The sequence below is a fragment of the Narcine bancroftii genome, chromosome 5 (genome assembly GCF_036971445.1).
Source record: "Narcine bancroftii isolate sNarBan1 chromosome 5, sNarBan1.hap1, whole genome shotgun sequence".
Taxonomy (NCBI): Eukaryota; Metazoa; Chordata; class Chondrichthyes; order Torpediniformes; family Narcinidae; genus Narcine; species Narcine bancroftii.
In genome coordinates this window covers 31,485,423-31,557,511 of record NC_091473.1, presented here as the reverse complement: position 1 = coordinate 31,557,511, position 72,089 = coordinate 31,485,423, and the positions used below count along the sequence as shown (strand labels likewise).

Genomic DNA, 72,089 nt, shown 5'->3' with positions numbered 1-72,089 from the left:
AGCATTAGAATATAAATATATTCAAGCCAGAGACCTTAAGAAATGAAATTTTGAGGCATCATTTAAAATTCAATCGTGGGTCCAATTGCATTATAAAATTTAATGAGATTCATTGATTTATTTTTTTTAATCATAAATCTGAAAATAGTTTACTCTTAAGCTTCACAAGTTTCTACAATTAGCGAGGTAGACAGCGTCTAGACAGATTCCTGCATGTATTGTTTCTACATGCTTGCTGAATCTATTAGGCATTTTAATACTTTATAAATCTCAATTTTTCCATGTTCAGATATGTTAAAAATTATTTTACGTTAAAACAGACATAAATTACATATTACAGACTGCTTCTTGCAAATTATCCAGGATGGGATTGTTATATGTTTGTTGGGAAGCTCATGTGTTTACTAAACATTTTCAAATATTAATATAATTGGTTCAGCATGGTTAAAAGAAAAATGGGCAAACAGAACAAAACTGAGTTCTTATAGAATGGATCTTATTGAAAATATTTGTCTTCAACAATTTTAACATTATTATCGCAGAGCAGAACAGAGACGAGCAATTGTGAAAAAGCTGGGCATATTTTTGACATTTTTCACAATTTTGTTAAACCAATTTGCACTGTTTCTATTTGCAACTCCAATCAACCTTGACTGCCACACTAATTAGGAGTGTAGTCCCCCATGTCATTGACTTATCACAGCAATCATAAAACACAGAGGCTTCTTCACAAACACTTCTGGAAGATAATTGTTCAGTGTTCTAAAGTCAAGCCAATTATCCTTTGTATCAATTATGATAAAATGCATAAATTTTCTTTAACAATATGTGGAATTTTAGCATCAAATGGAAGCCAACTTTAGTCTTAATTAGTGGCTAGAAATGCAAGTCAGCAAAGTCAGAATTATTGTATTTATTCATTGCGGTTACAAACTGAAGTAAATTCACGAGGTAGCCCAAAATAACCTCTAAAATCAAGCAGTTTAAATGCTTATATTATAGCATCATTTTTTTTTTCAGAAAAGGACAGTCATTGTTGTAAATACTGTCATGATAAGCTGGATTCTTTTTTTAAGATATAATATTCAGTGCTCCACCACCATTAGACTTAGAGGAGGAATGCTGATGGATTAGAGAATCTGCTGCCCCATCAATTGTTCCCTTGTTCCCTTGCAGCCACACCACACTGCAATATATTTCCCACCACTGTCTGTGGTAGTAGCACAGACATTGGTGTGGACAGGTGAGGTTTAGTGGGAGTCAGATGCAAAGCAGCAGCAACTCCAGAATAACTTCTGCGGACTGTGATCACCCAATTTGTTTGATTTCATGAATGCTGAAAATAAAACATATTGTAAACACCAAATGAGCACAAGATTTTAGAAATTCAAGTGAATTGTGGCTTCCCCTAGAAGGAATGTTTAGGTCCCTTGATGGTGGGAAGAGGTGAAAGGACAAATTTGGAGTTCACAGGATTTTATTGTCTATTAATTTGTGTGAAAATTGTGGCAGCTTTGTTTTCAATTTATAATACTTGGTGCTTGTTTCATTTCTGATCCATGGCACCAAGTCTGCCTTCCTTGTCACAGAAATAGTAGCATGATTGTTTGGATTCCAGGTCCCCTTTGTCAGAGACAGATGGAGGTAAGATCCTTAAATGGATGTGAACTTATTTTAAAAACACATTGCTTTCCTGCACCTTGTCAACAAGCTTGTATTTCTCCATTACACAGCAATTTTGCTTAGTAAATATAGGTTTTGCTCTGTAATGCTTGCACGTTGCTTTGTGCTTGACTTACCACTCAAGATTAATGTGCTCCATTTTTCATTTACTATCCAAATGTATGAAGTATGTAGCTCTTGTGTATGTCAAATTTTATAAATCAGAAAGCTAGGCCAATCCAGCCACAAGTTATTTGGTCTTCTAGAGTACTTAGAGTACCTCAATCTCTTGGTTATTTAAGGCACCAGATTGAATTTAAGAATGTAGATGAAACCCAAACACCATACTGTTTAATTTTCCATACAAATAAGTTGGTTGATTAATTAATTGGCCACTGTAAGTTGCCCATGGTGGGTGGGTAAGTGGTAGAATTTTGGGAGATGACAAAAAAAATGTGGAGAATAAAAAATGGGATAAATGTAGGATGCTTTATAGTCAGTGCAGATCCAGCCGAATGAAGGGCTTGCTTCCATGTTGTATGGCTTTATCTACTATATAGTCTGTGCACTTGGCTTTTCCTTCCCCCTCAGCATCTATTGGAATGTGCTCAAGACAAGCCCATGGATCATGCAGTCATTAAATGGACCAGCTTTGTAATGGAATTTGATTTGTGCTGTACAGTCTTGCTTGAACACTTTTTCTGAGTACATTTTGCAGAGCAGTCTTCTCAGTTTCTTATGTTTTACAGCAAGTTACATACAACAGGCCATCAATTCTTCAAGGCATAAATTTTGAGAGATACCAGGAAAGCCACAAGGCCACCACATGTAAAATCTGTTGTGGACAATCATGGTTCAATAGCAAAGTCCATGCAAGAAAACAAACTCCCCATTTCAACTAGTGTGGGAATGGGGTAGTTTAGACTTAAGTAGAGGATGGGGAATGGAACAAGCATCATGTGCTTCATTACATCATTGAGACAAGCACCCAGCATGTGGCTGCTGGTGATGGAGCTCCCAGCTCACATCAAGATGAGCTCAATAGTCATCTGGAAGAACTCAGATAGTTCCTCTGGTCAAATCAGGGATAGGTCCTTTTAAATTATATAGAAAGATTTTCATCCTTCATTTAAGGTTTATTCTTGCATCAAGGTCTAAAGTATGTGCAAAGCACATATTGACATTGTAATTTCAAACAGTGATGTTAATCAACCATGGTATAGTAACTGGCATAGCAGTAATGAAGGAAATGTTCTTCCTGTGTGAGCACCATCAAAGGCACAAAGGACCAGTACAGGCTTTCCCCAAGCACAAAGGTAATTGGCCTTTAAAGAAATTTCCATTTCATGGTGCATACTAAATCATTGTGCCACACAGAAGGATTTCTCATTCAATATTTTACAGCTGAAATAATATACAGTAAATGACAGAAGAACAGAAAATTAGCCATGGCTGAGAATTAAATCATACAATTCTAAAACAACGGCAACTGAACTCAGATGGGACCAATTTTGACCCAACTTCTGGGTATCTAAATGTCCATCAGGAAATTCGAATTGGTTCTAGCCCTTCCTTACTTATGATTCTTTCGATGACATCAAGGGTAATGCAACATGCCAAATCCACCTCCAACATAATGTTCATTCTCATGGGCCAAAAGAAAGAGATACACTAGTTCTTTCAGTATCATAGAACATACCTTTTTACTCACCACATTTCTCCAGAACTGGACTGTTAGCTAATATTCCAACAACCCTCATCAAAATCTGTGGCTTCTTATAAACTATTATATGCATTGGATTGCTTTGCCTGAAGCGGTCAAGGTTACTACCTGCTTCTTGAACTCAGGACCATTCCAAACTTTGATGATGGTTTCTGCTCCATCAAAGTTTTCAGCCCACTACAGCATTAGGAGTAGTTATGCAAACTATCACAAGAGCCTAGCTGTAGCTCTGGAGGATCTCTCTGGCCATCTTGAATGAAGAATTACCTCTTGCAGGCACCTCAAGTCAAGTCACCACTATTTATTGTTCATTCCATGCTTGCACGGTAAAGACAAAATATTGTTTTTCCAGGATCATGGAGCATATTTAGATAAATATAAGTTAGAACAGAAGTTAAACACATTTAAATATTAAAATATTAAGAGATATTCTGTAAAAGTCCACTGTTCTCAATGGCGTAGGTGATAAAACTGTTGCCCAATCTGGACGTAATGACCTGAGTACTACAATACCTCCTGTCAGATGGCAGAAGGGAAACAGTTTATGTGAGGGGTGTGTGGAGTCCTTCACAATGTTTATTGCCTTTCGCCTGCATCAAGTGTTGTAGATGACCTTCATGGAAGGACTTCACTATCCTTTGCAGGGTCTTGTGGTCCAAGGTAATACAGTTTCCAAACCAGCCAGTGATACAGTTGCACAGGATACTCTCAATACATTCTCTGTCAAATGTAGTGAGGATGGAAGGTGGGAGATGAATTTTCCTCACCCTTCGCAGGAAGTAGAGGGCTTTCTTGGCTATGGAGCTAGTGTTAAGGGACCAGGTGAGATTCTTCACCAAGTGCACTCCAAGGAACTTTTCCCCACACCAGCAGGAGCAAGAACCTTGGCCTACCAGGCAGGAGCGGCGACAGCAACCTCAGGGTCCTAAGTAGGAGCAGTTATAGTGGCACATAGCGGTGGGGAGGTGTTGGGGAGTGACGGCGCTGGCAGTGGGGAGGTGCTTCCAGCATCGACTTGTACACCAAATTGACATCAATTTGTTTTATTTTTCTCAGTGAATTTAAGTTCTCAAAAGTATATCTGGAGTATAAGTCGACCCCCACTTTTTGAGAATTTTTTTTAGGGCTTCACAACTCAACTAATACACCGAAATATACAGTAAGTCTTTTAGTTTCAAGCCAAGGCTTAAATATCTAATTGAATGAGATCCAAATAAAAAGCAACAAGGTCTTGATGGTTTGACTCAGATGAGCAGCAAATAGTCCAATGATTAATATTTTGTGATATATAATTGTTGGCCTTTTACATAGTATCTTCAACCAGTAGCATGAAGCCCTTCATAGCAGCAGCAAATTAGAACTCTGTCTCAATGTAATGATTTTCAGAGACCGTTAAAGGTTCTACCTGAACTATGTGGTACATTTAGAACTGTGGATCACTTATGAATTTCCAGACAGCTTCCACACTCCTCTATCTGAATCTTGCATGACAATTTAAAATGTTGTCAGAAGACCCCACTTACTGCTATCCTATCAGAACAATGTGCCATTTAGATGAACTCTTATGCAGCAATTATTAGCTCTGGTTTTGGTTGAAATATTAAGGTCAATTTTATTTACTTTGACTAACCAATTCCACCATCCATTCTGCCCTGTGCATATTTCCAATAATTAAAGTCTTACCCTGTGCACTTCCCATTTCCAAAAAAAGTCACCCTGGCTACATTCTTTGACATTTTCCAGCTTGATATGTGTCATTTCCTTAACTCTAACCACCATTAGTATATGCTTTGTGCCCAGTCAGGGAATATATTTGAATATGTGAATTCAGGCCATTGAATGGTGAGGCTGGAAGTTTGCATCCCCTCCAGTGCTATTTTGCCGGTTTATTGCTTCACATATATACCAACTGCACCTGTGGTCTCTGGAAAATGAAATAATGTCCTCAATGTCTATACATTCAAGGTAGTGACAGATTAATGGATTCATAATGTACTCCTGGAAGGCACTGTTCTGTAGAAAGTATGTATAGTCTTTGTAACAACTTTTTGTACCATGGCAAGTAAGCACATGGAAATTTCTGACCACACTACAAATTGAATGACTGATCGAGCCTCTCAGATGAAGTTTATGAAGAAGACACAACTAATTAATACTCTGATGTTGTTGTGTAGCATGGAGATGGAACTCTAAACTGAAAAGGTGTGCCTGTTATTGGTTCTCAAAGCAACATTTAAATAAACAGTCTGATAATGAGTAAATAATGCATTGCGGTGCTTCTGTACATATCACAGATTCGACATTTACTGTCCTCAGGAGCCACTTTAATAGGTCACACTGCCATGAACCAGATAATTTTCATCAAGTTCTATTACTTTATTGTCAGGAAAAAAATGTTTCAATGGTTATTTTATTATCACTCAGGGTAAAATAAAAAAGGGCATATGGACCATCACTCTTCCTACTGTTTGATCATAGCAAGTTCTAATTTCCTTGAATTATGGGGATTTTGTTTTGCATCTTTCACTTAGAGAACAATATCTTGTGAACAGGGAACTGTTAAGCTTGTTCTTTCAAGAAGAACGACTTTAAGTGGGTATTAAACCTATTAACTGTCTTTATTTTCCTTGAGCTGCTTCAACCAACTTCAAACAACAACCCGTCATATATCATTCCTGGTGTCCGCCCAATGGTGCACATTGCATGCTGGGAAATGTAGTTCTTTTTTACACGCATAATGACACATCTTTCCTCTTTGGAAAAAAAACAAAAACACAAACACAATACTATGTCGACATAACAAACATATCTACATTCTGTGGCCAGTCTCTCTCCACTCAGCAGCTTTCAGTCAGTCTCCAAGATGATTTAAGAGTCTTTTTTGGTCTGCTGGTTTGGAGAGCTTTGGAGAGTGCCCAAGAGACTTCACTAATGGATTGTTGTTTACAAAAAGGCAACAGATGAAAGATCTTGTCAGAGCAGCAGATTGTCTGGAGCTGTTCTAAGAGGGTCATGTCGTTTGTTGTTTCTGCTGGTGTATTACTTGCATTTGCTGCGTTAAACTTAATGTCTTTTTGTGGATTCTAAACCACATGTTCCTTTACTCCCTGTGCTGGATCCTTTTGCATACTGACAGGTGGCGGGTCGTAACTATGGGTTTGAGCTTGTCGTCATAGATCCACGCGGTTCCTTTTCAGAGGTGTCCCTCCCTCTGTCTGGCTCTGGTAGGAATGTGGATCTGTTTCCTCTTGCACATATCCTGGCAAGGCCCATGTGCCAGAATTGTGATCTCGGATTCGCACTGGAGCTCCAGGCTTTTCGCAGTCTTGTCATGATACTGTTTCTGTTTTATTTTCTCTTCTACTTTAGACTGTTTGACCTGGTGTGCTCCTTTGGGCGTCAACAGATTTTTATGCATTGGAAGTTTATCTATTCCTATGCGTCGACCCATCAGCATTTTGGCTGGAGAAAGGCTATTCTGTAGTGGCGCACTTCTGTAAATCATTAGATTCTGTAGAAATACTTTCATCCATCATGCACTTTCTTCATGAGGTTCTTCACCACATTTACAGAATACTCTGCTAGGCCATTAGACTTTTGGTGATATGGGGTTAAAGATACATGTCGAAAACCCCAGGTATTGGCAAATGACTCATATTCACTGCTCAAAAATTGTGGCCCATTGTCTGATACTACTTCACAAGGAGCTCCACACCTCACAAACACATTTTTCATGAAAGTGATAACTGCTTTGCTAGAGGTTGACTGCAGTGTTGTTACCTCTGGGTAATTGGAAAAATAGTCTGTTACCATTATATGACTCTTCCTCTCACAGTCAAACAAATCTACTCCAACTTTGAAGTATGGCCTGTTTGGTACAGGGTGTGGTGTAAGCGGTTCTGTTTGCTGCTTTGGTCTATAGGAAAGGCATATTTTGCATGAAGCAACGGTCTGGCTTATGTCTTGGTTCATTCTTGGCCAGTGCATCACCTCTTGAGCTCTACGTTTGCATTTTTCCTCACCAGGATGTCCTTTGTGTATCTTCTGGAGCATTTTCTTGCATAGCCACAATGGAATCACAAGCCTGTTCCCTTTGAAGACAAAATCTTTCACAACTCTCATTTCCTCTCTGCACGCCCAGTAATCCCGAATACCCATTGTACAATTATTCTTAGCTGCTGGCAATTATTTCTATATTGTTTCTTTGAGCTCTTTCATTGTTTCATCTGTCTCTGTTGCTTTATTGATGTGGTCTGTTCTATCCTGGAATACTGGAAGTGAGCTGATAATCATTTCAACATAGGCTTGTATCACCGCATTAACCTCTTGATCGCTCTTTCCTTTCTTGTCAATGCTCGAGACAGTGGATCAGCTGCAAACATGTATTTTCTTGGCATGTCGATCATTTTCACAACGTATTTCTGCAGCCTTATCAACAGATACTGTACTCTCATGGGACAGTAATTTGGTGGTGTGGACATCATTGAGATGAGTGGTTTATTGTTTGTCTCCACCTCAAAAGCGTCCAAAAATATATTGATTGAAAGTTTCACATGCATAAGTGCTGGAAAGAACCTTTTTCTCTCTCTGTACATAGTTGGCTTCAGTACTTGTTAAAGGCCTTGATGCACAGGCCACAGGTTGCCATGTGCCCTCATGCTGCTGCAGTAATACTGCTCCAAGGCCATGTCGGGATGCATCAGCCGAGATCCAGGTCTGTCTAACTGGATCGTAAAATTTTAGTACAGGCTCTTCTATAAGGAATTTTTTTTTGATAGCCTGGAGCACTCTTCTTGCTCATGCGACCAAATCCATTCATTTTTATGCTCAAGGAGACGATCTAAATGATGCTGACACAGTCAACAGTTAAGGGATGAACCTAGCCAGGTAAGATACCATCCCCAAGAAACATCTCACCTCTTTTTTGTTTTGGGACCTCACAAAATTATCAATGGCTGATGTCTCTCTTGGATCAGGCTTCACTCCCTGTTAAGATATGACATCTCTTACATCAGTGTCTTTATGCCAAACTCACATTTCTCTTTATTTAATTTCAAATTGATATTCCGTGTCATGTCAAGCATATACCTTCCGTCCCACCCCTCCCCCCTTCCACTGAAGACATCAAAAATATTATATATAATACATATAATTTATATATATAAACCCCACCTAGCCTACTGTGACAGAGTATATAGATATGTTTTTGGGAGATAAATTGGGAATGGTTTGTTAGAGTAGGTCATATACAAGCACTTTAAAACAAATCTTATTTGAAATAATGGAGCTCTGCTAATGCTAGACATATTGGCCTCAAAGCCTTTGCAAGAGCTTTGGAGAGTGCCCAAGATACTTCACTAATGGATTGTTGTTTACAAAAAGGCAACAGATGAAAGATCTTGTCGGAGCAGCAGATTGTCTGGAGCTGTTCTAAGAGGGTCATGTCGTTTGGCAAGCAGAGAGAGTCAAACAGACTTTCTCTCAGGGAGAGAGAGACAGAGATCAATTCTACAGTGTTACAGTCAGCAACAGCTGCTGGGACATGAACGGGACAAGCTGGCAAGCTTGTGAAAAACTCCATTTGGAAGATGGGTTGTAAGTGCTTTGTTCAGCCTGGTCAAAAGCCTTGTGGTTCATGCAATAGGGGAGGACTGGCTGTCTAATGTTTCAATTGGAATAAGAAAAACAAAAATGAACTATGTGCTGAACTGAAAGAAAGTGGTTATCATCTTGAGAACCCTGAAGGGGGAAAGTTATGTCAGCAAGACACTGGAGTGGAGGTATCAGTTGTGGATGTCCTGGAACAACAAATCTCCTTCTGAAAATCGACAAGAACCTTCCTGAGTGGTAACCATTTACCTTTCAAGCACCAAAGCCTGCTGAACTTTATAAATGTTGAATTCTGTGCACAGTATAAGAATTGCCTGCAACCAGTAAACTTGGAGGAATGAGAAGTGAGATTAAACTATGAATCAAAGAACGTTTCTGAACTTACACACACATTACATACACGTGTGCTTAGAATAAGAAAGGGGTTAAGTTAGGTTAGGTAAATCAATAGTGATGTTAAAGTGTGATACTGTTTTCATGTTTAAAGATAATTAAAAGCAACTTTTGTTTAAGTAACCATTGGTCTTGGTAAATATATATTGCTGCTGTGTTTTGGGGTCCTCTGGGCTCATAACACTACTCTATTAAAAAAAAACTAATCCAAAAAAATCTGAACATCTTATCCATAGGGTGAATGCATGTGTTTGCATCTCACTTCTGACGCCGTTATGTTTGTTCCTTGAAGAAGAATGACTTTACGTGGGTTTAACATTCAACTGACTTTATTTTCCTTTAACTGCTACAACCGACTTTCAACCGATTTCCAATGACAACCCCCGTAATATGTCACTTCTGGTTTGCATGCTGGGAAATGTGGTTCTTATTTACATGCATAATAACACAGGAACAATGACATATATATTTAAATATGCAGAAATCTATCCATGTATCTCATCAAGATGAAAAATAAAAGGTGAAAAATACTAGGTAGTTAAAACAAAGAGTAGGATGCAGAGGTTAATGGAGCAGAGAGAAACATTGAAAGTTAGTGGATTTAGAAATGACTGCATTATACAATTTTGCACATCTTATAGAATAGGAATGATCAAATATATATAACTGATGGGGAATTATATGGGCATCTGATAAATACAGAAATCTATTACTATTCTAAAAGGCTTCTGAAGCAAAGTACGAGGAAACATAATTTTTTTCACTTGCCCAACATAGAGAACACCTTCTTTCTCCTTTGAATTTGCCCAACAAAAAAAAAACCACAAGAATAGATTGCAACAGGCCAACATGGGGGATGGGATTCTAGTGCAAGCATCAATAAAGCTGTAGATTAACAAACCAAAACCTTGTAGTCCGAGCATTGTTAAGCTTCCTCCATTTAGACTAACTTAGGGTCTATCAGCACAAATAAAATACAAATGTGTAATTGTATTAAATATTTCAATCAGCTCAAAGAAAATTCTTCTGTTCTTTCTCTAAAAGTGCAGATACATGAAGGAAATGTGTCTGGATCAATAATCTGTGTGGCTCAAACTCAATTTGTGCTTGCATTTTGCCATGACTAATGAAGTTCAGAAAAACTAACTCTTTCTTAACAGAGACTCAAATAACTCTGCCCAAGCCATAGTCAAATTAGAACAAATCAAAACACACAAGTACAAACAACAATCTGGGTAAAAACATTTCTAACATCTCCCAATGAATGTCCATTAAAATTAAAGAGATTATAGCTTTATTGACAAAAAGTATTTTTTTTGTTCAGAACAGATACTGAAATAAGACAGAGAATACAGGGAAATGTGACTGAGAATGCTAAGAGAATCTTGGGCTGTTGTGTACACATATATTGACAGCAACACATTTTTGGAAATAAGCTTTTAAATAGTTCAACTATCCTATAATGCATTTTACATTGCATTATTTGAAACTTGGCTTTCGTTTCAAAAGATCAATTTATTCAGTTACTGAAATTGGATCCTGATGCTGAAAGATTCTCAGACTCAGTTGTACTTTGTTTAAAATACTTTTGATGGACCAAGATTAAAGCATAGCTTTTGAAAGGAGTTCCTAAGCCATAATGTTATTGCCATTGACAATATATTTCCAAAGTGCATTGTCAGAACTCAACTCATAGCAAAATCCTTCACATTTTAAGTTTAAGAGCTTTTTGTTTTAGAGCAGGCAGGGGAACAAATCACCACTGCACAATACTGCATATACAAGACTGGATTTGTACTCGTTCTCTCTTTTAAATGTGGTTTTGCTTCAACAGCTTCTTCTTTACTAGTCATAAAATCTACACACTCTGGAATGTGCTCCCAATAACTTTATTCTCTGATGTTCCATGGAATTAAGTCCTTACCTGTTCAATCTTTCCCCATGACTCACCTCATCTTGTCCCGTCAACATTCTTGTAAATTTTCTCTGCATTCATTCAACTTTCCTGAAGTTAGGTGACTGAAACTGCACACAATATTTCAAATCTGACTTCAACTATGTCTTATACCACTTCCACATAACATTCCAACTCCCTGTACTCAGTACTTTGATTTATGAGGGCTAATGTTCCAAATGTTTTCTTTAGAAATCTGTCTACCTGTGTTGCCACTTTCAAGGAATTATGTATCTGTATTCCCAGATCGCGAGTCCTATTCTAGTTTGTCCTCCCAAAATGCAAGACCTCACACTTGTCTGCATCAAATTTCATCTACCATTTTACAACCCATTTTTTTTCAGCTGGTCCAGATCCCACTGTAAACTTTGAAAACCTTTCTCACTATCCACTGCACCCCCAATCTTAGTGTCATCTGCATATTTCCTACATTATATACCACATATCATCCATATCATTGATATAGTTTGCATGTTCCTCTGGAAAAGAATATGAAAGAATACCACATAAACTAGTGGGCCTATCAAATTCACAATCATTTAATGGTACAACCTTGCATATTATTCACTCATCCCTGAATCATGTTAATTTCCTGAAGGAGGCAAAACAAGAGGAGAAGTTAATTACAGTCAATTGAAGGAAAACCTTAGGCAATTCCTTTGATGACCCATTAAATTAATCAAGCAAACTTAAGGAGATTGCTTAAACCCAAGACTTTTCTAATCACAACTAGTTATCTACTTATTGTTTTAATTAGGATGTTTCACAAAATTATGCTTTCTGTCAAAGACGAGCTGGCCTCTTTTTTACTAAATATGCAAAAAGCTCTGATTATGCCCATCAATGGAAGAGAAGAATGTGCAAAGAAAGAATTACCACCATATTTAACACTTCTGCAATACTGGGCTTTCCAAAAATATTCAAGGCTAGTTCCAAAAGGAGGTTATTAAATATCAACTATTATCAAATATTATATCAAGTTGAAATAAACTTGGGCTTCTTTATTCTGCCATCAGAATGCAACATTAACCAATTTTTATAACATGCCAACACAATGTAGTGTCAATTCAGATGCAGCTCTCATATACATGTTATCATAATCAGTAATGCTTGGTTTAAGTATTATTGTAGTGAGTATTTTGCAGCCAGTAAATCCACTCCAGTCAATGATGCTTTTTCAAATTGATTAAGTTTCTGAAATTTTTTTTTTAAAAACTGCAATTGCCTGTGCTAATTTAAAACCTCAAAGCAGTGTGTAGACTCCATGCAAGTGGAGCAGATTTATTTTGCCATTGAAATTAAATTCTAGTTTTCATGAATTGAGGGAGACAATGACATGGTAATTGATTAGATTAAACCAATGGATGCCTACGGCTGTTCTGCAGGCAGCTGACAGTACCAAGTTGATTTGCAAGATTATTTTTCTGCCTTTTTGTATGGTGGTAAAAAAGTCAAATTTTATTTAAAAATTGAAATGCAGTCCCATCAAGGCAAGTGTTCTACCTGAAATTTGAGATTTGTCAATTCTGCATATTTGCTATTGAAAAGACTTTGAAGTGTATTAATATTCCAGGTCATGAAACATTATTTAAATTTAGCTGCTCTTGTTAATTTTTTTAATATAAAGATACAGCATGTCAACAGGCCCTTCTGCCCTAACAGCCAGTATTGCCCAAATACATCGATGTGACCAAATAACCGACTAAACCTACACATGTGGGAGGAAACCCACGCAGTCACTGGGAGAATGTATAAATTTACAGACGTGGCAGATTCGAACCAGGGTCTCTGGCACTGTAATAATCCAATGCTAATCTCTACACTAACCATGCCTCCTTGGTGTTTCTTCTGTATTCTTTCTCATTAAACAGTGACAAATACAACTAATAATTTATTATTTAAATCATCATTTTCCACCACTGGCAATTCATCTGAATAAGTCTGTGGTTAAAATCTCTTTTCACCAATTACACTGCCAGAATTGAAAAGTAATCCAAGATGACACTTTAATGAGAAGTATTGTCATGTTGTTTGATATATTGGTTTGAGACTTTAAAGCAATGCTCTAACATTGCAGCAACTCAACTACCAAGATCATTACTCATGCCTATGACCTTTAATGTACCTTTTTTGTACAAAATAGATGGCACAAATATGTGCTTTGTGGATTCAGCTTGGCATGTAGATCAGATCACTGTTAACTGGTGCAGTACACTTTTTACATACAAAAAATATAAAGGTAAGTAAAAATAGCATTTCCTTGATGCCTTCTCAAAATTCATGTGTATACATCATAATGTATCTAAAAGCTTCAACAACATCCTGCAAGTAAATTTTATTATTTATGTAGAATTTAAAACCAGTGCCTTAGCTGACAAAGATTCAACCAGCTTTTTGAAAGCATAGGCAGCTAAAATGCCATTGAGAATTCCATCTAAAATGATAAGAGCAAACAAGCTTTTGATGGTCATTACCAAATTGTTGACAATAGGAGAAAATGGAATAAAGGGGGATTGAATCTAACATGAAATAACAAGGCAGACATTTAGTGTGTCTGTGGAGCACCACTATTCTCCATAGAGACGAGCAACCCTCTCTATATCGATATATTTAATAGCTTTAATTCTACAGTAATTATTTGCTTTCAATATATTTAGTGATTAATTAAACACCTATTAATCAATTTTTAAAGTATAAACCTGATAATTATTTATTGTGTCTGCTATCATGTCAGAAGCATTGTCTACTTCTAATGTAAACCTTCTAAAGAAGAAAAATAAAGGAAAACTATCTTTGTAAGTCACTATCAATTTGTAAAAGACATTCTAAATAGTTTGGCACTAATTAAAAGTAAACCTACACAGTTAAACTTTTCCCTATCAATCTCGAAGGAGGAATCGTAGGTTGAAAAAAAATACTCCAAGCCAGACATTGAAAAGGAAAAAAAAGGGACTAATATTAATTAAGCCACAAAAAATTTCCTGAACAAAACATTTTTTTAAAGTGATACAGTACAAACTACCTGTATTGGGGTTCATAAAGATACCCTGGCTTATCTAGAAATTTGAAGACTTAGATCGAAACAATTTAAGAGAGAATGAGCAGCCAAGCATGTTCAAATGCTAGTGCTTGATTTATTTGGAGGTCAGGAGAGTACAAATATGGTTTATTTCTTGGAATCCCTAAATTGTGCTGGACCAAAAACCATTTTAAGGAAAGGAAATTTAATTCTGAAGTTATTGCTAAATTTTCGTCAACACTTTTGTTTTCTTGAGATCAGCAACCTCTTCACTGCTGACTTTGCAAACCTCAAACTGATTTTTGTTTTGTCCGAAGGCCAAAGTATGAATTGTCCTTATGATAGCTTATCTGAATTTTACATAGTTGTCAGTATTTCCGATGGTGATATTTGAAAAATGTTGAACTCCCCATAATGTGTACAGTGTTGTTTATTTCAGACTTTGAATCTATTTTAACATAGGAAGAAATCCAAGATTGCAGTAACTATGTTAGAGAAAATCGTCCTCATCCTAAGTGCAACAGGCATTTGAAATTAATCCCTTTATGAACAGTACCGGTCAACAGGAATAAAATTTCACATGCACATTCTCCTAATACAATTAGGTATCGGTGCTCTCAATGCCTAGTAACTTAAAAGCCCCAGACATGCTAAGTGTAACAATCTTTAAGGTATACAGTTATCTGTCACTCTAAGTTTCACTAAGATGCTTTAGTCAAAAGCTGATGTGGTTCTGAACATTAACATTTTCCTGCCAATTATGTAAGGTTATCCTTGTATCAGTTCCCTCTTGACTCTCCTTTAGTACATAAAAGCTTTCTTGATGATGGCAGACTGACATGTGTTTCATTGTTTCTTTCCTGTATTTTTATAGAATAGTATTTCAAAATGAGATTTGAGATGTGATCAACTTATTGCATTCTGATTATCAATGATACAAAGAGCAAATTAATATATTCTTTAACCAAGTGTAATTTTGATTTGTCCAAATGATTCCTCGGGACTTATTGCAAAATGTGAAAAGCATTATTTTTCTATAACTAAAATGGGATCCATACTTAGTTTAAATTGTATACATTTTTTTTTCATTTGAAGCCTATGATGCATTATGTTTTTCAAATGATGATCACACACATCTCAGTTTTATGCCTTCAGAATTCAGAACAGGACTCATCTCTCAAACTGCTGCTCAGTTAAAATCTGCCCATATAATGGGAACTCCATTAATTCAACCATGTTATTGTCACAGTCTTGTGCAGCTGGCAATATAAATATGTACATAAGCAAAACCTATATTGAACTTGTGAAGTCAGGGATAAGATCGAACTTAGCTACGTAAACACATGGACCCCGTAGAGGATCAGAGAGTTCAATTTTGTGTGGAGCCACAAATAATGGGGGAGATTTTAAACAGTTTTTTTTGCATCATTATTTATTCAGGAAACTACTAATAGTGCATAAGGAAGGAAGGGAAAGAAACAGAAGGGTCGTGGAACATATGGAAATTAAGGAGGAAGAGATGCTTGGTGCCTTACAGCAAATAAAGGCAGACAAATCACCTGGGCCAGATATGATATTCCTTCGGACCTTGAGGGAGACCAGTGTAGAAATTGCTAGCACCCTGGTTGATATATTCAAAATGTCCTTAGGCATGGGTGAGGTGCCAGAGGATTGTTCCTGTTCATGTTGTTTCCATTGTTTTAAAAAAAAGGCTACAAAAATAAACCAGGTAATTATAGGCCAGTGAGCCTAACATCAGTAGTAGGTAAATTATTGGAAGGATTTCTGAGAGATAGGATATATAGATATTTGGACAGTCATGGGCTGATTAAGGACAGACAGCTTTGTGCATGGTAGTTTGTGTTTAACATATGTTGTAGAGATTTTTGAGAAGGCTTCCAAGAAGGTAGATGAAGGAAACGTTGTGGATGTTGTCTACATAGACTTTAGTAAAGCCTCTGACAAGAACCCACATGGAATGTTAGTTCAGAAGGTTTTGACAGTTGGTATCCATGGGAAGTGTAAACTGGATTCATAATTGGCTGAGTGGGAGAAAACAGAGAGTGGTAGTGAATGGTTGCTTCTCAGATACAAGCCTGTGACTAATGGTGTGCCTCAGGGATCTGTGTTAGGACTATTGTTGTTTGTTCCATATATCAATGATTTGGATAATAATATGGTAAATTGGATCAGCATGTTTCCTGTTGACACAAAGAAATGAGGCATTGTGGACAGCGAGGAAGAATTTAAAACTTGTAGGGAATCTGGACCAACTGCGAGAACAGGTCACAAAATGCAGATGGTGTTTAATGTAAACAAGTGTGAGGTGATGCATTTTGGAAAGGCAAACCAAGAAAGGACGCACACTGTAAATAGTAGGGCACTGTGGAGTGAGGAGGAGCAAAGAGATCTGTGGATACTGATACATTGTTCCTTAAAGGTGATGTTGCAAGTGGACAGGATTATAAAGAAAGTTTTTGGCATCTTAGCCTTTATATATGAAAGTATTGAGGATAGGAGTTGGGATGTAATGTTGAAGTTGTTTAAGACATTGGTAAGATCAAATTTGGAATATTGTGTGCAGTTCTGGTCATCTAACTACAGGAAGATTGAAAGAGTGTAGGATGTTGCCAGTCTTCAGGAGCTGAGTAACAGATTAGGACTTTATTCCTTGGAGTGAAGGGGAGATTTGATAGAAGTTTACAAGATTATGAGAGGTATAGACAGAGTGGATGCGAGTGGGCTTTTTTCCACTTAGATTGGGGGAGATAAATATGAGAGGCCATAGTTCTAAGCTGAAAGGGGAAAGGTTTAGGGGGAACATTAGGGGAAAACTCCTCACTCAGAGTGATGGGAGTGTGGAATGGGCTGCCATCTGATGTGGTGAATACAGGCTTGATCTTGGGTTTTAAGAATAAATTGGATAGATACATGGATAGGTCTGGACTAGCGAAACTGGTCGGTGCAGACTAGAAGGGCCGAATGGCCTGTTCTCTGGTTCTATAGTTCTATATCAGTGGTGCTCAACCTTTTTCTTTCCACTCACATACCACTCTAAGCATTCCCAATACCATAGGTGCTCTATAATTAGTAAGGAATTACTTAAGGTGGTATGTGAGTGGAAAGAAAAAAGTTGAGAACCACTGGTCTAAATAATTTCAAACAATACTTTAACACCTGAGATCAAAAAAGATTTTCTGACATTGCTGTTGTTGCAATGATATCTAGGAAAAAAGAACTAATTAGAGTAAGGCATGCTATTAATGACCACGTATTTTACAATGGCAAAATAGGGCAGCCACACTAAATGGAGGCAAAATGCCAGCCCATGCCCCTGCATGATCAATAAATTAAGCAGACTTAATGGGGTCCATGGACTGAAATTATAAAATACTCTTTTATGTTTTTAAGTGGTAGGAAGGAGATAAGAATGGAAGAAACCAATTAAACGACTGCTCTACAGGGAATGAAGACTATTCGTTTTGAGCAGAGTCTTAAGGGGGTCTAAAAGTTGAGAATGGCTGAAATAGGGTTCCAAAATCAATTAGCTGGTCTTTTCAGCATCTATAGGAGTCAGATATATTGCCAACATTTTGGGTCTGAGCCCTTCTTCAAGGAAAAATCAGAAAAGGCAGAAGCCGGATTTACCAGAAAGTCTCAGAATTCAAATAATGGGTAGAAATCCAGACGAACAAAAGGTGTTAATTGGATGTGATAAGGGACTAGGTAGAATTGATCATGTCTGTGCAAAAGGAGACAGGGAATAGAGAGATGACAAGGGAAGCAGGGGAGGGGGGAGAGTTTAACTAAAGTCAGAGGTCGATATTAATGCCATCCAGTTGGAGGGTGCCCAGTTGGAAGATGGGGTGTTGTTCCTCCAATTTACGGTGGTCTCAGTCTGGTAGTACATTACATGAGATCATGGACAGACATATTGGCAAGGGAATGAGATGGAGAATTAAAGTGCATGGCCACTAGGAAATCCATGCTATTGCACCAGATAGAACAGAAGTGCTCAAAGAAAGTGATCTCCCAGCTTGTGTCCAGTCTCTCTCTGATGTAGAGGAGACTACAGAGGGAGAATCTAATAAAGTAGATGACTCCTGCAGATTCAAAAGTGAAAAGTTGCTTCACTTGGAAGGACTGTTTGGGGCCCCAAATGGTGCTGAGGGAGGAGGTGTGAGCGCAAGTGTGCAAGATGGGTGTAGCAATGAGAAGTTTTCAGTCAGTGGTTTCCTCACTGCCGCCAGGCATCCCATATTTACAAGTCTGTGTCTGGCTGTGAGTCAGTGCTGTTCTTGAGATGGACAGGATTAATATGTAGGTGTTCATTGATAAATGGTGAGGTATTAGTTGTGTGGAGAGTGTTGACATTGGCACAGTTATGGATAAGTAGGAATGATGGGAAGGTGACAAATAAAACTGGTAGACCAACAGAGTGGTGAATAGCTTGGGAATGGTCTGGGTGAGGGCAGAGGAGCCTTGGTGGCAGTTAGAGAGATCGGAAGAATATAAAGATCTCAGAGGATTATGGGGATGAGGGGGTCTGGGCACAGCAGATCAGTGGATGGGTAAAAGTCAGGACACCCTACCCCTAATCCTAATTGACTTACTTGTCAGGGTTTCCTGTCCAGCCCTGGATTGGAAAGATCAAGTTGTCCTGGGAGTGTCCAACAGTAGTTGCTTCCAGTCCAAGAGTTCCAAAAGGAGCATAGATATCAGTCCATGTAAGTATCCAATCAAATTTGTAGAATGATACAGAACACCTTATCAATGCATGCTATCATGTTTCTCTCCAGCCGCATCATATTGAAAAAAAAGTTATACGATTGAATTTCCAGGCGTATATTTTACAATGTACATTGGTGGAAAGAGTATGCATGTTTTTGTTCCCTGGGAGTGAAAAACATTAAAATGCTTTGCAGATTAAAGTCATCAATTCTACTTCATATACATAGTATCACTGTAGCATATAAAAGGCATACTAATGCTGAAAATAAATGTTTTTTTGTTCCCTGGTATATATTCTTTAATGAATAGATATTGACAGCATTGTACTTAAACCATTTCATAGAAATTCATATCAATAATAAGAGAACTTTTCACTTTTATTCATATAAGTAAACATTCAATACAATTGTTATAAAGAGATGATAAACCTTTCATAGTCTTTTTATATTTCAGTTATGCTTTCTGTTTGTTGATCAATAAATTCATATTATGAGAGTAAATTCAGCTTTCTTAAAATTAATGAGACTTTATTAATGATTTGTTCACTATTTGTATGTGATATATATTTTATATTTGGGGTTAATAATATGTTTTTATCAGTTCTATTAGGGTGCAAGGCTTATGGAAACCCCTGCAGTTTCAGCTTGGCAATTGCTGTGCTTTGATATTAATGAATAGTAAGTTAAGTCATACCTGTGAACTATGCTTTCTACTGAAGATTAGCAACTCCTTTATTTGTTGGGTTTGAAGGCCTGGAAAAGGCCATTATTAATGCTCTTGACTCAATGAGAATATTTAGTCTTATTCACAATACCAAGCTGTGATAGTTACACTACAGGTACACGATCCTTTATCCGGACATCTAAAATCTGGAAAGCTCCAAAATCCGGTAAGTGGGGACCGGCGGTCGGGGGAGGTGGCCAAGGGATTGTCAGTTGGGGGAGACTGCTGGGTGGTCGGGGGAGGCAGCTGGGTGGTCGGAGGAGGCAGCCGGGGGAGACTGCTGGGTGGTCGGGAGAGGCAGCCAGGGGAGACTGCTGGGTGGTCGAGGGACTGGCAGTCGGGGGAGGCGGCTGAGGGACCGGCGGTCAGGGGAGGCAGCCGAGGGACTGGCGGTCAGGGGAGGCGGCCAAGGAACCGGTGGTCAGGGGAGGCAGCCGGGGGAGACTGCCGGGCAGTTGGGGGAGGCAGCCAGGCAACTGGGGCTGAGGGACCACGGTTGGGGGAGACGGCCGGGTGACTGGAAGGGGGCGGGGGTGGATATGGCAGCACAATCCGGGTGGGCTTTCCGAAATCCGGAAAAATCCAAAATTTGGAACACACTCTCCCCCAAGGATTCCAGTTAAAGGATCGTGTACTTGTACTATACATTAATGAGAATGTTACTGAAAACAACTTAAACAAGAGAATTTTTCAGCACTTATCCCAGGTGGTTGCAACAACTTCTTGGGATCTCCAAACTGTTGATCATTATAGACCCAAAACTCGCCCAAATTTTAATGTGATTTTTAAAAAGTTATACAGTATGTTTCTGATTAACCAAAAACTGATCAACCAAAATTCCGAATATCCAAAAGTTTTTTGGGTGAGACTTGACACAATTTGAAAAAAAGTTGAAAAAATTTACCCACTGTCCTCAAGTGGGGCTACAGGGAATCAATTTTATAAAGGAGACATTAATTCACAGTTGCACATTGAAGGATAGTACTGATTATTTATTTATAAATTGTCATTTTTTTTGCAATGAGTTACTGCAACATTGTGATAAATTACATTGTGGCATTCTCAGAATTTGAATTGGACACTGTGCTCTCTCCCCACTTGGCTGCCCAAGCTGCACTCTTTCCCTGCTTGCCCACCCGAGCCGTGATCTCTCCCCACTTGCCTGTCTGAGTCTCGCTGCCATTCTCTCCCTGCTCGCCTGGCCGAGCCATGCTCTCTCCCCATCCCCCAAGTCCCTACCCCTGTCAAATATCCTTTCAGTTGGGCTGTTGAAATTCTGCTGGAGAACAATCCCTGTGCTATCTCTTACCACTTAGAGATGAGGTGAGACCTTGGGCTCTGAGCAGGAGCGGGGACCTTGGGCTCCTGGGTAGGATTGGCGATGGAGGTGGGGAGGTGTCATGATCGGTGACTCCGTGGGGAGGTGTTGGGGATTGGCAACACCTGATGCTACTGGGCTGCTTTAGAGAAAATTCACGAATATCCAAAAAATCTGCTTAACCGAGATAGGTCTGGTCCCAAGCATTTTGGATAATTAGAAATGTACTGTAATACATTATTGTTACAATGACACAAATCTGGAAGGACCAAATATATTATTTCTAATAATTAACTGACTCATTCCAAAATTGTCCATGGCCAGTTACAAAAATGTAAATATTGTCAATCAATACTCCATTAATGATTTTAAGTAACAGCTTTCAGTATTTTCTTTGCATACTGCATGAGATGATTGCATCACAAAAATTTCAAAAAGAGTGGTTCAGATGAATTGCTCCTTATGATCAATAACAAGTAATATTCAGCTATCATAAAGTTACCTGCTAGATTAGGGATGTGCTAGATAATCAAACTAACTGAGTAACCTGGGCAAAAAGATTGTAAAATAAATTGGCAATGAACATCCAGAAAGGAGGTTAATTTGTGAATAACTTAAAAATATTTTTTCTCAAATTTTACTCAGTTATCCTCCAAATTCTCCAAAAAAGCTGACAGCATCGTGTTCAAAGAACAATCTTATCTTGAACTCCTCAAGAACAAAAGAAATGGACTTCAGGAGGAAGAGTGCAGTCCCAAACCCATTATACATCAACAGGGACTGCGAGGAAAGTGTCATTGTTTTCAGGTTTCTGGATACACATTTTACTAAATATCTCTCCTGGGACTACCAATATACAATTAACAAGGCACAACGACGACTCTATGTCCTGAGGATTCTTGGGAAAATCAAACTGCAGGAGAAACTGCTGTTGTCCTTCTACGCTGCTCCACCGAGAGGGTGCTAGCCTACTGCATTCCTATGTGGTTTGCCAGCTGCTTGGTAGCAAACAAGAGGGACCTTCAGAGGGTCATCAATATGGCTCAGAAGATTATTGGCTGCACACTGCTCTCTTTAGAGGATTTATTCAGCTCTCACTGCCTCAGTAGAGCAGCCAACATCCTGAAAGACCCTTACCACCCTGGTCATCATCTATTTGACCTGCTACCCTCTGGAAGATCTTTTAAGTCCATTAAGTCACAGACAAACAAACTTAAAAACAATTTTTTCTTAATCCCAGAGCCATACGTGAACCGAATACCATCAAACATTGAATATTGTATTGTTTTATTGTGTTAATTGTTTTTATATCTTATTTGTTTGGTGTATGTGCGCACCGTCAGGATGTGTACTGAATTTTGTTGTACTTGTGCATTGACAATAAAGTTTATCTTAAATGAGAGATTTCTGTGTTGTTAGGTCTGCTTTGTTCATGAATGAGTGAGACAAACACCAGACTGAGTCGAAATCAGGGTTCTTTGTTCTTTATTACCGGATTGTAACACTTGCAACTAACAATGTTAGTCGGAGAATGCATTCTGCCGTTATCAGCAAAATGATGATTTTTTATACCCTTGGATACGTGCTTAGAACATCATCATATCATTACTTGTCCAATGACTAAAACTGTTGCTATCCTTTCCCTGCTAGCTTCCTGCCTCTCAATCCATCAATGTCTCTCTTATCTTGTAAGTACAAGGATGCATTCACATCTTGTTACAGCCCTGCACAGGGTAACTCCTTACACATTCCCATCTCATGATGTTTTACCTTACAGTGTTCAAAATGTGAAGATGCCACATAATCAGGCTTGGGCTGTTTCTACTCAGTGAGAATTAAATAAAATGTTTGGAGCATGCACCATTTTTATTCAAGCACACATGCTGTTGAAATTCTGATACAGCAATAACAATACAAAAAGTTTAAGTTCAAATCCTATTGTGACAAGCTTTGAAATGGATTTCAATACATCTAATAATTTGTCCTTAAGCATTAACATTAAACTGTGCACTATTATAAAATAATTATAAGCTTTCAATTTGAACTAAAACCATAAAATAAACATTCTTTGTTCTGTACAAGTGCAAACTGGGATATAGTAGCATTATAGTTTTGTTTCTGAGCCAGTATTTCAGAGACTAATTATCCAAGAGTGTGTGTTGAAATCCAACAGAACATTGGTGAACTTAAAATCAATTATGTAACTATATTTGTAACAAAGAAGCCATCATCAATATTGATAAAAATCATTTTGTTCAATCAGTTCCCAATATACAAGTTGTATTGGTCTGCCAAATATGGGAGTCAAAGCAATGTGATTGATTCTTAACTGACTTTTGAAATGGCTAGGCAGGCTGTGGTTTACCAAATTGCTGAATTTACAATGGCCTTTACCTTCATTGCCAGCTTCTTAAGGAATTGTATAGGAATGACTACATCTCAGTAATGAAATATAAATTCAGGTGAACAAAAGTTCTTATTTATGGCAGTAGCAGTTGAGTGCTCCAGCATTGCACCACATTCTTCCCCAGCCTTTACTTCAGGCACCTGTTTCTTTTCACACAAACCTTGAGGAAGGGTTCAGGTCTGAAACATTGGTAATATATCTTTACCTCCTATAGATGCTGCAAAACCAGCTGAGTTCCTCCAATATCTCTGTGTTTTGACAACAATTACAGTGTCTGTAGTCTTTTTGGTTTAACTTGCACCACATTTAATTTGGTGCCATTTACCTAAAGAGCTTTTCAGAATTAAAAAAAAAGATATCTTAAGAATAATGTTCTATGCCCGATACTGGCGACAAGAACATTTGTCATTAAGTAGCATGGAAGTCTGTCAGCAATCTGCATATGTTTGACCATTAAAAACTGGAGGAGATACCAGATCTTTCTATTATGTTATCATATGGTGCAGTTTCCTGAATTGCGACATGACGACTGAAAATTATACAAATTCAGCGTATCAGTTAACAGAAAGTGAGAGTAAAACAAAGTTATGAATCAATAGAAAACATACGCAAATAATGTAGGACACAAGGAGTCAAAAACAATGAAAACACAGAAATGCTGAAGGAATCCAGCAAATCGTAGCACCCACAGGAGATAAAGGTATATAACCAATGTTTTGGGCCTGAGCCCTTGTTCAAGGTATGATGCTGCGAGACTTTTGAGTTCCTTCAGCATTTCTGTGATTTGACTACAATCACAGCATCTGCAGACTTTCGTGTTTCACTCAAAAACAAATAATTCAATCAATAGATAAACAATGATAAAGGACCCACAGGGACAAGGAAAAGACAGAGATAGCAAAAAAAATGATGGATAAACTTGATGAGAAGTGCACTTGACAGAAAGATGGGAAGAATTGATTTAAAAAAAAATAACAGAATAAATTATTATGTACTTGACAGATATGGAAGAACTAGTTTGAAAGCTGTCCTGACTGATGGGGGTAAAAAAAAATCTTTTCTCTCTGAAGATTATAATGATCCAATGCAAAATGCATTTCTAGTGGGTGTGAATCTTCAGCACAAAATTTATCACATGGTGACACTCAACTGGCAATCACTTTTTGACAGTTTATGAGGACAATTGATGAAGGGAATAGAAATGTCATCTTGAAGCTGCCTGAGAATACTTTAAATAGGTTTAGGCATTTTGTTGAGGCATGATATTGTTGAGCTTTGCCTGACATTGGAATTAGTCCAGACTTGTCTTTATTTCTTCAAAGTCAATTCACAAATGACAAGCTCGGGCTGTTCATATCTAACATATGTTGGGCCTTTTGGTAGATTTGGCTTCTCATTTGTCACTATAGACAAGATATTAGTTAACATGAGCATGCAATCCATTTTAAGCAAACAATTATACTGCTGCTTCCTCAAAGATTCTTTTTCTCAATGTCAACTTGGAAGCCTTATTACGATCTCCTGTTTCACTAAGGGTGACTGTCACTTTTAGGGTTAATACAGGCTGCTACCATTCGCAATTGTGGTGAGACTGGATGGCACTATCAAGTACTGACTGTAAACAAACTTGATGCTCTGGAGGTAAAGAAAGAACTATGGTTGTTTATCCATGAAAACAAGTTGAAAGAGTTATGTGAGTGGGACATTTAAAGAAACAGGATTTTCTATTATTGACCATCAGCCATTTGGTGAATACCGAGGTGGAGTGACTCTGGGTGAAATGGACATTTCAGCTGATTCTCCCTGTAAGGGAAATTATCGAACCACCGTGACCAAAAGCAAGGTCATTTTGATTGAACCGTATCTGAGTAAAGGAAGCAGGAAAATTGCTGCATCGTATCATGGCCACAGTGATGGTCATTTTGACTTGTACCTAGGTTTGGGAAGCATCGTGGAAGTAACTTGTCTCATTTCCCCTACACAAGGAAAAGGGAGTTGTGACAACCATACATCCGAAATGATATTTCTCAGCAAGAAACTCATCAGCAGTCCAATCACTCAATCTCTCCCAACTCCTTCATAATCACTTCTGAGTATCAATTTAAAAGTCTGTGTTTCAACACAGGATTTTCAAGACTGAACTTTGGGAATGACTTCCCTGATTTGTGCCTAAGCTGTAATGGTTTCGGTATTTCACACACACACACACACACACACACACACACACACACACACACACACACACACACGTATTTGCATAGTTGGAGTAAATTGAAGTAAGATTTTATCTTATTAGTATTTATTAATAAATATACTGTTTTAAAAGAAAAGCAATGTCTCTTGGTGAATTTCTATTGCTGCTGGTCTGTGACGTAACAGCCTGAAGGGTGGATTATTATGTGAAAGACAAAATGTGCTGTTAATGCAGTACCAACCAGCCTATAATTCACCATAAAACCCAAGTAGGAGAACCTGCCTGTAAAATGGCTAATTTAGAAAGATTACGGTGAGACTTAGAGAGCACAAAGAAAACAATCTTGGATCTTAAAAAGTGAAGCGCAAAAGTCTGCAGATGCTGTGATTGTAGTAAAAACACAAAAGTTCTGAAGGAGCTCAGCAGCTCTCCAGCCTCCTTAGGAGGTATCTCCTATGGATGCTGCACGACCAGCATTTTTATGTTTTTACTAGTTCCTAAAAGTGTGTATTTTGAAAAAACCTTCCTGTTCAAAAAGTGCAATTTATTCAAAAAAAAATTCTGTTCCCCCACCCCCCCCAACCCACTGGTTTTTAAATAGAAACTGTTTCCTTACCACACTCAATTACAACTCTAAAATATTTTAGTTTTAATTAAGTAATAATGTTACACTTACACCTCTAATCCACTCATTGTGGTGATTTTCTTGGGAGTGTCTGCATGTAGACACTATCTCAAGGGAATTATGTCTCAAATAAAACTGTCTCAGGAGGTGTCAGAAATTCTGTTTTTTATACTTTCAAACACAAATGTGCTATAGTGTGTTCATACTGCAACATCTTGGTGAAGAGGCCATTAAATATTTTCTTCAGTGTATTGATGATATGCAATGAGAAGCTGCTTTATGCATACACAATAGCACAATGGTGATTAGAAGTTGATTAAAATACAAATACAGATGAGCAGATTTTTTTCAGTCTTTAAAAGAAATCCATTTATAGGTGAATGATGGATTAACATTTGGAAAGGTAAAAACAAGGCCATTAATCTATTTAATTGTATACTGTATGGCTGGAGTGAAAAATTATATAGAAATTACTATTATTATATGCCTTGAGGAACAGGTATTCACAGAAATTAATGGTGGAATGGCTAGCTTTTACAGACTTATTTTAAGTAGAATATGATATTTACTTCAATTGATTAGTTGTCTGACACAATGGCAAAATTTGTTAAAATGCATTACTATTGACAGAAAGATATTGCAGGGTAAAATCAATATGTGCAAACCAGTACATAAAACAAGGACACATCGAGAATTTTTAAAAATTGGAATAAGAAAGTATACTTCCTCCACAAATATTTAATTCATATCTAGATTTTATTTCAAGACTTTAATGTTGAAATAATTTCTGGTAAGGAATGCCTGGTAGTTTAAAGCATTACAAAACATTATTCTGCAAGGTCAAGACTTAGGGAGGTCAAATTTAGGAGGAAAGTGTACAGTAATGGCAGAACCCTTAGAAGAATTGATGTACAAAGACCTTGTGTTGCAAATCCATAGCTCTCTGAAAATGGCAATGAAAAGTACATAAACTGATAAAGAAGGTGCACGATACACTTGCCTTTTTAATCTGTGCATGGTTTAAAAGTTGGGAAGTTATGTTGCAGCTTTATAACACTATGGTGCAATGTGTGCAGTTCTGATTACCATATTAACAGGAAGAATGTGATGGATTTGGAGAAGGTGCAAAAGAAATTTACTGGAATCTTGCCCAGACCAGACAGCATCAGCCACACAGAGAGTTTGGACAAATTTGGATTGTTTTCTCTAGAGTATCAGGCGCTGAGAGGTGACCTGATAGAGATATGTATAAAATTTTGAGAGATATTGATAGGTTGGATAATGAGAGTTTTTCACTGGTGCGGACCTGCGTGGAGCAAAGGAGCAGAGATGCAGTGCTGACCTGTGGGGTCCAGCTGCCCAGTTGACTGCTGTCGACTCTGCACTGGCTTTAGCTTTAATTTATTTTTTTTAAAATTTAGACGTACAGCATGGTAACAGGCCATTTCGGCCCACAAGTCTGTACTGCCCAATTACATCAAATTAACCCACAAACCCTGGTTTGTTTCGAATGGTGGTAGAAAACCGGAGCCCCTGGGGAAAACCTATGCAGAATCACGGAGAATATACAAACCCCTTACAGACAGCACAGGATTCGAACCCAATCACTGGCACTGTAAATTGAACCAACTGCTATGCCAACCCTACTGCGTAACTTTTCAAATTTTCCCCACTCACCATAAACCCACATCCTCAAGTTTTAGATTCTCCTTCTCTGAGGGAAAAGACTGATTATTTATCTTTTCTAGGCCAGTGATGATTTTGTATACCTTTACAAGGTCACTCCTCAGCCTCCTATACTGCAGGGGGAAAAAAAAGTCCCAGTCTATGCAGCCTCTTATGACTCAAGTCCTCTAGGCAAAATCCTAGTGTATCTTATTAACATTTTTTCAGATTATTTACATCTTCATATTGCAGCATGACCAGAATTCCATGCACTATTCCAAATGTGGCCTGGCCACCATCTTGTTCAGGTGTAATCTGATGTCACAAATCCTGTATTTTGTCCTGTCAAACAGTTTCTTCACCCTGTCTACCTGGGTCTTCCTTGTTCTCCCGGATCTCTGTTCTACCACACTCTCCAGGCCCCTACCATTTATTCTGCAAGTCCTGCCCAAGTTTGACTTATCAAAAGACAACTCATTACATTGATCAGAATTAAACTACATCTGCCATATGTCAGCCCACTGGCTCAATTGATCAGTAATGTTCCTTACTATCTACGATAACACCTATTTTAGTGCCATCCACAAAAGTACTAACCATATTACCTACATCCTTATCCAGTCATTAATATAAATGACATTAGTTGACCCAGAACCAATCTTTGTAGCACACCAATTATAATAGGCCTCTAGTCCAGGGGTGGGGGGGGGGGGGGGGGAAATCGGCCTCACGCTCTGTCTCTTATCACTTATTCTATGTTGTATTCAATTGGCTAACCTGCCCTGGATCACATGTAATCTAACCTTCCTAACCACTCTACCATATAACATCTGAAATTGGAAATCTCTGACTGGCTTCTGTCTCATCCCAACCACTCTTTACCTCTTATACGGGCAAACTCCCCTCTCCATGATCAGCCTTGAAGGCTTTTGAACCACACTGATTTCCTCCAGCAGGCTGTTTTTTTTTTTACTTCAGATCGTTGGCATTTCTGCTACAATAAGTTTTTTTTTCTAATCTCTTCTCCAAACTAAGGTCCCTTCTCCCCAGTATAATCCTCCCTACTTTTTCGCTCAACCATTAGCCAACCTGGAAACTAAATTAGAAATGTTTGCAAGCAATATTACTTCCCATTAAAAGGACACTGGTTCAGGGTGAAACCTATAATCCTAATATATCTTCTAAAAACAATGCAAAGAAAAGAAATTTAGTGCTATTTCTGCACTCTTCTTTGGGAGAAATTGAATTTCTGGGCAATGTTTTTTTCAACAGCTTATCCATTTTCTAGTTACTTTTTGAGAGTTTGAACTTGCAGGTTTCTCTGCTCGGTCACACCTTTAAAAGTTATGCCACAAACATGATGGGACTGCAATGGCCCTGCTTTTGCCCATTTCCCAAACATCGTTGTCATGCTGGAGTCTATAACTATCCTTGTCACTCACATTCTGTCGACTATTGTGTTACCTACAGCCTTTCTGATGCCAACCTTGGTTTGTTTCATTTCTAAATAAATAATATAATGATCATTTAATCCCCAGTTCACCAATGGGAAACAACACTGCAAACGACCTTTCAGCCTGAAAACCTCCTGCATCCTGTGCTTCTTGGCAATAAGCCAAAAACTATATTCATACTGACATTTTGCCTCAATTGCATGGACTTCTGAATTGTAAATATACTTCCTGTCTGGCTTTTTCATCAAAATTTCCAAAACTCCATTTACACTTCTATTGAATAACTGTAATATTCATTCTCCTTTACCTCAGGAGACAAATGCAACATCTAAGTGGGTTGCCTTCAACAAATCCACATTCATGTACCTTGATTAACCCATGCCTTTCCATATTCAACCACCAACTCTAATAAGTTTCCAGAAATGTTCCCATCAGCAAAGACTGACCTGCTTATGGTCTCACATCTTGATGAACTTTCCCATCTTCTAATGGTATTCCTGTATTTAATAAGGACTGCAAGAATAATAGATCTGCTATTTCTTCCATTGCTCTTTGCATCAAACTTGATTCCATTCCATCTGAACCAAGAAAATACCAGTTGTTGGCAATGCTAATATATGAAACATATCCTCTCCATTTATCATTCGGTCCTGAATTATTTTTCTCTTGTGCTCTAACTTTTATATCATCAGCTTTTTTTCAAGTTTTCCCACACAAGCAATAAGAAGCTTAAGTTTCATGCACATAAATGCAGAAAACTTGCTTATTTTGTGACTGTAAAGGAGCACAAAGAATCAGAATTTATTGTCATCAACCTATTACAAAATTTATTGTTTTTTAGCAGCATTAGAAGTGCAAATATTGCTACAAATTACCTTTTTGGTTTAAAAATGAATTCATGCAAATGAAGAGATGTAATGTCTGTGGTTCTTTGTTTGTGGCAGGAGGGAAGAAGCTGTTTCTTTAACGTTGGGTGTTCATCTTCCTGATGGTAGCAGTGAGAAGAGGTGAAGATCCTTAAGGATGAAGGCAGCTTTCTTAATTCACCACGTCTTGTAGATGTCCTTAAAGACTGCCCATGAATGGCTGAGTTCACAACTCACTTTAGTCTTTTTCTGTATGTGGCATTGGCAACAACCAGTCAGCACACTCTCCACAATACACCTATCGAAATTTTTAAGAGTCTTTGGTGATATACAAAATCTCATCAAACTTCTCACGTAGCTGTTGGTGAGCCTTCTTTGTGATTGCATCGACATGGAGGCCCCAGGCCAGAACTTCAGGAAAGTTGACACTCAGGATTTGAATCTGTAGTCGATGAAAAGGTAGCCTGATGTACGTGTTGCTTTTGTTACAAGCCCAACCTAACTTAACCCCCTTCTAATTCTAAGCACATGTGTATGTAATGTGTATGCAAGTTCAGAAAAGTTATTTGATTCACAGTCTAACCTCACTTCCCACTCCACCAAGTTTACTGGTTGCAAGCAATTCTTAGACCATGCACAGAATTTAACATTTATGCAGTTCACAAGGCTTTGGTGCTTGAAAGGTAAATGGTTATCATTTAGGAAGTTTCTTGTCAGTTTTCAGATTGTTGTTCGCTGGACACCCACAACTGATTCTTTGTAACCAGCCACTTCAGTGTCTTAATGAAGGAACTTGCCCCCTCAGAGTTTTCCAGATGATAACCTCTTTCTTTCAGGTCACCACAGAGTGTCTTTTTGTTTCTCTTATTTCAAATGAAACATTAGGCAGCCAGTCCTCTCCTCTTGCATGAACAACAAGGGCTTTGACCTGGCTGAAATAAGCACTCACAACCAGTCTTCCAAATGGGGTTTTCCCACAAGCTTTCCAGCTTGTCCTGTTTGAGTTGCTCTAAATACTGTTCACAATGCTACTCCTTGCTGCTTTTCTCCTTCCTTACTTGTTGCCAGATAGGATTAACCGTCGCCATGCCATTCTGGACAATCTCTTAGCAGAACATTATTTCCAGCTCTGCTCAGGCACGTTCACTAATCTGCATCAGTGCCCTGTTACAGAACTGATCTCAATACCAATCCATAATCTGAACATCTATCTCCCAATCCAATTATCCTATTAAACATTTATCTGTATTACTTTTTAATTTGTAAATTACATGAGAGGAAGGGTAAGATTGAGGTTACTACCATTTACTTCTCTTTTCTTAAAAAAAAAGTATTTTCTCAGCTCTTGAAATGGCACCTGAAGGAGTTTAAAAATATTAGTCCAAAGAACCATAACACCTGCCGATTTTCTTTCCACAGGCTCTATTCTACAAATTATCATTTATCCTGGCTCCTGGGAGGCTACATCAATTTGGAAAACACTTTGACCAAGTATTTGATTACTTAATACCCTTCGATTACTTTCATATTCTCTGGGTACTCAAATTCACTGGATGTTTGAGTAAGGTGAAGTATACATCTGTTAGGCCTGAGTACTGACTGATGGAAATTTTTGGCTGAGGGGTGGTGTGATCAGTAGTGTGATAGTTGAAGGTGTACCACTGGTCCTGACTGCATGTAAGATCACTGAACAACTAGGAGCACTCCATCCCAATCATTGCAAGTCGATTTCTTGAACTACCTCCTCCTCCAGCTTTCTGTGTGCCTGAAAGATCATCTCAAGAAAATAGATTTCAATTTCACTCAGGTTTCCAATGCATTATCAGAAAACAATAGAGAATACTCTTTCACATACTGTACATTGATTTCCCCTTACTTTGTTTTATTCAAGACACAATGCACCTCTGGTTTAAAGGAAGTAGTGTGGCTTAATCAGTTACAGCAAATTATAACCAGTGTTAGTCACTCATGAAATTGGATCCAATGCTGATAGCATTATCCCTCAATATTGAAAATAGCTGTGGCTGAATAATAAAATCATCATACCAAAAAGCATAAATATTACATGCTGTTATATTGGGTTAACTGGATTCATGGTAATCATTCGTCACAATCTGTGTGCCATCTTTCATGAATTGTCCAAATAAAGTTTGAAATCATGAGTTATCTTAATTTCATTTTAGCTTTAAATGCTGACCCAAACCTACAAGTTTATAAATTAGCTGGGAGGACTTGGTAATGCTCTTAGCAAGCCTAATCTAAACGTGATTATGTTATTTAAGATTCTGCATTTGATTCTGCACCACAAAAGGAAATGGGTAATTTGAGGTCTGATCTTCTAATGTTGATGATAATCCAATATCTAATCTTCAAATTCAGATCCCAGTGAGTATGAGAAACATAGGTGAATGAAACATGAATTAGGATACTGACAGCAAACTTACAGATCCCTTAAGTTACAGAGAGCAAACTTATAGATCCCTTAAGTTTATCAACGTAACAGACAGATTGCTGATCAGTTCATTGAGTCATCAAATCTATAAATGCAAGTTAATAAATCAGCTCCTCTCTGTCTTAATGTATATTAAACTCATATATATGTTTTCTTATACTTTTAATTTCATTGCAATGAAATAATTAATTAAACATACCTTAGCACCATTATAAATGAGTTGTCTACAAATGTGAAATACTGAATTACCTTATGGTAGAATTTAGAAAAATGGACTAAAATTACATAACTTTATAAAATAAAATCAACAATTTGAAACTCATTGCTTATACAATTTATGATTATTTAAAGCTTCAAAACTATAAATTTAACTTAGACATACAGCACGGTAACAAGCCATTTCGGCCCAGAAGCCGGTGCTACCTAACTTACACCCAATTAACTATGACAAATACACATATAAAAGGCATCACATCACTATTTGTTAACCTTTTTGATCACTCTATCATCATTAGTCAATTGTCAATGCTCCTGCAATTTTCCTCCATGCTTATTTATTTATTGTGCATGTAGGAATATATGAAATGAATAAAAGTACAATTCTTAATTGTAAATAAACTATTATATGGACTAAATCTATTTTACTTACTGTATATGCAATAATTATCAAATCAATTGTTGTCTAATAAAATAAAATATTTTTATGATTTTTTTTTAGCACGTTTATCAGTACCCACCTTTTACCTTGTGTAGAGGAGGAAGGATGGTCATCACCCTATGAATAGTGAACATGCAAGATACTGGAGCTTTACATCGAGAAAAAATGGCACCAGCTGTGCATTATCTGGTGTGAAATTACCTCTGGATCATGCAAATCAGCAGTTAATATGGGGTTATTTTGTTGAAACTTATTTTTGTTGATAAAATAGTTGGAAAACATTTGTACATGATAATAATCATGTAATGAGCGATTGCATTAAGTGGTTTCAACTGCATACTTAGTTGACGTCTTTTGATTCTTCCATTAATCAAACAGATTAAAAAAATTACCATGTGTACATTTTAATCTTGAAGACTGAAATTTAACAATGTGAAATTTTCATTTGGAGATTTATAACACAAGGAATCATAAGTCCTAGCTTCTAGCAATATTTCATGAAAACCAACCTGATTGTCAGCATTGTCATTTTACCAAATATTACTACAGTGTGCAGACTAAGTACTTTTTGTCTGTTCTTGTTCTAATTCTACTTAATTAATTTGCTACGGAAAATGCTGGCTAAAATTTGTGAAATGTACACTTTACTTTTGTAAATGCTTTGAGCCATTCAATGGGCACCTTGGAACATCGTGTACTTTTAAATTTCAGTCAGGCAAGAAAGCAAACTAGTTCATTTCTGACCAATAAACTCAAAGCAAAAAACTTGCAGATCATGGAAATCTGAATGAACAAAAATTCCTGAAGAAACCCAGCATGTCCAGCAGCATCTGTGAAGAGAAAAATAGAGTTTAATGTTTCAGGTCAGTTATCTTTCATTACAACTGGAAAAATGAGAAACCATTCAGAGGACTGGAATAAACTTAATATTTGTGATAGGGTGGCGATGAAGAGAATCTGTGTAAATGTTAGTGTTGTCCAAGAGGATAAGGGATGAAGAACTTAGAAACTGCTGGAAATCAAAATAAAGGAAAATATTGGAGTTACTCAGCAGATAAGGTATCATCTATGGATGGAAAAAGAAACTGTCAACTTTGCAGGTAGGTAACTTTGCATCAGAATTGAGCCTCAAGGTCTGTGATATGTTTACACAAAATATGAGTTGCTGTTCTTTGAGTTTACACTGGACTTCATTGGAACAGTGTAGTAAGCCGAAGACAGATCAAAATAAAGTAAAATTAGTGACAAACGACTGGAAAGTCAAGGTGACCACTGCAGCCTGAAGAGCAGCAGTTTACAAAGCAGTCACCCCATCTCTGCTGTCTCCAGTGGAGGGACGACCACACTGTCAGCATCAAATGCAACGCACAATTCTGTATGAGGTGCAAATGAATCACTGCTTAAGCTGGAAGGAATCTTTGGGTTCCTAGATAGTGGGAAAGAAAATGGTTCTGAGTAAAAAAAATGCAGATGGTATTCCGAATGCAGTAGTGCGGGAAATGCTGTGAGAAGGAATGTGGTTGTTGTCAGGGAAGAGTAAAACAAGAAGACACAGAGGGAACTGTCCCTTCAGAATGTTGAAAGAAGAAGATGTGTAAGGTGGTGGCATCGCATTGAAATTGACAGAAATGATGCAGGATCATCCCCAGAATGTGGAAGATGAAGAAAAGGGAAGTCAACCTTGCATTGGTGAGAGAAGAGAGATGCGAACAAGTGCAAGAAATGGAGTAGCCACAGTTGACAGACACATTTGCCATCCTTCTTGTCTTTGATGGGGGCAGGGGGCAGAGAAGAGGGGGGCACATTTCACAGGGAAAGAAAGGCATCTCAGAAGAAAAAATGTGAAAAGTCTCATAATAAGAACAGCTGCAATAAAGCCAGAGACATTGGGAAAATACAATAGTTACGACACAGGAGAGAGAAGCTATGGTCAATGAACTCATGGCAATCTGAGGGTTTGTGTGGAAACAGATTACTAACTTAAACCTTGAGATTGAGATTGAGATTGATAAGTGAATAAAGGAAAGAATTTTTGATGGACCTCATGAAAGGGGCAGCAGAGTAGAAAATGGGAACAAAGTTAATAAAATCTTTGCTTTCTTCATGATAACATTCATCAATATAATAGAAAGAGGGAGGAGGTCAAGCAGGATTGAAACAAAAACTCTTTCATGCATCCAAGAAAGAGGAAGGCACAGTTTAGACTAAAGTGAGTCACCAAAGCTGCACTACTTATTTGCAGAAAATAGCAGAGTTAGAGTATGTGCTACTCTGGGTCAGAACACTTAGACTTACTGAGAAGGTCAGTACTGTTTCACTCCACCTGGCAGATGTACATTATCATCTCTCTTTCCAATATGACTCCTTGGTGTGACAGGTGTAAGAGTGGAGAAGTGTCATTAATTCATATTTTCTGGACTTGTCCTAGTCTAGAAAAATACTGGACAGAGGTTTTCCATACTTTATCAAAAAAAAATTAATACCGAACCCTTTGGTGGCCCTCTTTGGTACAGTGGGATGGAATGAATCTTCTTGTCCCCAGTTCAGAGATGTGGTATCTTTTTTGCCACTCTTTTGATGAGGTGTGCAATTTTACTTAAATGGAAGGATGCTGTCCCACCTACTCATGATCAGTGGTTGCGCGACATTATGTCCTGCTTGAACATGAAAAATATTCCTTATTCAATTAATAATTCAGTTATAAGATTCCAGACGCTCTAGGTGTCATTTATGACTCACTTTCTTACTTTATAATTTCACTTCAATGAAATTGTCTGATGTATTTTTTTCCACATTCTTTTTATATATTTTTTTTCTACCTTCATTTTTCTTTTAATATTAATTATATAGATAGATAGAATCTGGCAATGCTGTTAGGCAGGGGTTTTGAGTTTTTCTACTAGTTTTAATATACATCATTGGGAATAAATGAATTATGGATATGGTTTACAATTTATGTATGTTTTTTATATACTTAATGTTTTATTAAGTTTGTGTAACTATCCATATCATGTCATTGAATTTTTTTGTAGAAGATCTTTATTAAAATCAATAAAAATATTTTAAAAAGAAATCATCATCTGACACTTTCTCTTGCTCCCACCAGACCATGGCACCAACAATCTATATCAGGTCACTGTCTCCTAGAGAGTCACTCATTATTTTTCATCAGAAGACCACCCCTCTGCAGCAATCAGCCTCAGTCCCCCAATCCCACAAAGCCCACCTTCTACTTCCTCTCCAAAATCCACAAGCCGAACTTTCCTGATAGACTCACAGTTTCAGCCTGGACTAGCCCATCAGAGCTTCACTCATTCTGCTTTGGCTAGTCTATCTCTTCTTGTTCAGCCCCTTCCCTCTTATCTGCAACAACATCTCTGGTGTACTCCACAATATTGTCCAGATCCTGGTCATGACTAATTCATGTTCATCATGGATGTCCAATCATTCAGAGCCTTCATCCTAGACTAGGAAGCCCTCTTTGAACAGAGACTCAACCATTTCCCTCTGCTCCCACCTTCATTTTACTGGCTAAACATATAAAAATTAATGACCATTTTTTAGACGGCACCAGGAGCATCTGAGTCAACTATTGCATGTTCTCTATCACATCTTCCCTTTTGTTCTTTCCACCCTTATTCCTTTATGCAAATTAAAAGACATGTTTTTTTACCAATTCATGAAAGCCTACTGGTCTCCAACTTTAACTCTTTTTCTCTTACAGTAGATACTGCCTGATCAGCTGGTTTTCCAAAATGTTCTGTTTAAATCTCACAATTTTGGCCAGAGCTATACATGAATAAATGTTTTACGTTACTTCTTTTTGCATTCCAGCAAACATTTGTAAGAAAATATTTAAGGTATCTTTGTTGAGAAGTACTTCTTATATTTAGGAATTTCTAATCAATTTAGAACAAACTGATATTTTGCACCCTCCGATTCCTTCTACGCTTGCTGTAAATTTCATAATTCCCATGATGCTGCAATTCACATTTCAGCCTTCCACCTATAGTTTCAAACTGGGCATCTCAATCTCGCTCCAAAATGCACTTCCGTTGTTTGAAGTACTGTGCAGTATGAGGAATGGTCATTTTACTTGATCATTTCAATTCTCCCATGCCTCACACTAATGAGTCTCTTGTTAAACTGGTTTTGAATCAATTCATTTTTGGCTGGCCACAGAATTCCAGACAATCCCAGAAAGTGGGTCTTTAATAATTGCTATAATGCAGTCCCAGTGTCTAGAGATATCATTTTTCATTAATGGCTTTGCTTTCTGTATAGAAATATTCAGGATGTGATATTACATTTCATTTTAATTACGTTTAGGGTGCCACAGTTAGCGTAGTGGTTACTCCAACAATATATAGCACCAGCAACCCGGGTTCAAATCCAGTAGTGTCTGTAAGGAGTTTGTACATTCCCTTACGTCAGCATAGGTTTATAGGTTTCCTCCAGGGGCGCCGGTTTCCTACCACCTTTCAAAAATACACCGGCCTTGTAGGTTAATTAGGTATTTTGGCAGCACAAGCTCATGGGCCTGTTGCTATGCTGTACGTAGAAATTAAATTCTATTATTTTCTGTAGAAGCTGAATAAAACTTAAGAAGGGATTCTCCACACATCTGAGTAAACAATATTTTGTTCTGCAGTCCTGCAATGCAGTATTTGACAGCATCTAACAACTGCTGTGGGACTTCAGTGACACATCACAGGCACTTTGGAAATATCTCCATTGAGATATTTATATTCTAAATCTTGGTCTTGATTGCTTTAATTTCTCTGGAGAATGTTTACATTGATCACTGGTAGTTTAAAGGTCCGTTGCTCTGCTCCTACAGAATTCAGTTGGCAAGTCTGAGGAGATTCACACAGAGAGATTGCACTTGGGAACATATCAGAACAAAATACAATTTCACACAATATACAATGGCACAGAGCATTTAATTCTAGATATGAAGCCAGTGTTGCATTTAGCTGTCCAACACATGATATTCACCAAGCTCATTTGTAAAAAGTTATGTGGCACCAAGCTTCTTGAATATAACCCTGTGCACATATGTAAGTTGATCACAAAAGGATTTACCATTGTCAGCAAAGCATCTGTATTGAATGCCTTTACCAAAAGTCAACAAAATTTGTGCTATTCCTACACTCGTACAACAATCAAAAATGTTATTCTACTGGTTGCATTCTGGTACATTGATGATAACGTTCTGCTGTTTTCTGTACCCAAGCAGAACTTGAACATTTCATTACTTTTGCTGCTAATTTCCATCCTGCTTTCACCTGGACTTGGTGCATCTCTGAATCTTCCATTCTCCTTCCAGATTTATCTATCTTAATCTAAGGCAGTGGTTTTCAACCTTTTACATTCCCCTCACATACCACTTTAAGTAATCTCTATGCCATCAGTGCTCTGTGATTAGTAAGGAATTGCTTAAGGTGGTATGTGAGTGGGAAGGGAAGGTTGAGAATCACTGCTCTAGACTCAATTGTTACTGAAATATTCTGCTTGAGAAAAATTGTCATTGGCCATTTCGTTTGGAGTTATGGAACCGTGCACATGTCGAGTCAATTCTTTGGCTTGGCTTCGCGGACGAAGATTTATGGAGGGGGTAAAAAGTCCACGTCAGCTGCAGGCTCGTTTGTGGCTGACCAGTCCGATGCGGGACAGGCAGACACGATTGCAGCGGTTGCAAGGGAAAATTGGTTGGTTGGGGTTGGGTGTTGGGTTTTTCCTCCTTTGCCTTTTGTCAGTGAGGTGGGCTCTGCGGTCTTCTTCAAAGGAGGCTGCTGCCCGCCAAACTGTGAGGCGCCAAGATGCACGGTTTGAGGCGTTATCAGCCCACTGGCGGTGGTCAATGTGGCAGGCACCAAGAGATTTCTTTAGGCAGTCCTTGTACCTTTTCTTTGGTGCACCTCTGTCACGGTGGCCAGTGGAGAGCTCGCCATATAAAACTTTGCCCTCAGACAGCTCCAAGAAAAGTGTAGAGAACAAAACAAAGGACTCTACATCACCTTTGTTGACCTCACCAAAGCCTTCGACACCGTGAGCAGGAAAGGGCTTTGGCAAATACTAGAGCGCATCGGATGTCCCCCAAAGTTCCTCAACATGATTATCCAACTGCACGAAAACCAACAAGGTCGGGTCAGATACAGCAATGAGCTCTCTGAACCCTTCTCCATTAACAATGGCGTGAAGCAAGGCTGTGTTCTCGCACCAACCCTCTTTTCAATCTTCTTCAGCATGATGCTGAACCAAGCCATGAAAGACCCCAACAATGAAGACGCTGTTTACATCCGGTACCGCACGGATGGCAGTCTCTTCAATCTGAGGCGCCTGCAAGCTCACACCAAGACACAAGAGAAACTTGTCCGTGAACTACTCTTTGCAGATGATGCCGCTTTAGTTGCCCATTCAGAGCCAGCTCTTCAGCGCTTGACGTCCTGCTTTGCGGAAACTGCCAAAATGTTTGGCCTGGAAGTCAGCCTGAAGAAAACTGAGGTCCTCCATCAGCCAGCTCCCCACCATGACTACCAGCCCCCCCACATCTCCATCGGGCACACAAAACTCAAAACGGTCAACCAGTTTACCTATCTCGGCAGCACCATTTCATCAGATGCAAGGATCGACAATGAGATAGACAACAGACTCGCCAAGGCAAATAGCGCCTTTGGAAGACTACACAAAAGAGTCTGGAAAAACAACCAACTGAAAAACCTCACAAAGATAAGCGTATACAGAGCCGTTGTCATACCCACACTCCTGTTCGGCTCCGAATCATGGGTCCTCTACCGGCACCACCTACGGCTCCTAGAACGCTTCCACCAGCGTTGTCTCCGCTCCATCCTCAACATCCATTGGAGCGCTCACACCCCTAACGTCGAGGTACTCGAGATGGCAGAGGTCGACAGCATCGAGTCCACGCTGCTGAAGATCCAGCTGCGCTGGATGGGTCACGTCTCCAGAATGGAGGACCATCGCCTTCCCAAGATCGTATTATATGGCGAGCTCGAGTCAATTAGGTATGAGTCAATTAGTTCAGAGTGAAGCACAAAAGTCTGCATATGCTGTGATTGCCATAAAAACACTGAAATGCTGGAGAAACTCAGCAGGTCATGCAGCATCCATAGGAGAGAGAAAGATACATTGGTAACATTCAGGCCTAAGCCCTTTTTCAAGGAATAAGCAAAGAAACACCTTCAAGGAATCATCTTCAATGAATTTTTGTCTATTCCTTAAAGAAGAGCTCAGTCCCGAAACATTGGCAATATATCTTTATATCCTAAGGATGCTGCAAGACCAGCTGAGTTCCTCCAGCATTACAGTGTGATTTTAGTGATAGAGTTCCCTTGGGCTTGACCTTCTATGCCATCAGCTATTACCTTCAAAATTTCAGCCAACTAATAACATTCTTCCATCAAACATATTTCCCCTCCCCTTTCAGCATTGCAAAGGGACTATTCTCCCTTTACAATTTCCTGGCCACTCTTCTGTCTCCACCAATTAATTCATATCCTACAGCAACAGGGGGTGCAAGACCTCTCCTTTTTCTTTGGTACCATCCATTACTTAAACTGTTCTTCCAAATGCAGAAGTGATTCACTTAAGTTTTTTTTCAATCTATTGCACTATATTCAGTGTTCACAATGTTGTCTCCTTTTTATTAGGGAATTCAAATATTCAGTCCTTAGTATTGCCTGCCATAGTAATTAATTATTCAATCCATTCCCATTCTGACCTGTCTGACTGTTGCGATATGAACAACTTATAATAATGACTAATGCAAGCTTGCAAAAAAAAAAAAACATTTATACTTGTGTAATCATCTAATTTTTTTGGACCATTTTATTGAGCAAAATTAAAAGGATCAGAATCAGAATTTATTGTCATAAAAAGTCATGAAATTCGGTCTCTTGTGGCATCATCATATACACCATCTTACAACAAAATTTTTTTTAAAATACAATAGTGTCTTTGGTTCATTGATTATCCAGGAATCTGATGGCAGTGGGGAAGAAGCTGTCCTTGTGCTGCTGAGTGCTTGTCTTTAGGCTCCTGTACCCTTTCCCTGATGGTAGCAGAGTGAAGAGGGCATGGCCTGGGGAGTGGAGTTTTTAAGGATAGACGCTGCTTTTTTAAGACATTACTTCATATTGATGTCCTCCGTGGAGAGTAGTCTGGTGCCTGTGATGTCGCAGGCCAAGTTAATAACCTCTTGAGCTTATTCTTGTCCTGAGAGTCAGCGCTTCCATACCAGGCAATGGTGCAACCAGCCAGAATGCTCTCCAAGGTACACCTGTATAAGTTTTCGAGAGTCATCGGTGACATTCTGAATCTCCTCAAACACCTCACAAAGTATAGCTGCTGGTGAGCCTTCTTTGTCATTGCATCGACATGGAGACTCCAGGGCAGATCCTCGGAGATGTTGACACCCAGGAATTTGAAGTTCTTAATCCTCTCCACTACTGAGCCTTCGATGAGGACTCGGTCATGTTCCCCTGACTTCCTCTTGAAGTTCACAATCATCTCCTTGGTTTGGCTAACATTTGGCTAACAAGGTTGTTGGCATAACACGGCTCAATGAGTTGATCTATCTCCCTCCTATTCACATTGCTGTTTGTGATTCTGCCGATAACCATAGATAGCATTGGAATTGTGCCTGGCCATACAGTCATGGATGTATAATGAAAAGAGCAGTGGGCTAAGCACACATCCTTGAGGTGCACCTGTGTTGATAATCAGTGGCTAAGAAATGTAGAGAAATGGATTGCAGCTGTCAATGCTCATTTTGGAAACGCTACAAAAGTGACAATATAATGTTCTCTTTAACAGATGAGCTAAGCCATTCACATCTTGTCTTATCTAATTGTTTCATTTCTGTTTCCTGTTACAAGTCACCTTGATTTATCATTCATACCATGCTCGCACTGATGGCTTGAGGGAAAAATACTGTTGCTCAATCTAATTCTAATCTCCATTCCTTCTTTGGACACCAACATCTTTAACCTCTTCCCAGTCCATCAAGAGATGGATATCAACTTCAGGAGGGTCCAGGGGACCACACTCTGCTAACTATTGATGCTTTGCCTTTTGAGGTCATCAAGAGTATCAAGTTCCTTGGAGTGCACTTGGCGGAGAACCTCACCTGGTCCCTTATCATCAGCTCCATAGCCAAGGAAGTCCAGTAGCACCTATACTTCCTGCGAAGGCTGAGGAAAGTTCATCTACCATCCTCCATCCTCACAATTGCATCCTGTGCAACTGCATCACCGCCTGGATTGGAAGCCGTACCACCTCAGACTGCAAGACCATGCAGAGGATAGTGAAGTCCATGGAAATAATCATTGGGGTTTCTCTTCCTACCATGAACAATATCTACAAAACTCAATGCAGGCATAAAGCTATAAACATTGTGAAGGACTCCACACACCCCTCATGTAAACTGTTGTCCCTTCTGCCATCTGGTAGGAGGTACAGTTGCACTCGGGCCCTTATGTCCAGATTGAGCAACAGTATTTTTCCTTCAAGCCATCAGTGCGAGCATGGTATGAATGATAAATCAAGGTGACTTGACTTGATCTATTTATGAAAGAAATACAGTAAAGTTTATTGATTTCTACAATTGGAGACAGTATTGTTATTTTTCTGGGCACCCTTCAGATATCATTATTGTCCTGTCTCTGGATTTTCAGATATCATCATTATTTAAATGGAAATTGTTGTGGTTATATTGTGCTTGGAATTAGTTCCAACAGTGCAGTGAACTGGAATTCATGGTAGTGTGTTGTGCTGATGGCTGGCTCTGCCCCCATCTGCTCATATATAACCCTGGATTTCCGCCTAAACCCAGAACCCTTCTGAAGACCACTGTGAGACCCTACCCTCAGTTATAAGCTAATAAAAGCGTTTGTTCTCCCTCCAGTTGTGAGAGCTTTTATTCACGCTACAAGTTTATTAGCTTATTCCCCAAATGATGGAAGCGCTACTCAATCCAGGGATGCTGCTGATAGACCCTCTGTCCCCCAATGCAGCAGAGTTCACGCACTGGCTAGACTGCTTCCAGACCTACCTGAATGCAACCAGAGACATCTTCCACACTGATGAACTCAGGAGGTCCACACTCATTTCAAGGGTAGGAACAAAAGAGTATGCAGTCATCAGGGACTGCACTACATATGATACTGCCATTGAGGCATTGAAGGCTTGGTAACTGAAGTCACAAAACGAGGACCTAGCAAGGCACCAACTTGTTCTATGTTGCAACGGCCAGGAGAGATCATCGATGACTGCCTGCTGGATCTGTGGATGCTTGCCAAAAAGTGCAGGTACAAAGTGGCTATGGGCCACATTTGTGAAGAAGAGCAGATCGAGGGACACTCTAGTCATGGGGGTCTGCTCAAGATACAGGAGGCAGCGACTGCTTGAGTCGGGTAAGAAGGACCTGGCTAGTCACATTGAACTGGCCAAATCATTGGAACAGGCCAAGCTCGAGAACGACGGCCTCGTAGCCAACGAGCTTGCTCACCCAGGTGACCCCTTCCAAGAACCTGCTGCTCCCACTGACCTAGCCCTAACAGCTGCTGCTTTCCATGCGGGAGTGCTTTTTCTGCAGTAAGAGCCAGCACCCCCGATCTTATTGCCCGGCTAAAGACTCAGTGTCTTCCAGCTGTGGCAAGAAAGGACATTGGATGAGGGTTTGCCATGCGAGAGTAAGTCCAAGGGCTGCACCACCCCCAGATCAGATTCCAGCCCCAAGCTGTCTGCTAAAAATTCACCTGAACCCACTTGCAGCACTACATGCCAACGGGGGGTGGCACTGAGGAAATGGTGCGAAAAGGCGCGGCAGCCATCTTGCCATGACCCAAATTCAAACACGGCTTATCATTGTCAGAGGAGGAAGGAGGGTGGCCATTTTGACGCACCACGAGGTCGACACCATCTTACCCATGCATGGCAACACAGGACGGTGGGGGCCACTCGAATGAGGAGTCTCCAGGGTCCTAGTCTCAATGGTTCTAAACCAGGACAGACCTCACCAGCTCAGCAACTCTATTATGACTGGGAACGTAAACAGACATTCCACTAAATGCCTAATTGACACAATTTCTATTGAAAGTTTCATAGACTCACTGACTGCGGGAATACAACCTAAAGATGCATCCCTCCAATTATCACATATTCCTTGTGTCTCATTCGGATTCTATGCATATCCAACAACATTGTATAGTGCACGTCATTTGAAGGGGGGAAATTTTGTAAAATACGCCTGTATGTACTTGATGAATTGTGTCCTCCGGTGCTGTTGAGTCTGGATTTCCTGTGTCACCTTAAAAGTGTGACCTTGGAGTATTCTGGTCCCCTCCCCCCCATAACAGTTCGGAACAGAGGGCCTCAAAAATCAGAACCCATATTCCGCCTCTCCACATTGAATATCAACCCCCCCCCTTTATTCCTGAATCTGTCCCAAGACTGCAAAACTATTGCCACCAAGAGCAGTAGGTACAGCACACCAGACCGATATTTTAAAAGTCTGAGACGCAACATCTGCTCGATAAAGGTATCATCGAACCTAACACCAGCCCCTGGAGAGCGCAAGTGGAAGTGGTAAAAGGGGAGAACAAGTCCAGGCTAGTAATTGACTATAGCCAAGCTATAAATTGGTACACACTACTGGACGCATGCACCCTCCCTCCCATTTCGGACATGGTGAATGATATTGTTCAGTATCGGATCTATTCGACCATTGACCTGAAAGCTGCTCATCACCAGCTGCCAATCCATTCTGCGGACCTTCCATATATGGCATTTGAGGCTAACGGTCATCTCTATCAATTCCGGAGAGTCCCTTTTGGTATTATTAATGGGTTTTCTATCTTCCAGAGATAAATGGACAGAATGGTAGATGAGTATTGGTTGAAGGCTACCTTTCCCTTTCTCGATAATGTCATCATTTGTGGCCATACCTTGGAAGACAATGATGCCAACCTCCCGAGCTTTCTCCACGAGGGGAAAGCCCTGAACCCCACTTACAACTTAAGCAAGTGTGTGTTCAGGACTAAACATTCGGCTATCCTTTGGTTACGTGGTGGAGAATGGCATCATTGGCCCTGACCCCAATAGGATGTGCCCCCTGTTAGAGCTCCCTGTTCCCAGGACCACAAAGGCTTTGAGGAGACGCTTGGGGATTTTCTCATATTACACCCAATGGATCCCTTAATACACTGATAAGGTTCCCCGTCTCTTAAAAGCCACTAATTTCCCCCTCTCGGCTAAAGCCCAAACGGCTTTTAACTACCTCCAAAACCACATTGCGAAAGCCGCCATGCATGCAGTGGATGAGAATGTACTTTTCCCAAGTGGAAAACAATGCTTCGGACATAGCCCTGGTCGCTACCCTCAACAAAGTGGGCAGGCCAATTGTATTCTTTTCATGGACATTACAAGGCATGAGTTCCAGAACCTATCTGTGGAAAAGGAGGCTCAAGCCATTGTAGAAGCCGTGAGGCACTGGAGATGCTACCTAGCTGGTATAAGATTTACATTCCTCACTGACCAGTGCTCGGTCACATTCATGTTTAATAATGTTATGAGGGGAAAAATCAAAAATGACAAAATTGCTAGGTGGAGGATCGAACTCTCCACCTACAATTATGATATTGCCTATTGGCCAGGAGCCCTTAATGACCATCCGGATGCCTTATCCAGAGGAATATGTGCCTCTACACACACACTGGCCAATTGCAGTCTCTGTATAATGAGCTCTGCCGTCCAGGGGTCACCCGCATGACTCATTTTGTCAAGGCGTGCAATCTGTCCTACTCCATGGAAGTCGTCAGGGAAATTACCAGGTCTTGCCAGGTCTCCCCAGAGTGTAAACCGCACTTCTACCACCCCGCAAAGGAGCACCTGAACAAGTCATCCAAGCCCTTTGAATGGCTCAGTGTTGATTTTAAGGGATCTCTCCCTTCACCGAACAGGAACACTTTATTTTCTCTATCATTGATGAGTACTCCTGCTCCCGTTCACCATTCCCATGTCCAGACACATGCATTTCATCAGTCATAAAGGCCCTAGTTTCCATTTTCACCCTGTTCAGATATCCCAGCTATATTCATAGAGACTGGGGCTCATCCTTTATGAGTGACGAGCTACATCAGTATCTGCTAGCGAGGGGCATCACATTCAGTAGGACTACCAGCTATAACCCCCTGGGGGAATGGGCTGGTTGAAAAGGTGAACACCACAGTCTGGAAGGGTGTCAAACTGGCCCTGAAGTCAAAAGGTCTCCATTCCATCCGGCCGCTACTATGTACTGTGACCAATGCTACTCCTCATGAGCACCTATTTTGAAAGAAGGTTGGCATCGGAAGCTATACTCCCTACCTGGCTCACAATTCCTGGTCCAGTCCTTCTCAGGAAGCACGCGAGAAGAAGCAAGACCGAACCCCAGTCAGGGCCTCCCCTCCACCATAGAGCCAGAGACCCAGCCCGCCTCTTTTCCCTCACAAGGGGACCAGAAGACCCAAGGAGTCCAAGGCCTCCTTGTGCTAAGGCACTCCATCAGAATCTCCAGACCACTTAAATCTGTAAATTTGCAAATAACTGTATATTTTTTTTAAACTTTTTTTCTTTTCTGAATCCACATTCTCTGTCTTCATTCACAGACCCCAAATTCGACAGGTAGGGGTGAATGCAGTGAACTGGGATTAACTGATGGTGTGTTGTGCTAATGGCTGGCTCCGCCTCCCAGCTCCACTCCCATCTGCTCACATATAAACCTGGATTCTCGCCTAAACCCAGAACCCTTCTGAAAACTACTCCAAGACCCTACCCTCAGTTATAAGCTAATAAAAGTGTTTATTCTCTCTCCAGTCATGTGAGTTTTTATTTGTGCTACAAATTGTACTTAAACTATTATTCATTCTCAATCAGAAGTCTAATCCTTGCAGAATACTTGGTTTGATGTCCTGCTAGATATCAATGGACAAACAACATTGTCTTGATTATGAGCCACAAGTTCTCAAAATATTTAATTTTTTTCCCCTTCTCAGACTTTGTGACCTTCCAGGAGCATTAATAGACTTGTTGTAAAATTATTGTAGACATTCATGAAATAAAATAAAATTCCTTTTTATTCATGTCTGTCCTTCATCTATGAATGGGTTTATATAGTAAATACATTATTCTATACTGCCCGGACCGGGGCCGCCACTGCTTTCCCTGTGCCCAGACCGGGGCCACCACCTCCTTCTTTCTGCCCGGACCGGGGCCTCCGCCTGCTTTGTTCTGCCGAGGCTGGGGCCTCCGCTCCGCCTCCCCCTCGCTTCTGCTCGGACCGGGGCCTCCGCCTGCCTCACTCGTCCGAGGCCGGGGCCGCCGCCTCCCCCTCGCTTCTGCCCGGACCGGGGCCTCCACCTGCCTCACTCGTCCGAGGCCGGGGCCTCCACCTCCCCCTCGCTTCTGCCCGGACCGGGGCCTCCACCTGCCTCACTTGTCCGAGGCCAGGGGGCCGCCGCCTCCTCCTCGCTTTTGCCCGGACCGGGGCCGGGGCCGCCGCTGCTTTCCCTGTGCCCGGACCGGGGCCGCCGCATCCTTCTTTCTGACCGGACCAGGTCCTCTGCTGCAGGCCCCTCCAGCCCAGGTAAGAAACCTGCATAGGAGAAGGCCACTACGATATAAAACCTACGACCCAAGGACCTCGCTGCCACGTCCCAGTTTGCTTGGCCACGGCACGAACCATGGTGTAAAGGGTGGGGCCAGTACTGCACACACTGCACTCCACCTAAAAGCTCCTTTGCACAGGCCCGAGGTCAGGTCCATGTCCTCCCCCTCCACGTCCTCCCCGTCAAAAGATGCTCACAAACTCAAGCTAGCATGCTGGAACATCAGAACCATGCTAGACAAGGCTGACAGCCACCGACCTGAACGTCGGTCTGCCCTTATCGCACATGAACTCCTCAGACTCGACATTGACATAGCCGCTCTCAGTGAAGTCCGCCTTGCAGATGTAAGCAGCCTCCAAGAACGCGGTGCGGGCTACACTCTCTACTGGTCTGGCAAGCCAATGGATGAACGACGCCCATCTGGTGTAGGCTTCATGGTCAAGAACTCCATTGCCTCCAAACGCGAAAACCTCTCAACAGGCCACTCTGACTGGATTACATCCATGCGACTCCCCCTTCAAAACAAGCGTCGCATCACCCTCATCAGTGTCTATGCTCCAACCCTCCAGGCAGAACCAGCAGAAAAAGACAAGTTCTACACTGATCTGCGCAACCTCATCCAATGCACCCCTACAGCCGACAAGGTTGTCATCCTTGGCGACTTCAACGCTCGTGTCGGCAAAGACTCAGAAACCTGGCCAGGAATCCTGGGCAAGCATGGTGTCGGCAAGTGCAATGACAACGGGTGCCTCCTGTTGGAGCTCTGTGCAGAACAGCGGCTTGTCATTACAAACACCCTTTTTCAGCAGAGGGACAGCCTGAAGACTACCTGGATGCATCCCCGATCCAAACATTGGCACCTCCTGGACTACGTCCTGGTGCGAGAAAGAGACAAACGAGATGTGCTCCACACCAGGGTCATGCCCAGCGCAGAATGCCACATTGACCACCGGCTGGTTCGCTGCAAGCTCAACCTTCACTTCAAGCCAAAGTCCAGGAACAGTAAAGCCCCCAGAAAGAGGTTCAATGTTGGAAACTTGCAGTGAGACGAAGTGAGAGGAAACTACCAGGCAAACCTCAAAGCAAAGCTTGAGGATGCAATCCACCTCACGGACTTGTCCCCTGAAACCATCTGGGATCAGCTGAAGACTACCATACTGCAATCCACTGAAGAGGTACTGGGCTTCTCCTCCAGGAAAAACAAAGACTGGTTCGACGAAAACAACCAGGAAATCCAGGAGCTGCTGGCAAAGAAGCGAGCTGCCCTCTAGGCTCACCTTGCAAAGCCGTCCTGGCCAGAGAAAAAAAACGAGCCTTCCATCGCGCATGCAGCCATCTTCAGCGCAAACTCCGGGAGATCCAAAATGAGTGGTGGACTAGCCTTGCCAAACGAACCCAGCTCAGCGCGGACATTGGCGACTTCAGGGATTTTTACGAGGCTCTAAAGGCTGTGTACGGCGCCTCACCCCAAGTCCAAAGCCCGCTGCACAGCTCAGAAGGCAAAGTCCTCCTCAGCGACAAGATCTCCATCCTCAACCGATCTCTTTTCAGTGCCAACCGCTCAGTCTAAGAATCCGCCCTGCTCCAGCTCCCTCAACAGCCCCTAAGGCTAGAGCTGGATGAGGTCCTCACCCGGGAAGAGAGATATAAGGCAACTGAACAACTGAAAAGTGGCAAAGCAGCAGGTATGGATGGAATCCCTCTCAGAGGTCTGGAAGGCTGGCGGCAAAACTCTGCATGCCAAACTGCATGAGTTTTTCAAGCTCTGCTGAGACCAAGGAAAGCTGCCTCAGGACCTTCGTGATGCCATCATCATCACCCTGTACAAAAACAAAGGTGAGAAATCAGACTGCTCAAACTACAGGGGAATCACGCTGCTCTCCATTGCAGGCAAAATCTTCGCTAGGATTCTCCTAAATAGAATAATACCTACTGTCGCCGAAAATGTTCTCCCAGAATCACAGTGTGGCTTTCGCGCAAACAGAGGAACTACTGACATGGTCTTTGCCCTTAGACAGCCCCAAGAAGAGTGCAGAGAACAAAACAAAGGACTCCACATCACCTTTGTTGACCTCACCAAAGCCTTCGACACCGTGAGCAGGAAAGGGCTTTGGCAAATACTAGGGCGCCTCAGATGCCCCCCAAAGTTCCTCAACATGGTTATCCAACTGCATGGAAAACCAACAAGGTCGGGACAGATACAGCAATGAGCTCTCTGAACCCTTCTCCATTAACAATGGCGTGAAGCAAGGCTGCGTTCTCGCACCAACACTCTTTTCAATCTTCTTCAGCATGATGCACAAACAAGCCATGAAAGACCTCAACAATGAAGACGCTGTTTACATCCGGTACCGCACGGATGGCAGTCTCTTCAATCTGAGGCGCCTGCAAGCTCACACCAAGAACAAGAGCAACTTGTCCGTGAACTACTCTTTTGCAGATGATGCTGCTTTAATTGCCCATTCAGAGCCAGCTCTTCAGCGCCTGACGTCCTGTTTTGCGAAAATTGCCAAAATGTTTGGCCTGGAAGTCAGCCTGAAGAAAACTGAGGTCCTCCATCAGCCAGTTCCCCACCGTGACTACCAGCCCCCCCCACATCTCCATCGGGCACACAAAACTCAAAACGGTCAACCAGTTTACCTATCTCGGCTGCACCATTTCATCGGATGCAAGGATCGACAACGAGATAGACAACAGACTCGCCAAGGCAAATAGCGCCTTTGGAAGACTACACAAAAGAGTCTGGAAAAACAACCAACTGAAAAACCTCACAAAGATTAGCGTATACAGAGCCGTTGTCATACCCACACTCCTGTTCAGCTCTGAATCATGGGTCCTCTACCGGCATCACCTACGGCTTCTAGAACGCTTCCACCAGCGTTGTCTCCACTCCATCCTCAACATTCATTGGAGCGACTTCATCTCCAACATCGAAGTACTCGAGATGGCAGAGGCCAACAGCATCGAATCCACGCTGCTGAAGATCCAACTGCGCTGGGTAGGTCACGTCTCCAGAACGGAGGAGCATCGCCTTCCCAAGATCGTGTTATATGGCGAGCTCTCCACTGGCCACTGAGACAGAGGTGCACCGAAGAAGAGGTATAAGGACTGCCTAAAGAAATCTCTTGGTGCCTGCCATATTGACCACCGCCAGTGGGCTGATATCGCCTCAAACCGTGCATCTTGGCGCCTCACAGTTCGGCGGGCAGCAACCTCCTTTGAAGAAGACTGCAGAGCTCACCTCACTGACAAAAGACAAAGGAGGAAAAACCCAACACCCAACCCCAACCCACCAATTTTCCCTTGCAACCGCTGCAACCGTGTCTGCCTGTCCTGCATCGGACTTGTCAGCCACAAACGAGCCTGCAGCTGACGTGGACATTACCCCTCCATAAATCTTCGTCTGCGAAGCCAAGCCAAGGAAAGAAGACGTTATTCTATATTCTCTTGTGAAGCTAACAGTACATCAGACCTCAAACAAGAAATATGTTCATCAAGATTCTTCAGTTTGCCTTGGTTGCATTCTCCCATTTTTCAGTTTATTTTAATGTATATGGGATTGTCGTTTTAAGAGAATAAATGTTGCACAGCCCTGCAGGCTTTGGAAAGTGACTGTGAAATGGCAACAGGCTTTAAACAGCATGTTCCTAAATTGGATACATTTGCAGAGTGAGGAGAGAAGCCCTGGAATTCTCAGGCGCAGAGACTAGGTGACCAACATTTTGAAGAAGCAGTGTACACCTTTCCATTTTAAGGAGGCAGCACAGGAGCAAACAGCTCTCTGAAAAAGAAACACTTTCCTGGATTGGCCTCATACGTGGTTATAGACGAGGTGTCTGATTTCCTCCTGTCAGCTATAGAGGAATGAATATGTAGGCAATCTGTCTGATTTCCTTCTGTTTGTTATAGAGGATTGAGAAATGCCACTCTGTGACCAAGATTGAAGGTCACTTTTGTTCAACTAACCCCTGAAAAGGGTTCTACTTGCAGAAGAAATACTGCGCTTGGATAGTGACCATTGTGAGAGTCACTTGAGTTCCGCTGACCCACAAAAAGGGTCCTGGAAGCTTTGAGTGCATCACTTGCTTGGTATCCCCTATGCCATAGAAGAGGGGAGTTTTGGTTGGTACTGTCCAAAAAGTACATTTCATCAACAAGGGTTTCATGAGTTAATCAACATTCTGTCACCCCCCCAGTCTCTCACCCACCATGAATTGTTAATTTCATCTACAGCAGGTCTGTCTCAACCATCTAAAGCCTACGTCAGTGAATTTCTGAAACTGAAGTTTGGACTTAGAATTGCCTTTTGAGAATTGTGCCTTGAGCTGTGGTGCTTGAGGTATTCTACACACATCAGTATATTCGTGTATAGTTGGGGGTTAAGTTAGTTAAGTTTAGATAAGTAAATAAATTAGATGAGGCATTCTATCATTGATAGTTAATAGTTAAAAAATATATATTTAAATATACCACTGTCTGGGCTAATTTCTATTGCTGCTCTCTGGTACGCAACAGCCTTTCAAAGCTCAAAGCCATTTCTCCCCCCAGGCTTAGCTTTTTCTCCTACCCTTGGGTTCCATCTTTGTGCAAGCAAGCTTAAAGCATATCAAAAGCTCTTGCAAAGTCTTTCCCCACTATAAGGATGTTGGTGCTGCTTTTGTTGAACTCACCTGGCTTGCCAAAGTCCCATCTCACCAGAAATTATCCCTCAGGAATCTCAAGCTTTCCTTCTTACCATTTTGCACCATTCCTCCTACCTTTCTTTCCTCCATTTCTGTACTTACTCAGAATCAGTCAGAATTTATTATCGTGAACATGTGTTACAAAATTCATTGTTTTGAAGCAGCATTACAGGTGCAAAATTGCTATAAATTACATTTAAAAAAAATGTAAAATAAATTAATTCAAAAGAAGAGAACGTGAGGTAGTGTCTATGGTTCATTGTCCATTCATAAAATCTGATGGCAGAGGGGAAGAAGCTGCTTTTGCCCCATGGGTGTTTGTCTTTAAACTCCTTCTTGATGATAGCAGTGACAAAAGGGCATGGGTGGAGAGTTTCCTTGAAGATACAGGATGCTTTCATGCTTTCTTGAGACACTGCCTCTTGTAGATAGCTTTGATGGAGTGAAGTCTGCTACCCAAGTTCATAACTCTCTGTAGTCTTTTCCCATCCTGTGCATTGGCACTGCCATACTAGACAGTGATGCAACCAGGCAGAATGCTCTCCATCTGTAGAAATTTGCAAGCGTCTTTGGTGACCAAATCTCCTCTCGAGGTATAGTTGCTGGTGAGTCTTTTTGGTTGCATCGACATGGAAACCCCAGGATACCTCTTCAGAGATGTTGACGTTCAGGAATTTGAAGTTCTTAACCATTTCCACTGCTGACCCCTCAGTGAGGACTGGTTTGTGTTCTCCCAATTTCCTCCTAAAGTAGTCCACAATTTGTTCCTTAGTTTACCTAACAATAAGTGCAAGGTTATTGTTGTCACGGTGTTAAACCAGCCAATTTATCTCACTGCTGTACACTTTTCCTTATTGTCGTTTGTGATTCTTTTGACAATTGTGGTGGCATTTGTAAATTTGAAGATTGCATTTGAATTGTGCCTTGCCACACAGTAATGGATGTAGAGTGAGTAGAGCAGTAGGCCAAGCATGCATCCTTGTGGTGTGCTTGTGTTGGTTGTCAGTGAGGAGGATACGTTGTTTCAGATTCATTTGATTGTGGCATGGGAAAAAAATCAAGGTTTCAGTTGCAGAAGCTTAAGTTTTGAAGCTTGGTGACCAGAACTGAAGGCAAGCAGGAGTTGAAAACTAAGCTGTCATGGATGAAAACCAACCTGATGTTAAAATAATCCAAGGTTGGGTGGAGAGCCAATGAGATAGCATCTCCTGTGGAAGACAAGATCTTATTTGAAACCAATATGATGAATATACTTTGCAAAAATAATGAGAAAAATAAACTGGTTTCCAACCATAAGGGAAGAGATGGGAAGAATGGGCAGGGACGAGTTTTAGTCATTCATTTACTAGTAATGCATGTGTATTTCAAATTAAAAAAAATAGAATAATGGGTCAAGGATATCACTTAATGACTTCAGAGCTTCCTGAAGAAGTTTGGTAAACAGCCCGAAATTGTGGTCCACATCAATGCCAACAACATGGGTGAGGAGAGTTTGAGTGTGGAAAGAGGTTAGAAAACAAGACCACACAGAGAGCTATCTCAACAGCAGAGGCAATTCCATGGGAAACTAGAAACCGAGTCAGATACTTGCAAGCTATGGCGGGGCTTCTAGGCCATTACATCCTACAAGGTGAAGCCCAACATCATAAATGGCTGTGATGCTTCACTATCTGATGAGCTGATCATCTTTTATGCTCTCTTTGAAAAGAAGAATTGAATTAAACTGTATTCATGAGAATCCCTGCAGAAGCTGACTTCTTCAGGAAGCTCTGAAGTCATTAAGTGATATCCTTGACCCATTATTCTATATATATATATATATATAAACATTTATCTATCTATCAATTAATCTATTAATTTATCTATTTATTTATTTATTTTTTTGAAATACAGATGCATTTCTAGTAAATGAATGACTAAAACTCGTCCCTGCCCATTCTTCCCATATCTTCCCTTATGGTTGGAAACCAATTTATTTTTCTTATTATTACAAAGTATATTCATCATATTGATTTCAAATAAGATCTACTAATAAAAACAACCAGTAAAATTACCCTTAAGTATATGGTTTATGCTGTTCTTATATTTTCCTTTTGTTATCTGCACCATGCCTGCATTTATGATTGCATCTACTCTTAGACACTTCACTGATAAAACAATAAAGATTAGAGGATTTACTGAAAATTAGAAGAAAAATCAGCACATAAATTGAACATTTGGCATCTGAACAATTTTATAATATTTGCTTTTCCCTTGGAAAGTAATGAGCATATGCATGTGTTGCCCAGGTTTCCGCAGTTTTTTTCTTTCCAAGTCACATGAATTATACAAGCATTAATGTTCGATGAAAAATAGTAAATACATTTTAAATTGTTTAATAAAAATTGTGTTAAGAGCGCAAATTTTGTGATTTATATGCATTAAAATTTAAAGAAAAATTTGTGCTAAATAGCCATTCATGACTACCTAACGTGGACACCCTATTTGTTGGTTTAAAAGAGTTAAAATAGATTATAGAGTCACATTTTATTTACCTACCTTTTAAAGCTTAAATACACATACAAGTAATGCAAAATAATGTTATGTGTTTGTTCTTTCATGCAAAATTCAATAGTAATTCCAATGTAAGCTGAACTTACCATTACTGAGCATTGAGACATTTTCTTGGTGACGGTCAGGGCTTTCTGAGAGGATTAATTCTTCCCCATCCATCACAAATTCAGACATCTACCAAGACAGGTGTGTTGAAAATCAGCAGGAAGTTTCATTGGATACTAAATACCAAATTTCTATTTCTTTACTAATAAAATCTGAAAGTTTAGCAGCATAATGATTTCCTGAGTACCATAACTTTTGTTTATATTTCCTTCACTTTCTGCCAGTATGATAGAACCACGTCAGGCTAAAAAAAGCCTAGTTGCACAGCAAGTTTACAAGTTGAGACAAGAATTATTCAGAATTATACTCATGTACAAAAGGGGTTTGACCGTGCAGTTTACAATATAAATCACTGAAATGAAGCAATTCACCATCAACCCCAAGAGATTGGCAGCTGTCACCAACTGTTTGTCAAAAAGGAAACAACATCGGGTCTGGGTGTTTGACCTCCTCCCATGACATAGTTAATACAAGAATCAAACACTAAGAGAACATTATAAACCAGTGGTTACAGAATATAGCTCCAATGTGCATAGATAACAACATAGACCAACAGATAACAACATGGACCTGCAGTAAACAAGTGCAGGACGTCATATACCGGAGACAGCAGCGTCTCGAAAGAAGCCAGGCTCTCCCCCTACCTGCCCAGCCCGAACAACACCGTCAGCGACCCCAATGCAGAAGCCCCTATTCAGTGACGGCTCCGATCTGCCCCTCCGGCATCTCTTGGGTGTCGCTCCGTGCACAGAGCGCGTGCGCGAGCGACGAGTGAAGGGGAGGAGAGAGGGAAAGGAGGATCGGAGAGAGGAGAGGGAAGAGAGGAGAGAAGGGTTGGGAGGGAGGCAAGGAGAGAGGGAAGGGAGGTGGGACAGGAGAGAGGGATGGGTGGAGGGGAGGAAGGAAAGGAGAGAGAGAGAGAAGGGAAAGGCCAGAAAGACAGGAACGTGGGAGGAGGGAAGGGATGGAAAGGAGAAAATGAAAGGGGAGGGATGGATGGGGTAAAGAAGCAATGATAGAGTGGGTGGAATCAGAGGAAGGGGGAATGATAAAGAAGTATAAGAAGAAGGGGATAGAAAGATGAGAGCAGCGAGGAACCAAAAGGAAGGTGGACCATGAGAAGTAGGAGGGAGGGGAGAAGCATTGGGGAAGAGAGCAAGAGGAAGAATGGAGAACATGTTGGGAAAAGGAGTGGCAGGAGGAGGGATGGGGTAGGAAAACAGGGGGGGGGGATGGAGAGGAGGGGCAGGACAATGGGGATAAGGAAAGTAAATGGAAAGGGACAGGACATCAGGTAAGTAGTATGAGGAAGTTTGGAGGAGGGGTTGGTGAAAGGTTTGGGAAGGTAGGGTTAGAAAGAAGTAATTGGAATGAAAGGAATAGAGGCATAACAAGAAGGGAAGGGATGGGAAATCAGGAGACAGTGGAGAAAGAGGAGAATGGGAATGTGAAATAGAGGGCAAGTAGAAAATGGAGGGTGAGAGGAAGGAACAAAAGAAGACAGGGGAAGGAACAAAAGACAGAGGTCAAAGAGGGAATTTAGTGAGGGAGGAGAGAATAATGGAGAGGAGGAGGAAATTATGTTGGAAAAAGGGACTGAGGCACTTTCTTTTGGAATACTAAGGCACAACTCAGCAGATTTTTAGGATCCAGTTGTACTGGTGTCCTTGTCATTATTCAACTTCCCTTCACCATAACGGGAAACAGATAATCTGCCCATTACCACACTCCTATCAAATTGTGTCACATGCTCTGCGTAACATCCTTTACTACATTTACAAAATACTTAATTGACTATTACGCACTCTGGATCCACTGAAAAAGTAGTGAAAATAACAAACAAAGTTAAGATTGGTTTCTCTGAATGGGACATGGAAAACTGACTGAAGAAGATTTAGGAACACTTAGGATGTTGAGTAAAATGCAAGGGTCAGGTCGCAAACATTGGATATCCTTCAGTAAAAGGAGGATTCAGGTGATGGATTCTAGATTGAGATCATTTATAATCTCATTGGACTTGTTCTCTTACCCCACCCTAACATGTATTCACTGGCCTAGTGTTTCCTCTGTGACAAAGACCTTGACTCAGAGCAGTACCAGAGAGGTGATGTTTACAGTCCAGATAGACCGAATCTAAGGAGTCCATGTCACAATAAATTAAAACAAGGATCAGTAAGGTATCTGCAAGTCTTTGAGCAGCATTCCTTCACATCTTTAAGATCTACTTTGTTTTCAATTGACTCACCAGCAAATTTGCAAGGTGAGAAAGAGAGAAGGGTTTGTCTTGCTAATTGACCCATTTCTCTGTCTGCAGCTTATACTGCTTTAATGTAACATATACTCTAATAATTTTTATAGGGAAGTTTAAATGGGAATTGCATGTTGATTGACATTGCATTTTACATACAAAGAACTCCTTTAATGAAGTTGCATCAAGTTTTACAAGGACAATGTACTCAATCAGATTTTCAATCAATTGTACCCTACTATTCAATTCCATTGTACAGAAAAGCAAAAAAATTGGAATTAAATTTCTATATTGCTTTGTTTTAATATTCCAATACATGTAACAGTGACGCTAGTGAAAGAATACAGTTCTTTTGAGATTTCAAGGAGGTTGTGAACCAGAATTAAGAAGGATAACTAGATAATGTTTCTACAGTAAAAGAGTTTCAGCAACTAGACTGAGATAATTCTCATTCCTTTCATCAGGTGAAAATGCCTGGTTTCCATTCATTCACATGATAAACATGCGGAAATTAATCTGTGCTTATTCGACAGTGAATTGTCTTAGCCCTTCACTTCCTCTTCTAGCAAATATTTTAGGTGGAATCGTATTTTATTGGAGTCATTCTATTACTATGTTTTCAAATCTTTCTACACTTTTCTTTGGCTTGGCTTCGCGGACAAAGATTTATGAAGGGGTAATGTCCACATCAGCTGCAGGCTCGTTTGTGGCTGACAAGTCCGATGCGGGACAGGCAGACACGGTTGCAGCGGTTGCAAGGGAAAATTGGTGGGTTGGGGTTGGGTGTTGGATTTTTCCTCCTTTGTCTTTTGTCAGTGAGGTGGGCTCTGCGGTCTTCTTCTGCCCGCTGAACTGTGAGGCGCCAAGATGCATGGTTGGAGGCGATATCAGCCCACTGGCAGTGGTCAATGTGGCAGGCACCAAGAGATTTCTTTAGGCAGTCCTTGTACCTCTTCTCTGGTGCACCTCTGTCTCAGTGGCCAGTGGAGAGCTCGCCATAGAACACGATCTTGGGAAGGCGATGGTCCTCCATTCTGGAGATGTGACCTACCCAGCGCAGTTGGATCTTCAGCAGCATGGATTCGATGCTGTCGGCCTCTGCCATCTCAAGTACTTCGATGTTAGGGATGAAGTCTACTATTTGGAAATTTACTAGTAAGCTCATCTGCAGTTTATTATTAACTATTAAAAGGGAAAATAGTCAATAATGCCCATGATAATAATAATAGAAAGTAAATAAATGTTTATTTGTGAAATAGGCAAATGAGCTCCCAAATCATTTATCAAGGATTTCTCCATGTGATACTTCAACAGAGACTTCAACCTATTTGTTTTAAACAGATTAAAGTAGGAAATAGAAGAAATGTCTTGCACACACGATAGCGAATATGTAAACTTGAGAGTTATAACCAGAAAGTCTCAATGGCATGTGGAGGGAGAAAATCTTATGGAAGTGTAGGAATCATTGAGCTATAGTTCACTCTTTACACAGCGAACTCTGAAAGACTTGGAACATATTTAGATATTTTAGCTTCCAGGCTTGTTGTATTATGAGAATAAATAGGTGACTTAGTTTGGACTATTGGATAGAACTCACCCGCTTTTGTTTTGCAGTTAGTGTATGGTTAGCAGAACACTATTACAACACTAGCAAGCTGGGTTCAAATCCAGTGTGGTCTGTAAGGAGTTTGTATGTTCTCTTCATGTCTGCATGGATTTTCTCCAGGTGCTCCCATTTCCTCCTACATTCCAAAGATGTACAGCATTATTAAGTTAATTGGTCACGGATGTATTTCAGTCACATGGACCCTTCTGTATCTTTAAATTATAAATTAAAATATTTGCCATTGAACTAAATATTCTGGTATTTTAGAATTTTTTGTGCTGAATTGACATTTCATTTCAAACACAAGATTTTTTTATGACTATTAAACAAAATTATTCTAGCTCTGTGATCTTAGTTATTATTATACTTAGACCTGCTATAACACTCTTCAAAACACGAAAGGAAAGGATACAGCATGGAAAGGATACAGCATGGAAAGGATACAGCATGGAAAGGATACAGCATGGAAAGGATACAGCATGGAAAGGATACAGCATGGAAAGGATACAGCATGGAAAGGATACAGCATGGAAAGGATACAGCATGGAAAGGATACAGCATCGAAAGGATACAGCATCGAAAGGATACAGCATCGAAAGGATACAGCATCGAAAGGATACAGCATCGAAAGGATACAGCATCGAAAGGATACAGCATCGAAAGGATACAGCATCGAAAGGATACAGCATCGAAAGGATACAGCATCGAAAGGATACAGCATCGAAAGGATACAGCATCGAAAGGATACAGCATCGAAAGGATATTATTAGGAGTGATTTTGAACTTGTTACAAGTTCTTGCTCTTTTCCCATAATTGTAATTATTTTCCATCCAATTATTTATCTAATTATCTTTGATATATTATTGTTCATTTAGATTTTGCTATTTTTTCAATGACTGGATTCCAAATGATTTTAAAATCAGAGATAATATCAGTTTTATACACATCTTTGAGGGAAGGAGGGTTAGTTGAAAAAAAAAACCAATGGATCTTGATGTTATTTACTGCCCACATATAGTCCTCCTGTCACTACTGGTTCTTTAGCCAATCGCTTTAAACTGTGCCTTCCTGTTACTGATTCCACTGCCACAGACAACAGTTTATCTTCAATTAACTCTTTTAAAACCATGTGATTTCCAACATCTCAAACCAATATCTTAAACTTTCTCCTGTCTACAGACAACCAACCGAGCTTCTCTAGATTCCCTACATAACTCTTGTCTTTTGGATTTGATACCCTCTTGTTAATTTCAGAATGTGACAGAGAAGATTATGAATTCCATCACATTTGCTATTTTTCTGAGCAGTCTATTACATCTTCCTGGAGTAAGGACCCTATTCCTCCTAATGTTTGCCTGCACCTTGGGTCCACATTTTCAGAGATTGAGTTGTATGGATCAAATGAAATGTTGGATGAGGAATCAGCTTGGAGCTGAGCACAAGAGATGAGCCTGAACTTGAACACCAGGCAATAGCCTGTATCTTGACATCAGAGATCAGCTGGAACATGGGAACCAGAGATCAACTTTGACACCAAGAACGAGGTTTAACCTGGCCTTCAGTGATAAGCTTGAGCACCAGGGACTAACCTTGGCCTGGGCAATGGCATGAGAGATCACCCTCAATGCACATGTTTAAGATGTTTCAACTGCATGAAACAAAAGCAGAATATTATAGAATAACTCAAGCAGTATTCAAGAAATATATGGCATTGATTAACAAAAGCCATAGGTTATGCATAAAAGCTCTCACATAATGTCACAACTGGTGACATCATTAGGTTTGCATCCAATACCAGAGAAATGGGTAAAATGTATATTGGAATAGAAGTGCCTAGTTCCATTTTATAATGGGTGGAATTTCAGTCAAGATTTGACTTTGGAAAAAAAAACAAGAGCAAATAAATCCAATTTCTAGTTACGAGAGTGAGAGCTTGACCTTTGCACTGAGAATAGCAAATAGTTTTCCTGTCAGTGCAATAGACAAACCTGAGAAGACACAAAAATTATAATTTTCAAGGAAGTGAATGTAATTTTTGAAAGGGGATAGTGGCAGAGCGAATTTATGTTGTTTACAGTCATGCACAGAGAAGGTGGAGTAAGTAAGATGCATGTGTTTTAACAGTTCTTTGCATCTCAGAGTTCATCGTATTCCTGACACAATAAGACTGACATTCCCCCGCTCCTCTCCTACTTTTGATTACAGTCAGTTGTACAAATCTAAATTGGGTTCAAATTATATGCTTTTAATTTATTGCTGTAATATTTTGTTGATGTGTACGCGAGAGAGAGATGAATGTGTAAGATAGGTAGAATTAGCATGGTGTGTGCAGACATCTTTGGAAGAAGGGCATATTCAATGAGGCAAAACTCCTGGTGAGAGACAAGATGTGGTTCCCCTGCTGATATCTGTAGGTGGCGCCTCAGATTGAAGAGGCTGCCATCCGTGCAGTACCGGATGTAAACAGCGTCTTCATTGTTGAGGTTTTTCATGGCTTGGTTCAGCATCATGCTGAAAAAAATTGAAAAGAGGGTTGGTGTGAGAACGCAGCCTGGCTTCATGCCACCGTTAATGGAGAAGGGTTCAGAGAGCTCATTTCATTGGATGCAAGGATCGACAACGAGATAGACAACAGACTCGCCAAGGCAAATAGCGCCTTTGGAAGACTACACAAAAGAGTCTGGAAAAACAACCAACTGAAAAACCTCACAAAGATTAGCGTATACAGAGCCGTTGTCATACCCACACTCCTGTTCGGCTCCGAATCATGGGTCCTCTACCGGCATCACCTACGGCTCCTAGAACGCTTCCACCAGCATTGTCTCTGCTCCATCCTCAACATTCATTGGAGCAACTTCATCTCCAACATCGAAGTACTCGAGATGGCAGAGGCCAACATCATCGAATCCAACATCATCGAATCCACGCTGCAGAAGATCCAACTGCGCTGGGTAGGTCACGTCTCCAGAATGGAGGACCATCGCCTTCCCAAGATCGTGTTCTATGGCGAGCTCTCCACTGGTCACCGAGACAGAGGTGCACCGTAGAAGAGGTATAAGGACTGCCTAAAGAAATCTCTTGGTGCCTGCCATATTTACCACCGCCAGTGGGCTGATATCGCCTCAAACCGTGCATCTTGGCGCCTCACACTTCGCGGGCAGCAACCTCCTTTGAAGAAGACTGCAGAGCCCACCTCACTGACAAAAGACAAAGGAGGAAAAACCCAACACCCAACCCCAACCCACCAATTTTCCCTTGCAACCGCTGCAACCGTGTCTGCCTGTCCCGCATCGGACTTGTCAGCCACAAACAAGTCTGCAGCTGACGTTGACATTACCCCTCCATAAATCTTCGTCTGCGAAGCCAAAGAAGAATCTGTAGGTGACTGACCAGTCAACTTTCCTTGGTTAAAGTGACTTCCTGGCTGAGAAGTTTTATTTTTAGGAGTAAAACTCTTGCAGCCATTAAAAGCAGTAACTGTTGCTTCTCCTGTGATTCAGGTTTTGCACTTTCCCGAATCTGACCTGAGCAAACATGGCTTTAGCTTGGGCCACACCTTTCTTTGTGGAAGTCTTGAATTAGATCTTTAATACATAACAAAGTCAAGTGTTAAAATTAAATTCCATGTGGTAAAATACAATTTATATAATGTTTTATAATGATGGTATGCTTGTAATGCATTTTTCCTTGAAGGTGAAACAGCTACGAAAGGGATTGCTTATTTACATTATTTCTCATTTTCCAAAATGCTGGGCTAATTATGATATTGAAACTTGCCATTTATTCAGAATCTGGTCTTTAATAAAACAGGGTTTTGATTGTAACAGCTCTTTCTCGGTGCAAAGATTTGAAGTACCCCACTAATTGTTTTAAACTCAAAACTTTGAATATTTAGAACTTCCAAAGGTTCTGTTAATTAAATCAGAATTCTAGCTTTTATTTCCTTGCAAATAGATTTTTTCTCTCTATCCCATCTCTCTCTCTCTCATCATTAAATCATTAATGTAGATGTAAATTATCATACCCCCTGAAAATTATAGTCAAGATGTAGAAAGAATAAGGAACAATACAAGCATTGGAATCAAGGTAGTGGACGGAATTAAATTACTCTTTAAAGGTTAAGCAGAACACTTGAGAAGCTAATGGATCAACTGTACTGCAAGCTAGTTTGATTCTGGAATTAATAATAATTACATTTGAAATATTAATTTTTTCTGTTGCAAGATTAACCATCTTCTTTTGCAATAGGTATCTATGAAATTATAAATTGTAAATATTTAGAAGACATAAACCAAATATATTTATAGTTCATTATATAAAATTCTTTAAGGAATATTTTGCAAAGCAAGTTAGAAACATTACAAAATGCAATATTCTATTATCCACAATAGCAAATAATTCAATTAAAATAAAGGTGATATAGACCCAAAAACAAAAGCCAAGTTAGTAATTTGCTTGTGTCCATCAGCAAAATAACTGTAGTTTTGACATTAAAAAGTTAGAAAGTATAATTACTGCAGCAGATGACTTTTTGAATCCTTTTGATAAATAACAAGAGTCAAGGTTAAATTTCTCATTATTGTTTGTCATTATTTTTCCAGGAAATGTTTTAATTTTATTCTAAATGTGTAATACTTTTGTTCATTGTCCCATGAGTGTAACTAATAGGTAAGCTGCTATAACTTTGACTATTGGAATGGGACAGATTGCATACAACCAAGCACTCAGCTAGATAAAATGTGGAAAATGATTTGATGGACAATTTTAGGGCAGTTAACTATGTTAATTGCACAAAATGACTGCCGTTGTATCTGCACATGTTTCATCAATTGCTCATTAATGGTAGATTGCTGCTTTATGAAATAAGGTTCATTGCTTTGGACTTGCCAAAACAAGTTCAAAGAGAGCCAGAATTATTTCTGAAATTCCTTCTTCAGAGGTATTGCCATCTGGTTGGCAGTTTCCTGGAAAGGATGCTGTCCTGGGACATGCAGGAACAAGCAATGAATTTAAAACGATTACATTCACGGTATGACCATTGGTAAAGGTTATACTGCTGTACCTTTGAGTAATTTTATGCAGTGACCTGTTCATTTCTTTGTTTTTATTTAAGTGCACAGTTTTTAAAAATGTGCTGATCTTGGAAGGGATTGCATTGTTAAAATACCAGCCAGTACCGAAAATGCAGCAAAATGTCTTTTGGCAATCTTACTAAATTAAAACACTTTTTGATAACATTAAAACTCTTATCGATTGATAACTGTGGTTCAATTTAAGTCAATCTCTGGCAACCTCAAAAGTCCGTTAAATACATATTCTTAACTTTCCATTGCATTTTTCATAGGGATATACACAAGTCATCTCAAAATGCAAATAATGATTCAAATCTAAAAGGCAGAAATCAATGCAGATTGCTCTGAAATACAGCACTATTTTGTGTTTATGACTATAGTTTAATGTACTATTTGATTTCAATTTCACTGTATGATTAAGACTTTAATTAAAGCAACTATTAATATTACAAATACATTTTCCTTTAATTAAAAATGTTCTTGTGGTAACAAATCTGAGTTAATTCAAGTTGCACTATTATATCTATGTAGAGCATGTCGAAAGAACCAAAGACTTGTTGATCCAAACCAAGGCTTTCATTAACTAGGAAACTGGAGCATATCTCATGCATGTAGGCCGACCAGTCCAGAATGACCTAGTCTGCCTAGGAGCAACCCTTTAAGACCTGCCAGTGGGCGTGGCTACACTCTCAGCCAATCACAGTCATTCTACACTACAATCTGTACATATTTCTTACTTTGGCTTGGCTTCGCGGACAAAGATTTATGGAGGGGGTAAAAGTCCACGTCAGCTGCAGGCTCGTTTGTGGCTGACAAGTCCGATGCGGGACAGGCATGTGTACATATACACATTGGGGATAGGATCTGTACTATCACAATCTAAACAGACACGTCATAATAGTGTTTTTGGGAATACATTTGCGAACATTGGAATGGCCTATTCTTGCTCCTGTTCCTTATGTTGCCTTGATCTTGATGCAGCCTCAGAATAGTGAGGAGAATGACGTTAGGCCAGAGTTTCTGGCGCAGCATATGTAAAGTTGCATGGATACCATACATAGTCGAGATAGGAAAAGTAGAACAATTTTTTTTTTTTAGTTTAATTGTATCCCTCTATCTTCTGAAAATGAGCAAGATCCAATAAATTTATAGTGCAGAATCAAAGCCTCATTAAACCTATAAAGAAATTTTCAAACTGTTTGTACACATGCTGTAAATTTTAAACTACCTCGCAGCATGACAAGATATTTTTTGTTAATGTTGGGAGTAGATGATAGCCTACAAGAATATTTTAAAATACTCTAGAGTAAAAAGCAGAAAAAATGTTCAAAATATAAAGTTAATTGAGTAATATTTTTCATTTTATATAACATTAGAGACCACACTCACTTGAATTAAGATGAAGTGCTTTATGAAAAATCAGGCAAGTCATAATATAAAGGTATATGAAGCAAAGCTGTCCACTGTTTAATCTTCCAGAGATGAGGAGATTGCCTTCTATGCCATTTAAAAGCACGAGCAACATTGATTAGTATTGCAACCATGTAAGGGGCTCAGGCTTACTCTAACCATTATTTCTCCTGCATTCCCTACTCCATGAGAAATGGTGATGAAGGTAAAGGAAACTAATTGGAAAAGATGGGAATAAACTAGGAAGTGCAGCAGTACATCTCAAGAAGAAGATGATGGTGGCAGTGAGCATTCTTTCATGACCCTTTATAAGCACTGATATTTAATTATCACAAAACCATAATAAATTTAAGTTGATTAACAGAAAAGCTTACTAAAACAGAATGAAGCAAAATAACTTTTCCAGCTGTGAGCAATTTGGAATGTCATTTAGCATTCTGTTCTCAACCCTCCCAGAAATGCATTATCTGCTTTAAATTTTATAAAGCAACTGAGCAGCTTAGACTTGTTTTCACTTCTTCCCATGATCTTGATCTGGAAACTTCAGCAACCAATTAAAGTAGTGCTTTCTTCCTGGGGGAGATATTGTCTCTGATCATCAGCCTGAACATGTAAACATGTGTAACTGCTTCTCGTGCTTATTTCCTCATCATCAGTAAACTGGTGTGATGGAGACAAATATGGAACTTGAGATGGAGGGGGAGACTCTGTTCACTCTGCTGACCCTCGGCTGTGCAGCTAAACACAGCTTAAACCTCATCAAGTTCACTGATGACAGGCCTGATCAGTAAGAATGACAAGTCAGCGTACGGAGATGAAGTGCAGTCACTAATGGACTGGTGCAGAGCCAGTATCTGAACGTCAAAATAAAAACAAAAGAGATGGCTGTTGACTTCAAGAGGGCCTGGGGGGGTGGAAACCACGATCCACCATTGAGGTCATCAAGAGTATCAAGTTCCTTAAGGTGCACTTGGTGGAGAATCTCACCCGGTCCCTTAACACCAGCTCCATAGGCAAGAAAGCCCAGCAGTGCCTCTACTTCCTGCGAAGGCTGAGGAAAGTTCATCTCCCACCTTCCATCTTCACTACATTCTACAGAGGATGTATTCAGAGCATCCGGTGCAACTGCATCACCTCGGACTGCAAGACCCCGCAGAGGATAGTGAAGTCAGTGGAAAAGATCATTGGGGCTCTCTTCCTACCATGAAGGACATTTACACTTCTTGATGCAGGTGACAGACAATAAACAATATGAAGGACTCCACACACCCCTCAAGTAAATTGTTCTCCCCTCTGCCATCTGGTAGAGGGTACCGAAACACTCAAGCCTTTACATCCAGATTGAGCAAGAGTTTTTTTACCCCAAGCCATCAAACTCCTGAATTCCAAGAACATTTGGGGATTGGGCACCATGCAATGTTAATGTACAAGTCTTAAATATTTTAAATATGTTGAACTTCTATTCTAACCTATATTTATGTAAATATGCTCTGTGATCCTGGAGAAACTCTTATCTTTACCATATGAGCATGGTATGAAAGACAAATAAAGGTGACTGACTTGTTTCGACTTGAAGAGGTAGAGATGGAGAAAGAGGAAGATGGAGAAAGAGATAAAAAGAAAGATGGACATGGATACAGAGATAGAAATGGTGATGGAGACAGATGGAAAAAGAGCAAGTCCTACACATAGAAACAAAATGAATATTGAAGGAGAAAAAGGAATGAATATATGGACATTACAAAATATTCTGTCAAAGGATTTCAATATGCTGTACCCTATAAAGATTGTTCTATTAATTTCCAATCTTCTAAATTTATTTGCAACCTTTGGCACAGTTGACAACCAGATCTTCTTCTCAGGTCTCCACTCCCTTGTGTTTGGAAGAATGATAGGTGGTCTTGATTAAATAAATAAAATTCTTACAGAGTTCAATAGGGAATATGAAGAGATTACTTTTTCCCTTGGCTATAGAAACAGGGGCCCTATTCCCTAAAGAAGTTAGCCTTTCATAATGAAAGGGAGAAGAAATATGAAGGAAAATGCTTCAAATCTGCTCAGCCATCTAACCATGAAAGCCAAGGAGGCTCACTTGATTGTATTGAAGATAGCGATCAGTAGATAGTGGAATAAATTGTCACCTGATTGAATGACAGAGCAGGCAAGTGGGACTAAATGGCCAGCTCCTGTCTAGATTTTTTTGATTCTTATGACATTTTTAATATTCTTGCCCTGGTTTACAAATTCACCCTTTGTTCTAGATTAAAAATTGAAATAAGTTACTGTCTTTGAACATGCATGTTACAATTGCCAATTTCAAAACCCCTGATATCTGGCACCTATGGGAATTGGTAGATACCAGGTAAATGTATTTTCCGGTTTCTTGACACTTTTCCAATGCCTAACTAATGCACCTGCATTAAGAATAAACATTAAAAAGACAAAAGACACAAATACTACTGTACTTACACTGAACAAACTTCACTTGCACAAATTTAAAAACCTTAAGAATTTTACCTAACTTTCATATATATCAACCTGATTTGGTTGATGCTCTTTTCCATTTGAATTCTTCCCATAAGGGTTTAAAAGGTAATATTGATAATAATTTATTAAAATTGCAATCTATCTCTAATGATAAAATTAGAGGAGCCTGGGAATTGGAACTTCAGTCACTTCTCCCAGAGGAACTCTGGGTAAAGTTTTGGAATGGTTAATACCTCTTTATTATGTGCTTGACACATATTGATTCAGTTTAAAGTGGAACATCGGGTTCATATGTCAAAGATAAATTGGCCCATATCTTTCCTAATGTTAGTCCAATGTGTGATAGATGTAAATCACAAGTGGCCACACTAATGGACATGTTTTTGTCTTCCTCTGTATTGGAGAAGTATTAGACAGATATTTTCATGACTTTGTCAATTATACTGGGTATTAGTTGCAACCTAATCCATTGACTACTATCTTTGGAATTATAGTTCCAGAGGTGCGTCAAGTTCTCACTTCTGTACATTGGGTTGTAGCCTTTACTACACTGTTGGCCAGAAGAGCTATTTAATTTAAATAAAAAGATCCTAATTCATCTACTTGAATGTAATGGTTCTCTCAAGTTATGTCATGTTTAAGCTCAGAAAAAATTAGAAGTTGCATTTTTGATACTGTTATGAACCGCACGTGACGAGCAGCAATAGACAATAAACCAGAGAGTGTTTAATTTTAAAACATTCATTTCATTTCCAACTCTTAAACTGTAGTCTTAACTTTTAAACTATCCTTAATGCTAAATCTATCCCCAGCGATGTGCAGGTGTCTTGTGTGAGTGTGTGAGTGTTATACCCAAACCATTACAGTCTAGGCCAAAATCTAGAAAGTTACTTCAAATTCAGTCTTTCAAGTTCAGTGTTGAAGCATAGGCCTTTGAAATTTGATTCCCAGAATTAATGATGAGAAGTCTGGAGTTGTGACTGCTACAGACTCAAATTCTTCTTATGGAAATGTCCTGGTGGACAAGACTCAAACTGGACGGCCTCCATGAAGCTTCAACACCCTGGCATCAGTCCCTCCAAGTAACTTCACTGTTAGTCACACTTAAAATGAAGTGGTCTCTCCAAGTGACCTCACAATCAAAATTAAGTATTTTGCTTCCTGCAAGGACCCTCCTGGCACAAGTCATCCACAAAAAGGGTCCAGTCATTCACAGAGCAGGTTTTGCCCTGAATTTCACAAAAAAAAATGGCTGGCAACAAGAACTGCTTTCAAAGAGCTGTTTCCTCTCCAGAAGTCAGCAAAATCGCAATGTCCTTGCAAATGTATTAAATTCTGGAAAAGACTGACAAGCCTTCCCTCAGTTCTTCCAATGTGTCAAACTATCACCGGGCTGTGACTTGTGTAAAAAGTGAAAGGTTAACTGTGACCATTCAGTCCCTCATGTCTATACTATCCCTTGCAGTGATAATCCCATTTTACTAAAACAGGAGCTCGTAATAATACGCCCATTAAGTTTGAACAGACTGTGTCCTTTTATGAACTATTTTCGCATGAGTTAATCTGCATTTTTACTTCACCTTCCAGACTGTTTTGGATTTCTGTTGTTTTTTTTTTAATTGGCAAAAACCAGATAAATTGTTTGTATTGATCTGTTGTGATGATCGCCCAGCCCCTTTTATTTCTTTTTTTCTTGCTGTTTCTTTTTTTTTTTGTTTATTTTAGTAGGTTTGATGGGATTTTAACATTTTTTTTTCTCGTTATTGAATATTCCAAATTGAAGAGAAAAGAATATTATTCAATATATTGATAATGTTATACCTTATGTAATGCAATATATTGATAATGTTATACCTTATGTAATGCAATATATTGATAATGTTATACCTTATGTAATGCAATATATTGATAATGTTATACCTTATGTAATGCAATATATTGATAATGTTATACCTTATGTAATGCAATATATTGATAATGTTATACCTTATGTAATGCAATATATTGATAATGTTATACCTTATGTAATGCAATATATTGATAATGTTATACCTTATGTAATGCAATATATTGTTATTTGTGTTTTTACTCTGAATCTGTATTCTATTCTCCTCATGTACTGTTTACCATGTTTAATAAAAGAGTGGGGATTTTTTAAAAATAAAACATTATTTTCAGTCATATTCTTTCAAAACATTGAACCATCACTTCATCTGCAGGTTCCTTCCCTCCCCCCCCCCCCCCAGAGCTTTCCAAAAGACAAACAATAACAGATAATTACCACCCGCCCCCCCCCAAGTTTAGAAATAAAGCCTCTGACTGGGGTGTCTCTTACTAAGCAGAGATGATGAGACACTTTAAGTGAGTCATCCCAATGGTGAGCTCCATCAACCAGCTCTTTGTCCTGGGTGATGCCATTTTATTCAAACAGCTGCTACAAACAAAGCACGATCAAGGCTCTCCACTGGCTGAATATTTGCTCCCATCTTCACTACAGGTTTCAGTGTTACATCAGAGAACAGACTTTTACAATTTTAAACTTACATATTTTCACTATTATTTTATTCTTAAATATTTTAACTTTTAAAATTTATTTTCCTCAATTTTTTGTTAGTTGTTTGAGCCTGTCAGTTGCTTGAATTTCAGATACCACGGGTTTTACTGTAGTTGCATTTTGTAGACTGAAAGTTAATTGATACTTTATTTCAATAACTGTAAATACTGCTTCTTTTTCAAATCACTAACATTGGGAGAAAATATTCCCAACTGAACCAAAGTTCAAACTCAGATATTCAACCCATATTCATCCCCAAATATAATCACTTTGCCTTTAATCACCTTGTGTTCGAGTGCAGGGCCTTTGCACAGGAATGTCCTTTCTAAATGCTTCTGTCTCAGATATCTTCTTGAAAATCCTACTTAAAAACAATCTCTATGACTGAGGTTTTTGTTGCCTCGCCTCATTATTCCCACACGTCTGACATAAAATTTAGTTTAAAAATACGTAAAAAACACTGAGAGATCTTGCTTTGCTAAGGTGCTACATGAATGAAAGCAATTGATGCCACAATGCTATCAGACAGATAGTTGTTAAATGTCAAACTTTAAAAAAATTAATAGAACAGACAACACGAGGTCAGAATTAGCGCAAGGAGATGCATTATTCAATGTGAAAACAGTGTAGAGAAGCAATTAGAAAGCGGAGATATAGAACTAGACGTGTGCAGTGTAAAGTTACAAAGTTCAATCTGAAGCTTTGAAATGTATCATTTTTCAGCTATTTTTAAAGATAAAATAAAAAAAATGGGCATTTAGTAATTTTGAGATCAGTCAGTCTAAAAATGGAACTGAATATTTCACACTGACAAGAATCATTGATAGTTATTAATGTATGGTTGAATATGACTAATAATATGAACACAATTATGAATTGAATATTAATAAATAGTTTATGAACACAATTATCATTCAAATATTAAAGGTGCTCTTTTATCTATGCCTGCTTTCAGTATAGTTAGTTCCAAGTTGCGTAAAATTCCAGAAGCTATTATACAGGATAAAATAACTAACCAATGAGAAAAACAAAGGTTAATTAAGAGGAGCCAGCATGGATTTCTGAAATTCAAGTTATGCCTCACAAATTTAATGGATTCTTTGAGGAAATAATGGAACATATTGATAAAAGGAATGTAATGGGTTTATGCATAGATCTGCAAATTCCATTTGAATAGGTCCCAAATCTCAGGGTTATTTATAAAAGGGAGGCATACAGTATTATTTGGACTGAAAAAGAAGTTGAAGG

The 72,089-nt window shown here is 39.7% G+C and overlaps 1 long non-coding RNA gene across 1 annotated transcript; it reads right to left on the bottom strand.

Moving 5' to 3' along the window:
- Nucleotides 1–33,838: 33,838 nt before the first annotated feature.
- Nucleotides 33,839–56,207, bottom strand: LOC138762652 (uncharacterized). The gene is made up of 3 exons (XR_011357021.1): nt 56,108–56,207; nt 55,445–55,532; nt 33,839–34,284 (listed from the first exon to the last, which is right to left on the bottom strand). It is a non-coding gene; the product is annotated as an uncharacterized lncRNA (long non-coding RNA).
- Nucleotides 56,208–72,089: the final 15,882 nt, after the last annotated feature.